General features: G+C 45.6%; 1 protein-coding gene and 1 pseudogene across 2 annotated transcripts; both read left to right on the top strand.

Moving 5' to 3' along the window:
- Positions 1 to 28,560: 28,560 nt before the first annotated feature.
- On the top strand, positions 28,561 to 28,867 carry LOC147993133 (uncharacterized; annotated as a pseudogene).
- Positions 28,868 to 31,201: 2,334 nt separating this feature from the next.
- Positions 31,202 to 33,126, top strand: LOC147993132 (uncharacterized). Of its 2 annotated transcripts, none has more exons than XM_087542362.1 (3): positions 31,202 to 31,380; positions 32,328 to 32,443; positions 32,530 to 33,126. In XM_087542362.1, the coding sequence occupies exons 1-3, from the start codon at positions 31,273 to 31,275 to the stop codon at positions 32,702 to 32,704; spliced, it is 399 nt and encodes a 132-aa protein (XP_087398488.1). In that variant the 5' UTR covers positions 31,202 to 31,272; the 3' UTR covers positions 32,705 to 33,126. The 2 variants fall into 2 exon arrangements, with proteins under 2 accessions (XP_087398488.1, XP_087398485.1); XM_087542359.1 differs by having other exon boundaries at positions 31,203 to 31,380; positions 32,292 to 32,443.
- Positions 33,127 to 72,089: the final 38,963 nt, after the last annotated feature.

Below are 72,089 nucleotides of genomic sequence, written 5' to 3'. Positions count from 1 at the left end.
CACACCCACTTAGTTTCTTTTGTTGAGATTTCATACATTTATAGCTCTAGTGCATCCGTTGCATGGCAATCCCTACTCCTCGCATTAACATCAATCGATGGGCATCTCCATAGCCCATTGATTAGCCTCGTTGATGTGAGACTTTATGCTTTTTGTCTTCTCCACATAACCCCCATCATCATATTCTATTCCACCCATAGTGCTATGTGCATGGCTCACACTCATGTATTGCATGAAGGTTTATAAGTTTGAGATTATTAAAGTATGAAACAATTGCTTGGCTTGTCATCGGGGTTGTGCATGATGAGAGCATTCTTGTGTGACGAAAACGGAGCATAACTAAACTATATGATTTTGTAGGGATGAACTTTCTTTGGCCATGTTATTTTGAGAAGACATAATTGCTTAGTTATTATGCTTGAAGTATTATTATTTTTATGTCAATATGAACTTTTTTCTTGAATCTTTCGGATCTGAATATTCATACCACAATTAAGAAGAGTTACATTGAAATTATGCCAAGTAGCACTCCACATCAAAAATTCTTTTCTTTTATCAGTTACCTACTCGAGGACGAGCAGGAATTAAGCTTGGGGATGCCTGATACGTCTCCAACGTATCTATAATTTTGATCGCTCCATGCAATATTATATACTGTTTTGGACCATATTGGGCTTTATTTTCCACTTTTATATTACTTTTGGGACTAACCTATTAACCGGAGGCCCAGCCCAGAATTGCTGTTTTTTTGCCTATTTCAGTGTTTCGAAGAAACGGAATATCAAACCGAGTCTAGACAGAATGGAACCTTCGGGAACGTGATTTTCTCACCGAATATGAACCAGGAGACTTGGACCCTCTGTCAAGAAAAAAGAGAGGCGGTCACGAGGGTGGAGGGCGCCCCCCTAGGGCGCGCCCCCCTGCCTCGTGGGCCCCCCTTTGCTCCACCGACGTACTCCTTCCTCCTATATATACCTACGTACCCCCAAACGATCAGAGACGGAGCCAAAAACCTAATTCCACCGCCGCAACCTTCTGTACCCACGAGATCCCATATTGGGGCCTGTTCTGGAGCTGCGTCGGAAGGGGAATCCACCATGGAGGGCTTCTACATCATCACCGTAGCCTCTCCGATGAAGTGTGAGTAGTTTACCTCAGACCTTCGGGTCCATAGTTAGTAGCTAGATGGCTTCTTCTCTCTTATTGGATCTCAATACAATGTTCTCCCCCTCTCTCGTGGAGATCTATTCGATGTAATCTTCTTTTTGCGGTGTGTTTGTTGAGACCGATGAATTGTGGGTTTATGATCAAGATTATCTATGAACAATATTTGAATCTTCTCTGAATTCTTTTATGTATGATTGGTTATCTTTCCAAGTCTCTTCGAATTATCAGTTTGGTTTGGCCTACTAGATTGGTTTTTCTTGCAATGGGAGAAGTGCTTAGCTTTGGGTTCAATCTTGCGGTGTCCTTTCCCAGTGACAGTAGGGGCAGCAAGACACCTATTGTATTGTTGCCATCGAGGATAAAAAGATGGGGTTTTTATCATATTGCATGAATTTATCCCTCTACATCATGTCATCTTCCTTAAGGCGTTACTCTGTTTTCTTGAACTTAATACTCAAGATGCATGCTGGATAGCGGTCGATGAGTGGAGTAATAGTAGTAGATGCAGGAAGGAGTCGGTCTACTTGTCTCGGACGTGATGCCTATATACATGATCATACCTAGATACTCTCATAACTATGCTCAATTCTGTCAATTGCTCAACAGTAATTTGTTCACCCACCGTAGAATACTTATGCTCTTGAGAGAAGCCACTAGTGAAATTATGGCCCCCGGGTCTATTCTCATCATATCAATCTTTCATCACTTTATTATTGCTTTTCTTTTTACTTTACCCTTTTATTTTACTTTGCATATTTAGACCAAAAATACCAAAAATATTATCTATCATCTCTATCAGATCTCACTCTCGTAAGTGATCGTGAAGGGATTGACAACCCCTAATCGCGTTGGTTGTGTTGAGCTATTTGATTTGTGTAGGTACGAAGGACTCGCACGTAGCCTCCTACTGGATTGATACCTTGGTTCTCAAAAACTGAGGGAAATATTTACTCTACTCTGCTGCATCACCCTTTCCTCTTCAAGGAAATCCAGCGCAGTGCTCAAGAGGTAGCAATAAGTCATGAAAAAAGCAGTAGCAATAAAACTGAATGATCATTATGCTAAGCTAAAGGATGGGTATTGTCCATCACATCATTCTCTAATGATGTGAACCCGTTCATCTAATGACAACACATGTCCATGGCTAGGAAACTTAACCATCTTTGATTAATGAGCTAGTCAAGTAGAGGCACACTAGGGACACTCTGTTTGTCTATGTATTCACACACGTACTAAGTTTCCGGTTAATATAATTCTAGCATGAATAATAAAAAATTATCATGATATAGGGAAATATAAATAACAACTTTATTATTGCCTCTAGGGCATATTTCCTTCAGTCTTCCACTTGCACTAGAGTCAATAATCTAGTTCACATCGTCATGTGATTTAACACCAATAGTTCACATCTTTATGTGATTAGTTCACATCTCCATGTGACTAACACCCAAAGGGTTTACTAGAGTCAATAATCTAGTTCACATCGCTATGTGACTAACACCCAAAGAGTGATCATGTTTTGCTTGTGAGAGAAATTTAGTCAACGGGCCTGCCACATTCAGAGCCGTATGTATTTTGCAAATTTTCTATGTCTACAATGCTTTGCATGGAGCTACTCTAGCTAATTGCTCCCACTTTCAATATGTATGTAGATAGAGACTTAGAGTCATCCAGATCGGTGTCAAAGCTTGCATCGACGTAACTCTTTACGACGAACTCTTTGTCACCTCCATAACCGAGAAACATTTCCTTATTCCACTAAGGATATTTTTGACCGCTGTCCAGTGATCCACTCCTGGATCACTATTGTACCCTCTTGCCCAACTTATGGTGAGGTACACAATAGGTCTGATACACAACATCACATACTTTATAGAACCTATGATTGAGGCATAGGGAATGCCTTTTCATTATCTTTCTATTTTCTGCCATGGTCGGGTTTTGAGTCTTTACTCAATTTCACACCTTGCAACACAGGAAAGAACTCCTTCTTTGACCGTTCCATTTTGAACTACTTCAAAATCTTGTCAAGGTATGTACTCATTGAAAATATATTAAGCATCTTGATCTATCTCTATAGATCTTGATGCTCAATATGTAAGTACCTTCACCGAGGTCTTTCTTTGAAAAACTCCTTTCAAACACTCCTTTATGCTTTCCAGAAAAGTCTACATTATTTCCGATCAACAATATGTCATTCACATATACTTACCAGAAATGCTATAGTGCTCCCACTCACTTTCTTGTAAATACAGGCTTCACCGCAAGTCTGTATAAGACCATATGCTTTGATCACTTTATCAAAGCATATATTCCTACTCCAAGATGATTGCACCAGTCCATAGATAGATTGCTGGAGCTTGCTCACTTTTTTAGCACCTTTAGGATCGATAAAACCTTCTGGTTGCATCATATACAACTCTTCTTTAAGAAATCCATTAAGGAATGCAGTTTTGACATCCATTTGCCAGATTTCATAAAATGAGGCAACTGCTAACATGATTTGGACAGACTTCTAAGCATTGATACAAGTGAGAAAATCTCATCATAGTCAACCCCTTGAACTTGTCGAAATTTTTTTGCGACAATTCAAGCTTTGTAGATAGTAACACTACTATCAGCGTCCGTCTTCCTCTTGAAGATCCATTTTTTCTCAATGACTCACTGATCATCGGGTAAGTCAATCCAAGTCCATACTTTGTTCTCATACATGGATCCCATCTCAGATTTCATGGCCTGAAGCCATTTTGGGGAATCTGGGCTCATCATCGCTTCCTCATAGTTCGTAGGTTCGTCATGGTCTAGTAACATGACTTCCAGAACAGGATTACCATGCCACTCTGGTGCGGACCGTGCTCTGGTTGACCTACGAGGTTTGGTAGTAACTTGATATGAAGTTTCATGATCATCATCATTAGCTTCCTCACTAATTGGTGTAGGAATCACTGGAACTGATTTCTGTGATGAACTACTTTCCAATTCAGGAGAAGGTACAATTACCTCATCAAGTTCTACTTTCCTCCCACTCACTTCTTTTGAGAGAAGCTCCTTCTCTAGAAAGGATCCATTCTTAGCAACAAAATATCTTGCCTTCGGATCTATGATAGAAGGTGTACCCAACAGTTTCTTTTGGGTATCCTATGAAGACACACTACTCCGATTTGGGTTCGAGCTTATTAGTTTGAAACTTTTTCACATAAGCATCGCAACCCCAAACTTTAAGAAACGACAGCTTTGGTTTCTTGCCAAACCATAGTTCACACGGTGTCATCTCAACGGATTTAGATGGTGCCCTATTTAACGTGAATGCAGCTATCTCTAATGCATAACCCCAAAACGATAGTGCTAAATCCGTAAGAGACATCATAGATCGCACAATATCCAATAAAGTACGATTACAACGTTCGGACACACCATTATGCTGTGGTGTTCCAGGTGGCGTGAGTTGCGAAAATATTCCACATTGTTTCAAATGAAGACCAAACTCGTAACTCAAATATTCGCCTCTGCGATCATTTCGTAGAAACTTTATTTTCTTGTTACGATGATTTTCCACTTCACTCTGAAATTATTTGAACTTTTCAAATGTTTCAGACTTATGTTTCATTAAGTAGATATACCCATATCTGCTCAAATCATCTGTGAAGGTTAGAAAATAATGATACCTGCCGCGAGCCTCAACACTTATCGGATCGCATACATCAGTATGTATTATTTCCAATAAGTCAGTTGCTCGCTCCATTGTTCCGGAGAACGGAGTCTTAGTCATCTTGCCCATGAGGCATGGTTTGCAAGCATCAAGTGATTCATAAACAAGTGATTCCAAAAGTCCATCAGCATAGAGTTTCTTCATGCGCTTTACACCAATATGACCTAAACAGCAGTGCCACATATAAGTTGCACTATCATTATTAACTTTGCATCTTTTGGCTTCAATATTATGAATATGTGTATCACTACGATTGGGATTCAATAAACAATTTATATCGAGTGTATGACCATAGAAGGTTTTATTCATGTAAATAGAACAACAATTATTCTTTTACTTAAATGAATAACCGTATTGCAATAAACATGATCCAATCATATTTATGCTCAACGCAAACACCAAATAACATTTATTTTAGGTTCAACACTAATCCCGAAGGAAAAGGGAGTGTGCGATGGTGATCTTATCAACCTTGGAATCACTTCCAACTCTCATCATCACCTCGCCCTTAACTAGTCTCTGTTTGTTTTGCAACTCCCGTTCCGAGTTACTACTCTTAGCACCTGAACCAGTATTAAACACTGATGGGTTGCTATAAACACTAGTAAAGTACACACCAATAACATGTATAACAAATATACCTTTGTTCACTTTGCCATCCTTCTTATCCGCCAAGTATCTAAGGCAGTTCCATTTCCAGTGACCATTTCCTTTGCAGTAGAATCACTCAGTTTCAGGCTTGGGTCTACCTTTGGGCTGTTCATGGGAGTGGCAACTTGCTTGCCATTCTTCTTGAAGTTCCCTTTCTTCCCCTTGCCCTTTTCCTTGAAACTAGTGGTTTTGTCAACAATTAACATTTCATGCTTTTCTTGATTTCCACCTTCGTCGATTTCAGCATCACAAAGAGCTCGAGAATCGTTTTCGTCATCCCTTGCATATTATAGTTCATCACGAAGTTCCAGTAACTTGGTGATAGTGACTAGAGAACTCTGTCAATCACCTTTTTATCTGGAAGATTAACTCCCACTTGATTCAAGCGATTGTAGTACTCAGACAATCTGAGCACATGCTCACTGGTTGAGCTATTCTCCTCCATCTTGTAGGCAAAGTACTTGTCAGAGGTCTCATACCTCTTGACTCAGGCATGAGTCTAAAATACCAATTTCAGCTCTTGGAACATCTTATATGCTCCATGGCTTTCAAAACATTTTTGAAGTCCCGGTTCTAAGCCGTAAAGCATGGTGCACTAAACTATTAAGTAGTTATCATACCAAGCTTGCCAAACGTTCATAACGTCTGCATCTGCTCCTACAATAGGTCCGTCACCTAGCGGTGCATCAAGGATATAATTCTTCTGTGCAGCAATGAGGACAATCCTCATATCACAGACCTAGTCCGCATCATTGCTACTATAATTTTCAACTTATTTTTCTCTAGGAACATATCAAAAAATAAACGGGGAGCTACATCGCGAGCTATTGATCTACAACATAATTTGCAAATACTAACAACACTAAGTTCATGATAAATTAAAGTTCAATTAATCATATTACTTAAGAACTTCCACTTAGATAGACATCCCTCTAGTCATCTAAATGATCACGTGATCCATATCAACTAAACCATGTCCGATCATCACGTGAGATGGAGTAATTTTCAATGGTGAACATCACTATGTCGACCATATCTACTATATGATTCACGCTCGACCTTTCGATCTCAGTGTTCCGAGGCCATATCTGCATATGCTAGGCTCGTCAAGTTTAACCCGAGTGTTCTGCGTGTGCGAAACTGGCTTGCACTCGTTGTATGTGAATGTAGAGCTTATCACACTCGATCATCACGTGGTGTCTCAGCACGAAGAACTGTCGCAACGGTGCATACTCAGGGAGAACACTTATACCTTGAAATTTAGTGAGGGATCATCTTATAATGCTACCGACGTACTAAGCAAAATAAGATGCATAAAAGATAAACATCACATGCAATCAAAATATGTGACATGATATGGCCATCATCATCTTATGCCTTTGATCTCCATCTCCAAAGTACCATCATAATCCCCATCTTCACCGGCATGACACCATTATCTCCATCATCTTGATCTCTATCAATGTGTCGTCACATGGTCGTCTCGCCAACTATTGCTTTTGCAACTATTGCTATCGTATAGCGATAAAGTAAAGCAATTATATGGCTCTTGCATCTTATGCAATAAAGAGACAACCATAAGGCTCCTGCTAGTTGCCGATAACTTCAACAAAACATGATCATCTCATACAACAAATTATATCTCATCATGTCTTGACCATATCACATCACAACATGCCCCGCAAAAACAAGTTAGACGTCCTCTACTTTGTTATTGCAAGTTTTATGTGGCTGCTTCGGGCTTAGCAAGAACCGTTCTTACCTACACATCAAAACCACAACGATTTTTCGTCAAGTTTGCTGTTTTAACCTTCAACAAGAACCGGGAATATGTTGGGGATCGTTGCAGAAATTCAAAATTTTCTACGCATCACCAAGATCAATCTATGGAGTAATCTAGCAATGAAGGGAAGGAGAATGCATCTACATACCCTTGTAGATCGCTAAGCGGAGGCGTTCAAGTGAACGGGGTTGATGGAGTCGTACTCGTCGTGATCCAAATCACCCATGATCCTAGTGCCGAACGGACGGCACCTCCACGTTCAACACACATGCAGCCCGGTGACGTCTCCCATGCCTTGATCAAGCAAGGGGAGAAGGAGAGGTTGGGGAAGACTCCGTCCAGCAGCAGCACGACGACGTGGTGGCGAAGGAGGAGCATGGCAATCCTGCAGGGCTGCGCCAAGCACCGTGGGAGAGGAGGAGGACTTGGGAGAGGGGGAGGGCTGCGCCAGAACTTAGGTGCGGCTGCCCTCCCACCTCCCACATATATATAGGGGCAAGGGAGAGGGGGGCAGGCCCGCTCAGATCCAATCTGAGGAGGGGGCGGCGGCCAGGGGGGTTGCCTTGCCCTCCAAGGCAAGGGGGGCGCCCCCCTTTAGGGTTCCCCCAAAACCCTAGGCGCATGGGTCATAGGGGGGGAGGCGCCCAGCCCACTAAGAGGCTGGTCCCTCTCCACACACAGCCCATAGGGCCCTCCAGGGCATGTGGACCCCCCCTGGTGGACCCCCGGAACCCCTTCGGTGGTCCCGGTACAATACCGACAACCCCCCGAATTATTCCGGTGACCGTATGATGACTTCCCATATATAAATCTTTACCTCCGGACCATTCCGGAACTCCTCGTGGCGTCCGGGATCTCATCCGGGACTCCGAACAACATTCGGTAACCACGTACATCTATTCCCTATAATCCTAGTGTCACCGAACCTTAAGTGTGTAGACCATACGGGTTCGGGAACCATGTAGACATGACCGAGACACCTCTCCGGCCAATAACCAACAGCGGGATCTGGATACCCATGTTGGCTCCCACATGTTCCACGATGATCTCATCGGATGAACCACGATGTCGAGGATTCAATCAATCCTGTATTCAATTCCCTTTGTCTAGCAGTATTGCATTTGCCCGAGATTCGATCGTCGGTACCTCGATACATTGTTCAATCTCGTTACCGGCAAGTCTCTTTACTCGTTTCGTAACACATCATCCCGTGATGATGTCCTACCGAGTGGGCCCAGAGATACCTCTCCGTCACACGGAGTGACAAATCCCAGTCTCGATTCGTGCCAACCCAACAGACACTTTCGGAGATACCCGTAGTGTACCTTTATAGCCACCTAGTTACGTTGTGACGTTTGGTACACCCAAAGCATTCCTACGGTTTCCGGGAGTTGCACAATCTCATGGTCTAAGGAAATGATACTTGACAGTATAAAAGCTTTAGCATATGAACTACACGATCTTTGTGCTAGGCTTAGGATTGGGTCTTGTCCATCACATCATTCTCCTAATGATGTGATCCCGTTATCAACGACATCCAATGTCCATGGTCAGGAAACCGTAACCATCTATTGATCAACGAGCTAGTCAACTAGAGGCTTACTAGGGACATGGTGTTGTCTATGTATCCACACATGTATCTGAGTTTCCTATCAATACAATTATAGCATGGATAATAAACGATTATCATGAACAAGAAATATAATAATAACTAATTTGTTATTGCCTCTAGGGCATATTTCCAACAGTCTCCCACTTGCACTAGAGTCAATAATCTAGTTCACATCGCCATGTGATTAACACTCACATGTCACTGTTGGGTTTCGTAGTAATTTAAAAAAAAAATTCCTACGCACACGCAAGATCATGTGATGCATAGCAATGAGAGGGGAGAGTGTTGTCTACGTACCAAACGCAGACCGACTGCGGAAGCGCTGACACGACGTAGAGGAAGTAGTCGTACGTCTTCACGATCCAACCGATCAAGCACCGAAACTACGGCACCTCCGAGTTCGAGCACACGTTCAGCTCGATGACGATCCCCGGACTCCGATCCAGCAAAGTGTCGGGGAAGAGTTCCGTCAGCACGACGGCGTGGTGACGGTCTTGATGAACTACAGCAGCAGGGCTTCGCCTAAACTCCGCTACAGTATTATCGAGGAATATGGTGGCAGGGGGCACCGCACACGGCTAAGGAATAGATCACGTGGATCAACTTGTGTCTTTCTAGGGTGCCTCTGCCTCAGTATATAAAGGAGCCAAGGGGGAGGGGGGCGCCGGCCAAGGAGGAGGGCGCAGGAGGAGTCCTACTCCTTCCGGGAGTAGGTCTCCCCCCCAATCCTATTCCAACTAGGATTCCCAAGGGGGGAAAGAGAGAGAGGGGGGCCGGCCACCTTCTCCTAGTCCTAATAGGACTAGGGGAGGGGGAAGGTGCGCAGACACCTTGGGCTGCCCCTTTCTCCTTTCCACTAAGGCCCATGAAGGCCCATATGGCTCCCGGGGGGTTCCGGCAACCTCCCAGTAACCCGGTAAAATCCCGATTTCACCCGGAACACTTCCGATGTCCAAACATAGGCTTCCAATATATCAATCTTTATGTCTCGACCATTTCGAGACTCCTCGTCATGTCCGTGATCACATCCGGGACTCCGAACAACCTTCGGTACATCAAAATGCATAAACTCATAATATAACTGTCATCGTAACCTTAAGCGTGCGGACCCTACGGGTTCGAGAACAATGTAGACATGACCGAGACACGTCTCCGGTCAATAACCAATAGCGGGACCTGGATGTCCATATTGGCTCCTACATATTCTACGAAGATCTTTATTGGTCAGACCGCATAACAACATACGTTGTTCTCTTTGTCATCGGTATGTTACTTGCCCGAGATTCGATCGTCGGTATCCAATACCTAGTTCAATCTCGTTACCGGCAAGTCTCTTTACTCGTTCCATAATACAACATCTCACAACTAACATATTAGTTGTAATGCTTGCAAGGCTTATTTGATGTGTATCACCGAGAGGGCCCAGAGATACCTCTCCGACAATCGGAGTGACAAATCCTAATCTCGAAATACGCCAACCCAACATCTACCTTTGGAGACACCTGTAATGCTCCTTTATAATCACCCAGTTATGTTGTGACGTTTGGTAGAACCCAAAGTGTTCCTCCGGCAAACGGGAGTTGCATAATCTCATAGTCATAAGAACATGTATAAGTCATGAAGGAAGCAATAGCAACATACTAAACGATCGGGTGCTAAGCTAATGAAATGGGTCATGTCAATCAGATCATTCAACTAATGATTTGACCTCGTTAATCAAATAACAACTCATTGTTCATGGTCAGGAAACATAACCATCTTTGATTACCGAGCTAGTCAAGTAGAGGCATACTAGTGACACTTTGTTTGTCTATGTATTCACACATGTATTATGTTTCCGGTTAATACAATTCTAGCATGAATAATAAACATTTATCATGATTACAAGGAAATAAATAATAACTTTATTATTGCCTCTAGGGCATATTTCCTTCAGTCACATCGCCATGTGACCAACATCCAAAGAGTTTACTAGAGTCAATAATCTATTTCACATCACTATGTGATTAACACTCAATGAGTTCTGGGTTTGATCATGTTGCTTGTGAGAGAGGTTTTAGTCAACGTGTCTGCAACATTCAGATCCGTATGTACTTCGCAAATCTCTATGCTATATTTGGAGCCATTTCAAATAACTGTTCTACTTGGAGCTATTCTAAATTGTTGCTCCATTATACGTATCCGGTATCTCTACTCAGAGCTATCCGGATAGGTGTTAAGCTTGCATCGACGTAACTCTTGACGTCGAACTCTTTATCACCTCCATAACCGAGAAACATATCCTTATTCCTCTAAGGATAATTTTGACCGCTATCTAGTGATCTACTCCTAGATCACCTTTGTACCCTCTTGCCAGACATGGAGTTGAAGTGTCTCTTGATGTGTTTGGTCCTTTTGTGAAATCTTGATTCCTTTGCCAAGGCAATTGCACCAGTATTGTCACAAAAGATTTTCATTGGACCCGATGCATTAGGTATGACACCTAGATCGGATATGAACTCCTTCATCCAGACTCCTTCGTTCGCTGCTTCCGAAGCAGCTATGTACTCCGCTTCACATGTAGATCCCGCTACGACGCTTTGTTTAGAACTGCACCAACTGACAGCTCCACCGTTTAATGTAAACACGTATCCGGTTTGCGATTTAGAATCGTCCGGATCAGTGTCAAAGCTTGCATCAACGTAACCTTTTATGGTGAGCTCTTTGTCACCTCCATATACGAGAAATATATCCTTAGTCCTTTTCAGGTATTTCAGGATGTTCTTGACCGCTGTCCAGTGATCCACTCCTGGATTACTTTGGTACCTCCCTGCTAAACTTATAGCAAGGCACACATCAGGTCTGGTACACAGCATTGCATACATGATAGATCCTATGGCTGATGCATAGGGAACATCTTTCATATTCTCTCTATCTTCTGCAGTGGTCGGGCATTGAGTCTTACTCAACTTAACACCTTGTAACACAGGCAAGAACCCTTTCTTTGCTTGATCCATTTTGAACTTTTTCAAAATTTTGTCAAGGTATGTGCTTTGTGAAAGTCCAATTAAGCGTCTTGATCTATCTCTATAGATCTTAATGCCTAATATGTAAGCAGCTTCACCGAGGTCTTTCATTGAAAAACTTTTTTTCAAGTATCCCTTTATGCTATCCAGAAATTCTATATCATTTCCAATCAGCAATGTGTCATCCACATATAATATCAGAAATGCTACAGAGCTCCCACTCACTTTCTTGTAAATACAGACTTCTCCGAAATTCTGTATAAAACCAAATGCTTTGATCACACTATCAAAACGTTTATTCCAACTCCGAGAGGCTTGCACCAGTCCATAAATGGATCGCTGGAGCTTGCACACTTTGTTAGCTCCCTTTGGATCGACAAAACCTTCCGGTTGTATCATATACAACTCTTCTTCCAGAAATCCATTCAGGAATGCAGTTTTGACATCCATCTGCCAAATTTCATAATCATAAAATGCGGCAATCGCTAACATGATTCGGACGGACTTAAGCATCGCTACGGGTGAGAAGGTCTCATCGTAGTCAATCCCTTGAACTTGCCGAAAACCTTTTGCGACAAGTCGAGCTTTGTAGACAGTAACATTACCATCAGCGTCAGTCTTCTTCTTAAAGATCCATTTATTCTCAATTGCTTGCTGATCATCGGGCAAGTCAACCAAAGTCCATACTTTGTTCTCATACATGGATCCCATCTCAGATTTCATGGCTTCAAGCCACTTTGCGGAATCTGGGCTCACCATCGCTTCTTCATAGTTCGTAGGTTCATCATGATCTAGTAGCATGACTTCCAGAACAGGATTACCGTACCACTCTGGTGCGGATCTTACTCTTGTTGATCTACGAGGTTCAGTAGTATCTTGATCTGAAGTTTCATGATCATTATCATTGGCTTCCTCACTAACTGGTGTAGGTGTCACTGAAATAGTTTTCTGTGATGAACTACTTTCCAGTAAGGGAGCAGGTACAGTTACCTCGTCAAGTTCTACTTTCCTCCCACTCACTTCTTTCGAGAGAAACTCCTTCTCTAGAAAGGATCCATTCTTAGCAACGAATGTCTTGCCTTCGGATCTGTGATAGAAGGTGTACCCAACAGTTTCCTTTCGGTATCCTATGAAGACAAATTTCTCCGATTTGGGTTCGAGCTTATCAGGTTGAAGCTTTTTCACATAAGCATCGCAGCCCCAAACTTTAAGAAACGACAAATTTGGTTTCTTGCCAAACCACAGTTCATAAGGCGTCGTCTGAACGGATTTTGATGGTGCCCTATTTAATGTGAATGCAGCCGTCTCTAGAGCATAACCCCAAAACGATAGCGGTAAATCAGTAAGAGACATCATAGATCGCACCATATCTAGTAAAGTATGATTACGACGTTCGGACACACCATTACGCTGTGGTGTTCCGGGTGGCGTGAGTTGCGAAACTATTCCACAGTTTTTCAAATGTACACCAAACTCGTAACTCAAATATTCTCCTCCACGATCAGATCGTAGAAACTTTATTTTCTTGTTACGATGATTTTCAACTTCACTCTGAAATTCTTTGAACTTTTCAAATGTTTCAGACTTATGTTTCATTAAGTAGATATATCCATATCTGCTTAAATCATCTGTGAAGGTGAGAAAATAACGATATCCGCCACGAGCCTCAATATTCATCGGACCACATACATCGGTATGTATGATTTCCAACAAATCTGTTGCTCTCTCCATAGCACCGGAGAACGGTGTTTTAGTCATCTTGCCCATGAGGCACGGTTCGCAAGTACCAAGTGATTCATAATCAAGTGATTCCAAAAGTCCATCAGTATGGAGTTTCTTCATGCGCTTTACACCGATATGACCTAAATGACAGTGCCACAAATAGGTTGCACTTTCATTATCAACTCTGCATCTTTTGGCTTCAACATTATGAATATGTGTATTACTACTATCGAGATTCAATAAAAATAGACCACTCTTCAAGGGTGCATGATCATAAAAGATATTACTCATATAAATAGAACAACCACTATTCTCTGATTTAAATGAATAGCCGTCTCGCATTAAACAAGATCCAGATATAATGTTCATGCTCAACGCTGGCACCAAATAACAATTATTTAGGTCTAATATTAATCCCGAAGGTAGATGTAGAGGTAGCGTGCCGACCGCGATCACATCGACTTTGGAACCGTTTCCCACGCGCATCGTCACCTCGTCCTTTGCCAGTGCCCGCTTATTCTGTAGTCCCTGTTTCGAGTTGCAAATATTAGCAACAGAACCAGTATCAAATACCCAGGTGCTACTGCGAGCTCTAGTAAGGTACACATCAATAACATGTATATCACATATACCTTTGTTCACCTTGCCATCCTTCTTATCTGCCAAATACTTGGGGCAGTTCCGCTTCCAGTGACCAGTCTGCTTGCAGTAGAAGCACTCAGTTTCAGGCTTAGGTCCAGACTTGGGTTTCTTCTCCTGAGCAGCAACTTGCTTGCCGTTCTTCTTGAAGTTCCCCTTCTTCTTCCCTTTGCCCTTTTTCTTGAAACTAGTGGTTTTGTTAACCATCAAAACTTGATGCTCCTTTTTGATTTCTACCTCCGCAGCTTTCAGCATTGCGAAGAGCTCGGGAATAGTCTTGTTCATCCCTTGCATATTATAGTTCATCACGAAGCTCTTGTAGCTTGGTGGCAGTGATTGGAGAATTCTGTCAATGACGCAATCATCCGGAAGATTAACTCCCAATTGAATCAAGTGATTATTATACCAAGACATTTTGAGTATATGCTCACTGACAGAACTGTTCTCCTCCATCTTGCAGCTATAGAACTTATTGGAGACTTCATATCTCTCAATCTGGGCATTTGCTTGAAATATTAACTTCAACTCCTGGAACATCTCATATGCTCCACGACGTTCAAAACGTCGTTGAAGTCCCGATTCTAAGCCGTAAAGCATGGCACACTGAACTATCGAGTAGTCATCAGCTTTGCTCTGCCAAACGTTCATAACATCTGGTGTTGCTCCAGCAGCAGGCCTGGCACCCAGCGGTGCTTCCAGGACGTAATTCTTCTGAGCAGCAATGAGGATAATCCTCAAGTTACGGACCCAGTCCGTGTAATTGCTACCATCATCTTTCAACTTTGCTTTCTCAAGGAACGCATTAAAATTCAATGGAACAACAGCACGAGCCATCTATCTACAATCAACATAAACAAGCAAGATACTATCAGGGACTAAGTTCATGATAAATTTAAGTTCAATTAATCATATTACTAAAGAACTCCCACTTAGATAGACATCCCTCTAATCTTCTAAGTGATTACGTGATCCAAATCAACTAAACCATAACCGATCATCACGTGAGATGGAGTAGTTTTCAATGGTGAACATCATTTATGTTGACCATATCTACTATATGATTCACGCTCGACCTTTCAGTCTCCGTGTTCCGAGGCCATATCTGCATATGCTAGGCTCGTCAAGTTTAACCAGAGTATTCTGCTTGTGCAAAACTGGCTTGCACCCGTTGTAGATGGACGTAGAGCTTATCACACCCGATCATCACGTGGTGTCTGGGCACGACGAACTTTGGCAACGGTGCATACTCAGGGAGAACACTTCTTGATAATTTAGTGAGAGATCATCTTATAATGCTACCGTCAATCAAAGCAAGATAAGATGCATAAAAAGATAAACATCACATGCAATCAATATAACTGATATGATATGGCCATCATCATCTTGTGCTTGTGATCTCCATCTCCGAAGCACCGTCATGATCACCATCGTCACCGGCGCGACACCTTGATCTCCATCGTAGCATCGTTGTCGTCTCGCCAATCTTATGCTTCCACGACTATCACTACCGTTTAGTAATAAAGTAAAGCATTACATCGCGATTGCATTGCATACAATAAAGCGACAACCATATGGCTCCTTCCAGTTGCCGATAACTCGGTTACAAAACATGATCATCTCATACAATAAAATTCAGCATCATGCCTTGACCATATCACATCACAACATGCCCTGCAAAAACAAGTTAGACGTCCTCTACTTTGTTGTTGCAAGTTTTACGTGGCTGCTACGGGCTTAAGTAAGAACCAATCTCACCTACGCATCAAAACCACAACGATAGTTTGTCAAATAGACTCCGTTTTAACCTTCGCAAGGACCGGGCGTAGCCACACTCGGTTCAACTAAAGTTGGAGAGACAGTCGCCCCCAAGCCATCTATGTGCAAAGCACGTCGAGGGAACCGGTCTCGCGTAAGCGTACGTGTAAGGTTGGTCCGGGTCGTCTCGTCCAACAATACCGCCGAACCAAAGTATGACATGCTGGTAGGCAGTATGACTTGTATCGTCCACAACTCACTTGTGTTCTACTCGTGCATATAACATCAACATAAATAAACTAGGCTCGGATGCCACTGTTGGGTTTTGTAGTAATTTCAAAAAAAAATTCCTACGCACACGCAAGATCATGTGATGCATAGCAACGAGAGGGGAGAGTGTTGTCTACGTACCTAACGCAGACCGACTGCGGAAGCGCTGACACGACATAGAGGAAGTAGTCGTACGTCTTCACGATCCAACCGATCAAGCACCGAAACTACGGCACCTCCGAGTTCGAGCACACGTTCAGCTCGATGACGATCCCCGGACTCCAATCCAGCAAAGTGTCGGGGAAGAGTTCCCTCAGCACGACGGCGTGGTGACGATCTTGATGAACTACAGCAGCAGGGATTCGCCTAAACTCCACTACAGTATTATCGAGGAATATGGTGGCAGGGGGCACCGCACACGGCTAAGGAATAGATCACGTGGATCAACTTGTGTCTTTCTGGGGTGCCTCTGCCTCAGTATATAAAGGAGCCAAGGGGGAAGGGGGCGCCGGCCAAGGAGGAGGGCGCAGGAGGAGTCCTACTCCTTCCGGGAGTAGGACTCCACCCAATCCTATTCCAACTAGGATTCCCAAGGGGGGAAAGAGAGAGAGGGGGGCCGGCCACCTTCTCCTAGTCCTAATAGGACTAGGGGAGGGGGAAAGTGCGCAGCCACCTTGGGCTGCCCCTTTCTCCTTTCCACTAAGGCCCATGAAGGCCCATATGGCTCCCGGGGGGTTCCGGCAACCTCCCAGTAACCCGGTAAAATCCCGATTTCACCCGGAACACTTCCGATGTCCAAACATAGGCTTCCAATATATCAATCTTTACGTCTCGACCATTTCGAGACTCCTCGTCATGTCCGTGATCACATCCGGGACTCCGAACAACCTTCGGTACATCAAAATGCATAAACTCATAATATAACTGTCATCGTAACCTTAAGCGTGCGGACCCTATGGGTTCGAGAACAATGTAGACATGACCGAGACACGTCTCTGGTCAATAACCAATAGCGGGACCTGGATGTCCATATTGGCTCCTACATATTCTACGAAGATCTTTATCGGTTAGACCGCATAACAACATACGTTGTTCTCTTTGTCATCGGTATGTTACTTGCCCGAGATTCGATCATCGGTATCCAATACCTAGTTCAATCTCGTTACTGGCAAGTCTCTTTACTCGTTCCGTAATACAACATCTCACAACTAACATATTAGTTGTAATGCTTGCAAGGCTTATGTGATGTGTATCACCGAGAGGGCCCAGAGATACCTCTCCGACAATCGGAGTGACAAATCCTAATCTCGAAATACGCCAACCCAACATCTACCTTTGGAGACACCTGTAATGCTCCTTTATAATCACCCAGTTACGTTGTGACTTTTGGTAGCACCCAAAGTGTTCCTCCGGCAAACGTGAGTTGCATAATCTCATAGTCATAGGAACATGTATAAGTCATGAAGAATGCAATAGCAACATACTAAATGATCGGGTGCTAAGCTAATGAAATGGGTCATGTCAATCAGATCATTCAACTAATGATGTGACCTCGTTAATCAAATAACAACTCATTGTTCATGGTCAGGAAACATAACCATCTTTGATTACCGAGCTAGTCAAGTAGAGGCATACTAGTGACACTTTGTTTGTCTATGTATTCACACATGTATTATGTTTCCGGTTAATACAATTCTAGCATGAATAATAAACATTTATCATGATTACAAGGAAATAAATAATAACTTTATTATTGCCTCTAGGGCATATTTCCTTCAGTCACATCGCCATGTGACCAACATCCAAAGAGTTTACTAGAGTCAATAATCTATTTCACATCACTATGTGATTAACACTCAATGAGTTCTGGGTTTGATCATGTTGCTTGTGAGAGAGGTTTTAGTCAACGTGTCTGCAACATTCAGATCCGTATGTACTTCGCAAATCTCTACGCTATATTTGGAGCCATTTCAAATAACTGTTCTACTTGGAGCTATTCTAAATTGTTGCTCCATTATACGTATCCAGTATCTCTACTCAGAGCTATCCGGATAGGTGTTAAGCTTGCATCGACGTAACTCTTGACATCGAACTCTTTATCACCTCCATAACCGAGAAACATATCCTTATTCCTCTAAGGATAATTTTGACCGCTATCTAGTGATCTACTCCTAGATCACCTTTGTACCCTCTTGCCAGACATGTGGCAAGGCACAGATCAGGTGCGGTACTCAGCATGGCATACCGTATAGAGCCTATGACAAAAGCATAGGGGACGACCTTCGTCCTTCCTCTTTCTTCTGCCGTGGTCGAGCTTTAAGTCTTAACTTCATACCTTACAACTCAGGCAAGAACTCCTTCTTTGGCTGATCCATCTTGAACACCTTCAAGATCATGTCAAGGTATGTGCTCATTTGAAAGTACCATTAAGCGTTTTTGATCTATCCTTATAGATCTTGATGCTCAATGTTCAAGTAGCTTAATCCAGGTTTTCCATTGAAAAACACCTTTCAAATAACCCTATATGCTTTCCAGAAATTCTACATCATTTCGGATCAACAATATGTCATCCACATATACTTATCAGAAATGTCATAGTGCTCCCACTCACTTTATTGTAAATACACGTTTCTAAGAAACTTTGTATAAACCCATAAACTTTGATTACTCCATCAAAGTGTATATTCCGACTCCGAGATGCTTGCTCTAGTCCATGGAAGGATCGCTGGAGCTAGCATACCTTTTAGCATGCTTAGGGTAGACAAAACCTTTCTGATTGTATCACATACAACCTTTCCTTACGAAAACTGGTAAGGAAACTTGTTTTGACATCCATCTACCAGATTTCATAAATGCAGCTTATGCTAACATGATTACAACGGACATAAGCATCGCTACGGGTGAGAAAATCTCATCGTAGTCAACTACTTGAACTTGTGAAAAATAATTCTCCACAAGTCGAGCTTCATAAACGGTGACATTACCGTCCACGTCCGTCTTCTTCTTAAAATTCACATGTACCTAACAGCCTTACGACCATCAAGTAGTTCTTCCAAAGTCTACACTTTGTTTTCATACATGGATCCTCTCTCGGATTCTATGGCCTCGAGCCAATTTTTGGAATCCGGGCCCACCATCGCTTCTCCATAGCTCATAGGTTCATCGTTGTCCAACAACGTGACCTTTAAGACAGGGTTACCACTTAGAAGTTGTACACACCCTTGTCAACCTATGAGGTTCGATAGTAACTCGATCTGAAGCTCCATGATCATCATCATTAGCTTTCTCTTCAACTGAGGCAGGTGCCACAGAAACATTTTTCCTGTGCTGCGCTACTCTCTGGTTGAAGTAAAGGTTCAACAACCTCATCAAGTTCAATCTTCCTCCCACTCAATTCTTTCGAGAGAAACTCTTTCTCGAGAAAAGACCTGATTCTAGAAACAATCCCTATTGCTTTCGGATTTGAGACAGGAGGTATACCCAACTGTTTTGGGTGTCCTATGAAGATGCATTTATTCGCTTTGGGTTCAAGCTTATCAGCGTGAAACTTTTTCACATAAGCATCGCAGCCCCAAACCTTTTAAGAAACGACAGCTTAGGTTTCTCTGAACCATAGTTCATACGGTGTCGACTCAAATGGAATTGCGTGGTGCCCTATTTAAAGTGAATGTGGTTGTCTCTAATGCCTAAACCCATAAACTATGGTGGTAATTCGATAAGAGACATCATAGTATGCACCATGTCCAATAGGGTGCAATTATGATGTTCGGACACACCATCACACTATGGTGTTCCAGGATATATCAGTTGTGAAACCATTTCCACAATGTCTTAATTCTGTGCCAAACTTGTAATTCAGATATTCATCTCTATGATCATATCATAGATATTTTATCCTCTTGTCACGACGATCTTTCAACTTCACCCTGAAATTACTTGAACCTTTCAATAATTCAGACTCGTGATTCATCAAGTAAATATACAGCATCTACTCAAATCATCTGTGAAGTAAGAACATAACGATATCCACTACATGCCTCAGCACTCATTGGACTGTACACATCAAGATGTATTACTTCCAACAAGTTGCTTTCTTGTTCCATCTTACTGAAAAACAAGGCCTTTCAGTCATCTTGCCCATGCGGTATGATTTGCATGTCTCAAGTGATTCAAAATCAAGTGAGTCCAAAAGATCCATCAACATGGAGCTTCTTCATGCGTTTTATACCAATATGACTCAAATTGCAGTGCCACAAGTATGTGGTGCTATCATTACTATCTTATATCTTTTGGCATGAACATGTGTATCACTACGATCGGGATTCAATAAACCATTCATTTTAGGTGTAAGACCATTGAAGGTATTATTCAAATAAACAGAGTAACCATTATTCTCCTTAAATGAATAACCGTATTGCGATAAACATAATCAAATCATGTCTACGCTCAATGCAAACACCAAACAAAAATTATTTAGGTTTACCACCAATCCCGATGGTAGACGGAACATGCGATGTTTGATCACATCAACTTTGGAAACTCTTCCAACACATATCATCGTCTCACCTTTGGCTAGTCTCCGTTTATTCTGTAGCCTTTTATTTCGAGTTACTAACACTTAGCAACCGAACCGGTATCTAATACCCTGCTGCTACTAGGAGTACTAGTAAAGTACACATTTAATATAATGTATGTCCAATACATACTTCTGTCAACCTTGCCAGCCTTCTCATCTACCAAGTATCTAGGGTGGTTCTGCTTCAGTGACCGTTCCCCTTATTACAGAAGCACTTAGTCTCGGGCTTGGGTTCAACTTTGGGTTTCATCACTAGAGCAGCAACTGATTTGCCGTTTCATGAAGTATCCCTTTCTTGCCCTTTCCTTTCTTGAAACTAGTGGTTTTACTAACCATCAACAATTGATGCTCCCTTTTGATTTCTACTTTCGCGGTGTCGTGAATAGCTCAAGGATCACATCTATCCCTGATATGTTATAGTTCATCATGAAGCTCTAGTAGCTTGGTGGCAGTGACTTTGGAGAACCATCACTATCTCATCTGGAAGATCAACTCCCACTCGATTCAAGTGATTGTTGTACTCATACAATCTGAGCACATGCTCAACGATTGAGCTTTTCTCCTTAGTTTGTAGGCTTAAGAAACTTGTCAAAGGTCTCATACCTCTTGACGTGGGCACTAGCCTGAAATCCCAATTTCAGTCCTTGGAACATCTCATATGTTCTGTGATGTTTCAAAAACGTCTTTGGTGCCTCAATTCTAAACCATTTAGCATTACGCACTGAACTATCATGTAGTCATCAAAACGTGTATGTCAGATGTTCGCAACATCTACAACTGACGCTTGAGGTTCAGCTCACTGAGCGGTGCATTAAGGACATAATCCTTCTGCGCAGCAATGAGGACAATCCTCAGTATACAGACCCAGTCCGCATAATTGCTACTATCAACTTTCAACTAAATTTTTCTCTAGGAACATATCTAAAACAGTAGAACTAAAGCGTAAGCTACGATGTAATTTGCAAAGTCCTTTTGACTATGTTCATGATAATTGAGTTCATCTGATTATTTCATGAACTCCCACTCAGATAGACATCCCTCTAGTCATCTAAGTGATACATGATCCGAATCGACTAGGCCGTGTCCGATCATCACGTGAGACGGACTAGTCATCATCGGTGAACATCTCATGTTGATCGCATCTTCTATACGACTCATGTTCAACCTTTCGGTCCTCCGTGTTCCGAGGCCATGTCTGTACATGCTAGGCTCGTCAAGTCAACCTAAGTGTTTCGCATGTGTTCCAAGGCCATGTCTGTACATGCTAGGCTCGTCAACACCCGTTGTATTCGAACGTTAGAATCTATCACACCGGATCATCACGTGGTGCTTCGAAACAACGAACCTTCGCAACGGTGCATAGTTAGGGAGAACACTTTTCTTGAAATTTTAGTGAGGGATCATCTTATTTAAGCTACCGAAGATGTAAAATATGATAAACATCACATGCAATCAAATAGTGACATGATATGGCCAATATCATTTTGCTCCTTTTGATCTCCATCTTCGGGGCTCCATGATCATCGTCGTCACCGGCATGACACCATGATCTCCATCATCGTGTCTTCATGAAGTTGTCTCGCCAACTATTACTTCTACTACTACAGCTAACGGTTAGCAATAAAGTAAAGTGATTACATGACGTTTATGTTGACACGCAGGTCATAAATAAATTAATACAACTCCTATGGCTCCAGCCGGTTGTCATACTCATCGACATGCAAGTCGTGATTCCTATTACAAGAACATGATCAATCTCATACATCACATATATCATTCATCACATCCTTTTGGCCATATCACATCACACGGCATATGCTGCAAAAACAAGTTAGACGTCCTCCAATTGTTGTTGCAAATTTTTACGTGGCTGCTATAGGTTTCTTAGCAAGAACGTTTCTTACCTACGCGAAAACCACAACGTGATATGCCAATTTCTATTTACCCTTCATAAGGACCCTTTTCATCGAATCTGATCCGACTAAAGTGGGAGAGACAGACACCCGCTAGCCACCTTATGCAACTAGTGCATGTCAGTCGGTGGAACCTGCCTCACGTAAGAGTACGTGTAAGGTCGGTCCGGGCCGCTTCATCCCACGATGCCGCCGAATCAAGATAAGACTAGTAACGGCAAGTAAATTGACAAAATCGACGCCCACAACTACTTTGTGTTCTACTCGTGCATAGAAACTACGCATAGACCTAGCTCATGATGCCACTGTTGGGGATCGTAGCAGAAATTCAAAATTTTCTACGCATCGCCAAGATCAATCTATGGAGTAATCTAGCAACAAAGGGAAGGAGAGTGCATCTACATACCCTTGTAGATCGCTAAGCGGAAGCGTTCAAGTGAACAGGGTTGATGGAGTCGTACTCGTCGTGATCCAAATCACCGATGATCCTAGTGCCGAACGGACGACACCTCCGCGTTCAACACACATGCAGCCCGGTGACGTCTCCCACGCCTTGATCCAGCAAGGGGAGAAGGAGAGGTTGGGGAAGACTCCGTCCAGCAGCAGCACAACGGCGTGGTGGTGAAGGAGGAGCGTGGCAATCCTGCAGGGCTTCGCCAAGCACCGCGGGAGAGGAGGAGGACTTGGGAGAGGGGGAGGGCTGCGCCAGAACTTAGGTGCGGCTGCCCTCCCACCTCCCACATATATATAGGGGCAAGGGAGAGGGGGCGACGGCCGGGGGGGTTGCCTTGCCCCCCAAGGCAAGGGGGGCGCCCCCCTTTAGGGTTCCCCCAAAACCCTAGGCGCATGGGCCATAGGGGGGAGGCGCCCAGCCCACTAAGGGGCTGGTCCCTCTCCACACACAGCCCATAGGGCCCTCCGGGGCAGGTGGACCCCCGAAACCCCTTCTGTGGTCCCGGTACAATACCGACAACCCCCCGAATTATTCCGGTGACCATATGATGACTTTCCATATATAAATCTTTACCTCCGGACCATTCCGGAACTCCTCGTGATGTTCAGGATCTCATTCGGGACTCCGAACAACATTCGGTAACCACGTACATCTATTCCCTATAACCCTAGCGTCACCGAACCTTAAGTGTGTAGACCCTACGGGTTCGGGAAGCATGTAGACATGACCGAGACACCTCTCCGGCCAATAACCAACAGCGGGATCTGGATACCCATGTTGGCTCCCACATGTTCCACGATGATCTCATCGGATGAACCACGATGTCGAGGATTCAATCAAGCCCTATTCAATTCCCTTTGTCTAGCGGTATTGCACTTGCCCGAGATTCGATCGTCGGTATCTCGATACCTTGTTCAATCTCGTTACCGGCAAGTCTCTTTACTCGTTCCGTAACACATCATCCCATGATCAACTCCTTGGTCACATTGCGCATATGATGATGTCCTACCGAGTGGGCCCAGAGATACCTCTCCGTCACACGGAGTGACAAATCCCAGTCTCGATTCGTGCCAACCCAACAGACACTTTCGGAGATACCCGTAGTGTACCTTTATAGCCACCCAGTTACGTTATGACGTTTGGTACACCCAAAGCATTCCTACGGTATCCGGGAATTGCACAATCTCATGGTCTAAGGAAATGATACTTGACATTAGAAAAGCTTTAGCATACGAACTACACGATCTTTGTGCTAGGCTTAGGATTGGGTCTTGTCCATCACATCGTTCTCCTAATGATGTGATCCTGTTATCAACGACATCCAATGTCCATGGTCAGGAAACCGTAACCATCTATTGATCAACGAGCTAGTCAACTAGAGGCTTACTAGGGACATGGTGTTGTCTATGTATCCACACATGTATCTGAGTTTCCTATCAATACAATTATAGCATGGATAGTAAACGATTATCATGAACAAGGAAATATAATAATAACTAATTTGTTATTGCCTCTAGGGCATATTTCCAACAGAATAGTCACACTCGATTCAACTAAAGTTGGAGAAACAGACACCCACTAGCCACATGTGTGCGAAGCACGTCGGTAGAACCAGTCTCGCGTAAGCCTACACGTAATGTCGGTCTGAGCCGCTTCATCCAACAATACCGCCGAATCAAAGTATGACATGCTGGTAAGCATTATGACTATTATCACCCACAACTCTTTGTGTTCTACTCGTGCATATAACATCTACGCATAGACCTGGCTCGGATGCCACTGTTGGGGAACACAGTAATTTAAAAAAAATCCTACGCACACGGAAGATCCATCTAGGTGATGCATAGCAATGAGAGGGGAGAGTGTTGTCCATGTACCCTCATAGACCGTAAGCGGAAGCGTTATGACAACGATGTTGATGTAGTCGTACGTCTTCACGATCCGACCGATCCTAGCACCGAAGATATGGCACCTCCGCGATCTGCACACGTTCAGCTCGGTGACGTCCCATGAACTCTAGATCCAGCTGAGGTCGAGGGAGAGTTGCGTTAGCACGACAACGTGGTGATGGTGATGATGAAGCTACCGGCGCAGGGCTTCGCCTAAGCATTGCAACGATATGACCGAGGTGGAAATCTGTGGAGGGGAGCACCGCACATGGCTAAACAATCAACTGGTGTGTCTATGGGGTGCCCCCCTCCCCCGTATATAAAGGAGTGGAGGAGGGGAGGGCCGGCCCTCCCTATGACGCGCCCCAAGGGGGATTCCTACTCCTAGTAGCAGTAGGTTTCCCCCCTTCCCTAGTTGGAGTAGGAGAAGGAAGGGGAAGAGGGAGAGAAGGAAAGAGGGGGGGCGTCGCCCCCTCCCTAGTCCAATTCGGACCAGCCCATGGGGGGGCGAGCAGCCACCCCTTGAGGCCCTTCTCTCCTTTCCCGTATGGCCCATTAAGGCCCATCACTTCCCCGACGAATTCCTGTAACTCTCCGGTACTCCGAAAAATACCTGAATCACTCGAAACCTTTCCGATGTCCGAATATAGCCTTCCAATATATCGATCTTTACGTCTGGACCATTTCAAGACTCCTCGTCATGTTCGTGATCTCATCCGGGACTCCGAACAACCTTCGCTACATCAAATCACATAACTCATAATACAAAATCGTCATCGAACGTTAAGCGTGCGGACCCTACGGGTTCGAGAACTATGTAGACATGACTGAGACACATCTCCGGTCAATAACCAATAGCGGAACCTGGATGCTCATATTGGCTCCTACATATTCTACGAAGATCTTTATCGGTCAAACCGCATAACAACATACGTTGTTCCCTTTGTCATTGGTATGTTACTTGCCAGAGATTCGATCGTTGGTATCATCATACCTAGTTCAATCTCGTTACCGGCAAGTCTCTTTACTCATTTCGTAATGCATCATCCCGCAACTAACTCATTAGTCACATTGCTTGTAAGGCTCATAGTGATGTATATTACCGAGAGGGCCCAGAGATACCTCTCTGATAGACGGAGTGACAAATCCTAATCTCGATCTATGCCAACTCAACAAACACCATCGGAGACACCTGTAGAGCATCTTTATAATCACCCAGTTACGTTGTGACGTTTGATAGCACACAAGGTGTTCCTCGGTATTCGGGAGTTGCATAATCTCATAGTTAGAGGAACATGTATAAGTCATGAAGAAAGCAGTAGCAATAAAACTGAACGATCATTATGCCAAGCTAGGATGGGTCTTGTCCATCACATCATTCTCTAATGATGTAATCCCGTTCATCAAATGACAACACATGTCCATGGCTAGGAAACTTAACCATGTTTGATTAACGAGCTAGTCAAGTAGAGGCATACTAGGGACACTCTGTTTGTCTATGTATTCATACATGTACTAAGTTTCTGGTTAATACAATTCTAGCCTGAATAATAAACATTTATCATGATATAAGGAAATATAAATAACAACTTTATTATTGCCTCTAGGGCATATTTCCTTCACGAGGATGATGGGCACACGATCCTTGATGTGGAGCTCGTTGAGGCGATCCGAGGTGAATATGGCACCAGCGAAGGAGCCGTCGTCGGAGGGATCAGCCTCGGAGTGGGACATGGTGGGAGGGGAGCGCGGCGCGGTTAGGGTTTGGGAGGTGGTGGAGGGAGAAGACAACAGCGGCGTAAGGCGGCGGCTGTGTTGGAGGGGGAGGAAATTGGGGCGGCTGCGAGGAGGTGGCAGCGGCGATTAGGGTTTGGGAAGATGCGGGGGCGGCTGTTGGGAGGGTAGCGGCGGCGGCCGTGTAAGGTTGGTGAGTTGCGGTGGCGGCCTAGGGTTGACAGGGCGTGGCGACGGCTGCGTTGGAGGGGGAGGGAAGTGTGGCGGCTGCGAGGAGATGGCAGCGGCGATTAGGGTTTGGGAAGATGCGGCAGCGGCTGCAGGAGGGTAGGACGGCGGCGGTGTAGGGTTGGTGAGTTGCGGTGGCGGCGGCGGCAGGAGAGAGGGCGCGGCGGCGGCCTAGGGTTGAGAGGCCGCGGCGGGGGCTACAGGGAGGTGCAGCGACGGCGGCGCAGGGCGGAAGCGATGTAGATCGTAAGCTAAACTGATATTATGTAGAAAGATGTAGGATGCAACTTATTGTATTTCATGGAGTCGGTTACAATATATACACAAGATATCTTGCGTGACAAGGAAACTAATTCTACCACATCTTTAGAAGTTAACTATATAAGGCTAAAGAAGATAGGAACAACAATACAAATATGTCACGTTCAATAGGCAATAACGAAATCTTCCTTTCTTCTCGCTGCAACGACGACCACGTTGACGAGTTGCCCTGCGCCATCATCTGAATCGCTTGCTACGGAGTAAGCTGCTGTTCTCCTGCTGCTCTCAATCTCGGCAGTGGCAAGAAATTTTGCCACTGGTACACCATCCGTTGGGTATGCGGAGATGCATGGGTGTTCGCATGGGCAAAGCAACCATGCATGCTCATGGGTGCTTCCTCGAGGTTGATGATCACCCAAAGTAGTAGTACCATCAAAGCTCAGTTGTGATCTTGCATCAGATATTACGTCACATATATGTCTCCTGTTTGAAGTTTTGAAGTCCAAACAAAGTATCCTATAAACCAGTTTTAACAAAACAACTACCTAAAACTAGTTTTCCTAAAAACACTATAAACTGATTTTGCTATAACTCGTTCCGTCTTATACGTCAGGGCGGGCCGCCCGGTCATTGATCGGTCATAATCTTTCGACCCAGAAGGCCCTCTCAAATGACCAGACTGATTGACACCCCTCATATCCAGCCCAAATATGGGACGGATATGGGGGGTGTCCGGGCGCACCCGACACGTAGGACGGACGAAGGGGTCCCATGCGGACTCGCCCGGAAACCCGACGGTCCGATGGATGCCTCCTCGGTCCCTGCGGTGTGAACGCCATGTGGCGCCGGTCCAGCTCGCTGCCCGAGACCAAATCCACATATTTAAATCTGACGGCGTCCCGCAACCCTAGCCCATCCACCTTCTCCCTCTCCGCGCCGCTAGTGCACGCCCATCCACCTCCCTCTCCCGCTCAGGCGCTATGCCCATGCTCCGACGCTCCGCCATGGTCTGAAGAAAGATCACCTACTACGCAATGCTCACGCCAGAGCCCCGTTACGAGATCCTGCAGGAGATCCGAGTGAGGCAAGCCGCGCGCGCCGCCGCATCGCTGTCGGGCTACCTCCGGACTCGCCGGAGCTGGAGAGGGAGGAGGAGTAGCCGGGAGAAGAGGAGGGAGAGGAGCTGGCTCCGATGGAGGTGGAGGAGGCGGAGCAGCCAGAGCAGGAGCTGCCAGGCTTCAACATGGAGCAGGCGGAGGCGGAGTTTGCCGTCGCCCAATCAAAGGAGATGGCAGAGCAGCAGGCCATCCTGGAGTCCATCCAGGATGAGGCCTATGTGGATGCCAACCGGGCGTTCCTCCGGCAGGAGCAGGTGGCGTCCGTCGTGCTCTTCGCCGAACTTGAGGTGGAGATAGAGGAGGAGAAGGCCGGAGCGGCTGCTGCCGCCCATGCTGCCGGAGCCGGGCACAGAGATCATCAACATCTCCGACGAGGAGTAACTAGGTGATCGACATAGTACGTATGTTTATTTCATATGCTTGTCTTTGTATGTATTTAAGAATCTAGTATGAGATGTTCGGATGCAACTTGTGAAATTTGGGGCGTGCCCTGTCACTGCCCACGGACGCGTCCGGGCACGTCCGCGGGCGTTTGAGGGGCCATATTTGACATATTGGGCTGTAGATGCTCTTACTTGCATCTGCTCTTTTTCCTAACCACCTTTTTGTATTCCATGCCGTGCATACCCACGCACGCGAGCCTCGATCTACTGCCATCGCCGCCGCTACCCAATGCTGAATCCCTTCTCCGCTGCCACATACTGCCGGCGCATCTTCCTCCCCAGCCGCACCTTCTTCTCCTCGTGGCCGCCTGAGGCGCCCTCTGACAAATTTCGGATGGCTCCAAGGAAGGCGGCAGCGCTGCTATAGTGGTCGTGATCCATAGATCCGGGGCAGCGGCCCCATGGGGAGGCGGTGGCATCCTCATTGGGATGGTGATGAGGTAGGGGCGGCCCGTTGTACGCTAGCTGCGTCCCTGCGGTGGCGGCGGGTCAGATCAGATCTGACCTCAACTGCAACGACGACATGCTGGGCTTGGTCTGTGGTCATATCTGATCCGGCCGACGCGGCCTGTTCCATGCACGGCGGCGGTGATCGATGGCGGTCCCATGCACATGATGCTGGATGGAGGGTCCTCGAGCAGATCAGGGTGAAAAGCCTACTCTGTTGGCACATTGCCAAGGTCGCCGATGGCGTCGTTTTTTTCGTCGGCCCCTTCTTGAAGGCATCGTCGTGGAGAAGCTCTAGACCCCTATCTGCTACCTTCGATGGAAACCCTAGATTAGTCGATTGGATGATGGTGGCGCTCATGTGACGTGCCCCACTTGAGGGTGTCATTTTTGTAGGTGTGCATAGGCTTGAGGGACCAGTGGAAGGCATCTGCGATGGAGCGGCCTTCCCTGTGACAAGTCGATATCGTGGAGTCTCGGCGGCGAGGCGCAGCAAACTCTCAGCAACGGATGTGTGATGTTGAACACGCGCGTAGGGAGGAGGCGCTGTCTGGCGTCATGGGGGCGTCAATAGCAGACCTAGCAAGGTCGATGCGTCAACCTATGAGTGCGTCGTACCGGTTTTTGCCCCAGACCCGGTATGGCTTCGTCGGGGCCTCTGGCTTTATGTTAGGCTAGGTAGAAGTCTGGGCATTCAGCTCACACTTTCTGCACCCCTCATTAATGGATAGGAGCAGCGACAGATATTACCAAAATAGCGGATTCGGACATATTGATGCATTACTTTGTAAGGTCTTTGTGAATAATTAATAAAGTTACTACATGTATCTCCCAGATGCAAAGGCCGGGGGTCATCCTCCTTTACTAAAAAAAGTAAAAAGAAATCCATACCATGCATGCTTTATCTAACGTCAGCTTCTGTTAGGTTTTATCCGATCGGGTTGCACGTGTTAAAAATATGGGGATGCTTAGGAGGCAGTCGATTGAAATTTCATTTTAGGTCGGAGAATCAACATGAAGCGTTAGATAAAAAACCAACGCACCGGATAATCTCTTCTACCTCGAATTGTTTGTTCCTGGAAACAATAGTTCCCTGGTATTCTTCTTACTCCCGCCGCCCTGCTGCCGACGCCCGCGGCCAGCGGCGCTCCCGAGCCAGCCTTGCCGCCCCGCCCTCCCCCAACCTCTTCCCACCGCCGGGCATGCTGCCACCGGCCCCCTCAAAAATAAAAAGTTATGTGTGGTCAAATGAGCATACGGATTATCATTTTATAACCACATGCCAACATACGCTTGGGAATCTTAGACACAAAGGCCTGAAATCAGAGAAATTTTGGAAGATCACACATGTTGATAAGTTAAATTAGTGTGCACTAACCTTGGAGCATTACATTAAATAGTAGAGGCATGCAAACTATTTTTCACTATTCTAGAACATTATTTAAAATTCATGTAACTACAAAAATGACTACAAACAGGTCAGAAAATCCTATAGCTATAATAGCCCTGCTATCCCATCCTGGGAAAGACCGAAGGAATCGCAAAAACCAGTAAATGGATGGGCGCACGATGCACTGAGTGAATCAAACATATTAGGCCAAATGAAAAAAAAACATGATTATTTATAGGTGTTGGCTAAATTACCGTTTTAGGGGTTGTTGGCTAAACTACTGAAAGACGAAACATTTCTACAAAAACTGGTAGCTAAAAGTTTTTTTTACATAACTGGTAGTAGTAGCTAAAAGCTAAAACAAAATTGAAAAAAAAAGAATTGTCCGAAAAACTAGTGGTTGAGGCCTATAGAAGGCCCACAAAAGGAGCCATCGTCTTGTTTGTTGTTTCCTCTCCTCTGTCTCGAGTCCCGATTTGCGCCGGCGACGGAAGCAGTTCATCTCCATGGCGGCGACCGCGCTCCGGATCGGCGGCCGCGCCGTCCGGCCATCGCTGGCCGCGGCGGCGGCGCAGCAGAACCATCCCACCACCTCTCGGCTCTTTCACAGCACGGTATTTTCGACCCTTGTTTGCTCCCATCGTAGGAACCCTAACCCTAACCCTAGTAAGGCGGATTCTCCCCTGCTGGCGTGTGAATGCTGGTGACGCTGTTCTATTCTGGAAGGATGCTTCGGAACAAGATGGCTTGCTGATGGACCAATATGAGCACCTCTTCTCTTTTGCTCTTCAGGAGTATCTCCCAGTCCAGCAATTCAGGGACCATCTGCACTACTTTCACCAGCCTCTATCCTTGACCTCCAAATCAAATTGAACAGTGTGTTTGCTTGCACATTCAGTACCTGGCTGAGATGATGAGGCTGAGCAATGCTGCTAATGCCTGGCCGCATAAATTGTTCAAACAAATTGTGTACCTGGCTGCCTAGAAATCTGGAATATCTGGAAGCAAAGTAACTGGAAATACTTTGATGCTGTGACTCCTACATTGGAAGGGTGGGCTGCTGTTCTTAAGGAGGATTTATAAATCAACTTAAGTTCAGGGTCTCCCCTAATCTATCTGACTTCCTAACCTCTTTTGTAAATTCCATTGTACTCTGCATGTTTAATTAGCAACCTAGCGCTTCCTTCTCGTTTACCAAATGCTACAATCTGAATCTGAAAGAAGGGCATAATAATCCTGGGTTCAGAAAATTCGCTTGATATGCTGCTGGTCTTAATTTACATGCATCCTTGACTGAATTTAGCTGGGTGCTAGTGCATGCTGTCAGACTCAAGTGCTGAATGACATTATCGTTGCATTGTTTGCCAATTGATTGATTGCACGCCTCTTGGAATCTTTTTGAGTGCTACTGCTGTCATAAAGCATATATACCTGCTCTACTTCTGAGATAAACTTCGATATTGATCTGTTCCTGATTTGGGTTAATGCGGTTTCTCCCTGTCTTGCTCTGTCAATAACAATGCAGAAGGCGGCTGCAACTCATTCGGCTGAGATCCTGCAGGTCAAAGAGGAGCTCTACCGCATGATGTCCGAAAACAGGGACAAGATAGGAAATCAGAAGGGCCTGATCAAGCACCTCTCATCCCATGTGGAGCCTAAACCCGAGGACCCCGTCTGGTATGATCTTGAGCCCGGTATTGTTCTATATGCCTGTTACAGTCTTGGTTTACAAGGGCTCTAATCTCTCTTGTACTTCTCTGCAGGCGCTTCTATCGTAGGGCAAAGTGGTACCATTTAGTCATGATGTATAGCCCAGCATTCCTTTATGGCTACATGTCTATGTTGGACTTGCCTGATGGGAAGAAGGAGATGACACCAGCTGAGAAGGATGATTTTAACAAGAGGATGGCCGCGTTGATGCCCAATGTGGAACTTTGAGGGCAGCTAGTTGGATATAGTGACTAACCCCAGCACTTTATGTAGTTGCCATCTTGCCATTGCTCTGTTTGGACACTGCGGCTTTGTTAGACTAAATTATCTGTCATGTTCAGTGCGATTATATGTTATGGTAAGGCTGAACTAGCTGTGATGCTTGGTGAAAAGTGCTATCTTAAAAGTTAAGACTGAGTTATCAGTGAGAATGTTGGCTCAAGTGGTATAGTACTATATTGATGTTATTTGGGTCTCCCTTGGCAAGTTAGTTGATTGGTTCTTTGTTTGTTGAAGGATGCGCGAGCTCTTTGCTCACACTGTATTTCGTTTGTCTTATGCATAGCTGAAAACGTGCTTGTGTGGAAAGGGTGATGACTATTTGGCTACTCTGCTGTGTTCTGTAACAGTAAGACATGATTGCTCTCTAACTGCCCCAGTGTGTCAAGATAATTCAGTTTTTGTGACTTAGCAGTACAGTTTCATGTACCATTAATCTTTAGAGGGAATGAAGATCAAGAGTGTTACAAGATGCCTGCATGTAACTTTAAATCCAGTCACAGCCATGTATGAACCAATTTTGATTGAATGATGATACTCTTTTCTGACCTCTTGTATGATCATCCTAGTCTAGCAAGCCAACATTGATTTCTTACAGCCATCAAAAGGAATCATTAGTTACACCCACCAGGTTATTCAAATGCTCATCTAAGCCTGCTATGCTTGTAACTGTCTTTAGTGTCATCTCCAATGGTGTTGCATATGTACCCAGCATCATCTTCGAAAAATCCATATCTTTTCCTCAGCCCATAGAGAGCAAAGCCGATGAGTATCTTCAGGAGTACAATGACAAGCAAAACTGGGAGTTCGTTTAGTCTTGATGTCTTCGCAATAACACTCTTAATCTTCTAGTACTACTACATTTTTCAGGCCTTGGATATTTTAGCTGTCAGCTGGGACATAGTGAAAGTATGATAGTGAATCTCAAATATCCTTAACGTTTTAAATTTGCATAGCCCTCTGTAAATTTGGCTTGCAGTGATAGAGAATGGAGAGAACCGGAGTGTGGATATTGCGACAGACAACTTCATACAGAAAACACCACGGGGGAACTTTTCAGAGGCGTCGGTCATCAGCATTGGTCTTAATTTCTTTTAACAATAGTATTAGTGTATGAAGAAAAGTACTATACTGAAGATAGAATTTACTGAATCCTAGTAGTCACTTTCTCTATACTGTGTAATACCTCGATAAATAATTTGTTATACTGTTTGGTGCCTTGATAAATAAACGAAGTGGCTCACTGCAGTTTAGCAGTATGTTAAGAGGGCAAGAATGAACTAGAAAAAGAAGCAAAATTCTCGCAAACCACTGGTCAAAATCAGTTGGAACTTCCCCAGATCTTTACTGGGCACATATTCTTTTTTTTTTGAGAAAACAATATTCAGTAAGTAAGATAACTAGCCCCCAAACTCGTAGTGGCCACTGTTGAAATATTACGGTGGGCCTAGGGCCCATCTAACAATTTCAGAAGAATCTCATGTTGCTAGTTGGAGAGGAGTTGGACCTCCTTATAAGGGATTCTCTTCCACATGCTATTGGAACTTGAGAAGAGAAGTGGTTCTCGTGCGCTCCTCCTCTGCCTAGCCTCGCCGATCTAAGAAGTTGAATCGTGGGCTGTTAACGACTTGGACGTAGGTTCAGCTCACGCGAAATAGATCGCACCCTTGATTTCTTGTAGCAAAACCGTTCCAGTTGCATGATTCCTAGAGCTTGACATAACGGAGTCCATAATTTTAGGTCTTTACTTGCGTTTACAAGGTTGCATGTTTGTCTAGATTTGGGTGATGTTCGAAATGCCAATCATTGCCTTTCTCTTGAGCAAACTATATAATGCTGGGAGTATGTTCACCGCAATAAAAAGACAAAGAACTGACCATCCATCTTTACACAAGAGTATGGCTTTGTACCTAAACTATCATATCACAACCATATCGTAGTGCTAGCTAGCCAAACTGTAAGTCATCATAATTTAACTGAAAACAAACTGGAGCCATCTTTGGTTCTCAATTTTCAATCTGGACTTCCCTGGTTTTCCTCATTAACAGTTTGGGCTTTTATCCCAATGCCGCTCTTGGCTCTAACCACAGCAACAGTAACCAAAACTAAGATTGTCGCGTGGGCAGCTGCATCCAGCAAAGCGTTAGCCCTTGTAGCAAACCGCATGCAGGTCCTACAGGTCATAAGAGAAAATGTCAATTCTTGTCAAACAAACAGGAAATTAAGGAAGAATAGACAAAGTTATTTTGTATCTGCATGCATCTTGTTTGAATCTCTGATATTTTTACGTTCCTGAGAGTGCCATGTGGTTTTGGAACGACTTTTTGCCGAGAAAGATATGGGAGTGCTAGTGGAAGCATGTGATGCTCACCAAGAGTCTCACAATTCTTGTCTGCCTTACCCAACACATACAACTCCCTTTTCTTCTGCACCGCCTTAGATACCAAGTTTCGTAGCTCATCTCTCTTCTGCTGGATCTCACGCGTAAGGTCTGTAGGAGCATGCTGGATTGACACACGTAGATGATGATCAATGTACTTTGTATCATGTAGCATTAAGTAATTGCTGATTGTGATCGGTAAATAATTTAAGAAGGATATTGTCTTGTATGTCAATTAAGTAAGGCTTGATATATACAAAATGCAACATCCATGCATGTGTAACACCTAATAACAAAACCATACTTCATGTATATAGAATAGATAGATGGAGCGAATATACAATGTAGGTTCGGTTTGGTTGCTAATTAAATAAGGGCCAGATTACTTTAAATCGGTACAAGGTTAAACAAGTACTCCCTCCGTCCTAAAATTTTTGTCTTAGATTTGTCTAAGTATAGATGTATCTAGTCATGTTTTAGTGTTAGAAACATCCGTATTTCTAGATAAATCTAAGACAATTTTTTCGAGATGAAAGCAATATGATGCTACGTAATTTTGCTCTATCAAAAACATTCAAACTTGTCTCCATCCAAATAGAAAGGAGAAGAAAAGTCATTTTAACACATTTTTTTAGAAAAGGAGGATGACACCCGGCCTCTGCATCTGGGAGATGCATACGGCCACTTTATTAATTATCCTCGAGGACCTTACAAAGTATTACAACAATATGCCTGAATCCGCCATTTTGGCAACATATGCCACTACTCCTATCCATATGATGAAGGGGTGCTACCTGGGCCAAATACCCGAACTACTCACCTAAGCCTATCATCAAAAGCCAGAAGCCCCAGCCGAGCCACATACCGGGTCTGGGGCATAAACTGGTCTGACGCACTCACATGTGTCGTCGCCGCCATCTTCCACAGGTCCGTCTTCAGAGCAGATATTGAGGCTTCTACCTTGTCAGGCCACTCCGCCATCGACGCCACCTTGACGCCAGACAACTACCTCCACCTGCGCGAGTGCATCACCGCGCATCGGGCGCCGAGTCTCCACTGCACCACGCCGCCGAGATCCGCCGTCATCAATGTGAAGGATGAAGCACCACTCCACCAAAAAAGGCGCCCGCTGGTCCCTCGATCCCGTGTACGCCTCCAAGAATGACGCCCCCAAGGAGGAAACGACACCAACGCGCCGCCGTCATCCGATCAACTGATCTAGGGTTTCCCCCGGAGGTAGCGGATAGAGGTCTAGAGCTTCTCCACGACGATGCCTTCAAGAAGGTAATGCCATAGAAGGGTGCCACCAACGCCGGTCTTGGCATCAAGCCGAGCACAAGGTTTTCACCCGGATCCGCTTGAAGAACCTCCATCACGTATTGTGTGCACGGGTCGCCGCCGATCTGAGCCGCCTCACATCGAGCGGGCCACACCGGTCAGATTAGATCAGTCCGGAGGGCACAACCCGCATGGTGCCGACCCAACCACCAAGCCCTCCATGCCGCCACCGCCGATCCGAGGTCAGATGGTCTGTTGTTGCAGACCCGGCCGCCGCTGCCGAACGCCGCCACGCAGCCCGAGGCAGGGCCGGCTGCCACACCCACCATGGCCGCCCTTGGCTTAGGCAGCCGCCGCGCCGCCGCCGGAAGACAGGCCCGCCGCGCCGCCAGGCCAGGTCGGCCGTGCCACCCACGCCGCGGGGCTCCGCACCGCCCCCATGGCGCAGGTAAGAGGGAAGACCCCCGCCACCGCCGTCAGCCCCGGGCTATAGCCGGCGGCGTCCTTCGGCGGCGGCGGAAGGAGGGGAGGAAGGATGGGGACCCCCGGTGGCTAGGGTTTCAGATCCCGCCTGAGTGGGGGCGACGCGAGGGACTCGTTTTGCCTTCATATCTTAACACATGAAAGTTGCTGTTTCCATTACGCAGAATTGGATTATCGCTCCATGACGTGATCTTTGATGGCGTGAGAAAAATCATTGAGGTAAAAGATGTCAGTTTTGGTTGAGATACCTCACGGGTGTGCACGAGCCTGCTTGGCGAGAAGAGCCTGTCCGTCTGCGTTCGCTGGAGCAGGGAGCCACGGCCGAGCCCTCCTCGCCGCTGATCGAAGCGCCGCCGACATGGATCTTCGCCGGCCTGCAAGCAATTAGTTAGGGATTTGGTCACCACCGCCGGCCGCTCCTCACCACCTATATTATCGATCGGGTTTTAATCTAGTCTGAAAATTTCATAGATTTTGGTGAGCGTTCCTCCTCCTTATAGGATTCTTATTGGTCTCCGTCGCTTCGCTGAGATTGAGAGCGACGCGGACAACGTTTACTTTCCCTTTCCCCTTCGAGGAATCCTATCCGATTCGATACAAAAGCGGGGATTCTCCTTGAGAAGCACGGCCCTTTCGGCCCTTCATACAGGATTTCTTGAAGGGACCGACCCAAATAATAGTCTACCCCTGACTATTTTTTTGGAAATCTTCTAGAGGTTAATTTTCTGGGCCGGTATTATCTCAGTTTTTACTTTGTTTTTCTCGCTGGTTTTCTGTTGGTATTGTTTCGTTTCACGTTTTCATTATCATTTTTCCTTTTGTTTTATTGTCTTTTATTTTATTTGCTTTTTTTATTGTTTTCAATGTAAGACATCAATTTTTTTTGTATGGCAGAGCAATTTCAAAGCATCAAACTTTTTTCCAGATCCGTGAACATGTTGAAATAGCATGAACTTTTTTTCGAATTTATGAACCTTTTCAAATTCATGATGACCATGATGGCGTCGGAGCTGACCAGTGAGAACCTAGCCGAGCAGATGGTCATGATGCTACCGGAAGAAGGTAAGCCTCGGTGCCAGCATGGACACGATGGTGCCATACTGACCTGTGGCCATGTGATGGTGCAAGTGAGAAAGAAAGATTACAAGACCACTAGCATTCCCTGACCATATCCGTCGGTCCATCCCCCTCACCTCTCCCCCTCGCGTCGCCCCCGCGGGCGGCCGAGCGGGGCAACCCTAGCCGCCGGCCTCCCTCTTCCCCCTCCCGTCTCCCTCCCCCCGCCGTCGCCGGCTAGCACCGCTGGGCAAAGCCCTGGTGGCGCCGGCGGCGGCGGGAAGCTTTCCCCCCTTTTTTGCTCAGCCTAGGGTTGGCGCGGGACGATCTGGCCAGGCGGGGGCACCGCGCTCGTGAGGGGCCGGAGGCGCCACAGAAGATGCGGGTGGTGACGGCGTGCGCGGGCGGCGGGGCCGGCCAAGCACCTGTGCGGGTTGTGCGTCGGCTTCGTGCAGCGGCTCTCTGGGGGATGCGCGCGCCCGTCGAGTGCCCGTTCTGGCAGCCTGGCGGGCGGCGGGCCATGGCGGCCCGATCCAGGGCGCCACGGGGAGCGGCTGCTCGCTCTTCGGGCGGACGGCATGGTGGGCGGCGGACTCGGGCCGGCGGCCTGAATCTGCGCCAGATCTGGCAGGGCGGCGCGGATCCGGCGAGGTGGTGCTGCATGGGATCCCTCGGGCGGCAGTGGGGCGGCCTGCTGCTCCTTGGCAGCGGTGGTCCGTGCTTCAGGAGGTTGGTGCTGACGGTTTGTCTCTCCGGCGTGTCGTGACGGTGCGGATCCAGTATGCGGTGGTGGATGTCGTTCGTCGGCGTGCAGGTGTCGGGAGCCGACTTGGTCCGCACGGGTGCAAGCTTATGCGTTAGTGCTCTTCTCTCTTGTTGCGTTGTGGTGGCGTCAGTCCGAGGTTGCTCGTCAGGCGTCGTCGTGCCGTCGGACAGATCGTCACCATTGACCACGGACATGGCGTCGTTCGAGTGTGATCGCGGTGGCCGTCGGTGGTCATCGGGTTGTCTCCCCCCTGGTCCACCGGGACCGGCTGGGGATACAAGCGTGGGCGCCTCCTATTGTGGAGGTGCCGACCCAAACCCGCTGGCTGATACTGGGCTAGGGGTGAAAGGTGGTCCCTTTCACTCTTACTACTGTGGTCGGGTGCTCTCGTGACGAAGATGGTCGGTGGTTCCTCGGGGCATGGATGGCGGGCTTCACGGTTGGCTTTCTGGCAGGCTCCATGGTGGCGGTGGTGGCTCCATCTTTAGGTTGTGGGGGCGACTAGGGATGTAGTGGCGGGAGGCCCAGGACTGCTCTGGCAGTGGCCAGATCTGGGGTGGGCAAGCTTGACCCTCGTTGTGGTAGTGGCCTGTTCTCATCGTGGTGGTGCAGGCGAGTGACCGAGCGAAAGCTCGGCGCTTCTGGCACCGGCGACGGCGACGCCTGTGGGTGTCGCTTGCTTCTTGACACTAGTAGAAAAAGGGTCAAATGTTCACCCCTTTAGCCCCGGTTTATATTTGAGCCGGCACTAATGTGACCATTAGTGCCGGTTCGAATGGCTATGCATTAGTGCCGGTTCGTAATGAACCTTTAGTACCGGTTCGTGCCACGAACCGGTACTAAAGGGGTGGTGGCAGGCTGGCGTCAGGCCAGGGCCCCACGAGCCCCTTTAGTGACGGTTTGTGACACAAACTGGTACTAAAGGTCTAACCTATATTACCGGTTTGTGTCACCAACCGGCACTAAAGATTCTTAAACTATAGTCCCGGTTGAAGACACAAACCGGCACTATAGGGCAATTTTCAAACTCTACCCCCCCCCCCCCCCCCCCCCCGTGTATCGCCATTTTAGTTTTGGAAAAATCAAAAGAAAATGATAAGAATTTCAAAAAATCGAATCCTTAGAGAGATAGTTATATTACTACATCTACTAGTTACGAAAATTTGAAAACTTAAATTTGGACATGTTTTGCAAAAAGTGTAGGGAAAATGTAAAACGGCTATAACTTTTGCATACGATGTTGGAAAAAACGTATAATATATCAAAAAAATCAGCACGAAAATCCGCATCCGATGGAGACCGCCTACGGCCTGTTTGCAATTTTTTAGAATCCTCAAATTTCAAAAGGAAAAAAAAGATATGGTCAAATTTTAGTTTTTTTTTAAATTTTTTTGGTTAAATCTGGTCAAACTACTTATTCAAGAAGTATTAATGTTACTACATAATTATTTAAGAATATTAGTGTTACTAAATAATTATTTCAATTTTTTAAATTTTGGTCAAACCTGGTCAAACTATAGTCAAACTGTGGTCAAACTTATTCAAGAAATATACTAAATAATTACTGTTTTTTAGAATAATAGTTTCAAACTCAAACGGTGAAACGTGTGACCTAATGCTCAAACTAAACTGCTGAGGGTTAATAGGATTGACAGCTTACATTTGTCAGGAAAACAACAAGTGCAGACTTGGAATTTAGGGGGAATAGAACTCCGAAGTTAAGCAAGCTCAGGCTGGGAGAGTGAGAGGATGGGTGACCGGCCGGGAAGTTAGGCGATTTGGAATGAGTGATCCACACTTGAGCAGTTAAGAGAGGTGATTAGAGACTAAATCATCAAATAATTCAGAAAAATAAAAAATAAAAAAAATCAAAATTTTTTTACAAAAAATTCAAAAAAAAAACCTTTAGTACCGGTTGGTAACACCAACCGGTACTAAAGGTCCCCCATACCAGGGCGCGAGCTCACGCCACGTGGTGGCACTTTAGCGCCGGTTCATGCCGAACCGGTACTAGGGGGGGGGGGGCTTTAGTGCCCACCCTTTAGTGCCGGTTATGAAACCGGCACTAAAGGCCCTTACGAACCGGTTTTAAAGCTCCGTTTTTTACTAGTGTGAAGACGGCGTCGTGGATCCAGTACCTCTGCCAGGGCTCACGGTGAAAATAGTTGTCTGCTCTGAGACTCGGCAGCGGCGACGCTTCGCGCCGTAACCCTCCTAGGGGCGTTGTCTTTGAGCTTAGGGGTCCATGTCCGTGCCTCGGCGAGGTGTTAGGCTTGTTCTATGCTTATGTTTTATCTGTTGATCTGTTGTGTAAGGGGCCTCCCCATCATATTGTATCGTTCGGCCATGTACTCTGGTTTGCTGCTTTATTTATAAAGCGGGGCGAAATCCTATTTCGAGAGAGTGGGAAAGAAAGTACGGGTCCACATCATTACAAACCCACCCGGAGTGGTCTAAAGGACGAAAAGTATCTGATTTTAATAGTTGAAGGATTAAATTTGTCTGGTTTAGAAGTTGAAGAATTATTTCTAAACTATCCGTAAAGTTGAGGGACAAAAAAATATGCTTTTCCCAACTACGTTATAAGTATCATGCACGTACCGAGAAACTCCACAACTAACAGAGAAAGAGAATTGAACATAGAAATAACTTTTGAGACTATTTACGGTACATCCTACTCCTTCTACCCACTAGTATTACATGGGTAATCTCAGTCGTTGATTACATGGGTAATCTTGTCAATGTTTGGTTCGTAATTTATAGAACCCCTCTTGGAGGCACATCGTTGCCGCCGCCTGCCAACGGCGGCATCCGTCTATACTGTATGACAGCCCGCCATGTATTCCCTATGTGCTCACTCGTCATGCGGTGCGGCCACCATTGTTCGTCCATCCTGTGTTCTAGCGAGATTCGATTGCATTGTATGCATGTGTTGATTGTGTGCCGCCGCCGACTTGTGTACGTATACCATGCGTGATCGCCGGATCTATCGGCTGCTTATCATATATACCATACTAATGCATCTGGACATGATTGATCTAATTAGGGAGGCTAGCTTCGATAGCTTTGTACTCCCTCCTTTCCGGTTTATAGGGCTTATCTTAAAATTTTAGTTTTTTTTATTTTATAGGGCTCAATTTGGTTGTTTTTCATCACATGTTCAGATTCGAAGGTGCATTACTAAGAGAAAATTGACCAATGCATGTAATTTATGCATGCATGCATTGCAATTAATGCATTGGTAACATACTTTTTTGAGGAAAACAAAAGCATTAATTGGGTTCGTTTACAAACTACAAAAAGTATTCACCACTCACCATCTACCTTGGTTGGTGAGAATTTTGAATTGAGCCTTATAAACCAAAAAGAAGGGAGTACGTGATGTCTCCCAGGCAAGGTACAGTCATCTCCTTTTTCCCGCCAAAAAGGTGGATTTTGTTGGCTTAGAATGGAGAATTAAGAGATACATAAAACAAAGACCACATACCTGGCGCCGGCCATTCATGCTTCCTGCGATGGTCACGTGATGGCCGCGGCACTCTTTCATCGCCTTGTTGAAGTCGTCGAAGCACCCGCCGTTGGTCACGTGATGTATGACGAGCCTCTCGAGCTAGGGTCAAAATTGATCGGTCGATCGCTACGTGATGCTAGCTTGTGGTAGATGATCGATTTCGGTGCTTAGCCGGCGGAAACTGTCGCCTATGTAAACTTGCAATAGAAAAACACGGACCGAGATTGATTTTTGGTGGTGCGTGTGACCTTTTCGTTGGTCTTGCCTGGCTGCTATATAAAGGGGCACCAACCCACACATCACCGAATCGGAGACCAACACGACGCTATCCCAGGCCGTTTACAACCAGAACATCGTTCTGGTTTACACACAGATGTAAACTCCTACGACTTGTACTAGGACTTGTTTGATCTCTACTAAACCTAAGGGCATCTCCCTACTCTGACTTGTACTACGACTTGTTTTGATCTACTAAACCTAAGGGCATCTCCCAATCGTGCCGACGATCAAATCATTCACGAACGTCCGGATCATGCGGTCCTCACATGTTTTGCCATTCTACACGGATCTGTATCGGTCCATCAACCGTGACAGATGTGATTTTTCTCGCAAAACAGAGGTAAAATAGAGGGCTTCGCTCATGTTTAGACTGCTGCCGCGTCCGTCCTAACCACCGTGGCCCACCCGAAACACCCACCCTTCTTTCTCGTGCTTTCCATCCAACGCCATACCACTTGCCACGCCACTTTAAGCTGGTCCATATCATGCATGAAGGCGGCGCTGACAGACATGACCTCTCAGGCATCACCGTATCAATGTGGACGCCGCGTCCCGAGAAACGAACTCGAGCCGCTGCACCACATTGAAGCAGGCTGACGAGCCCTTCACATGGCCTGCCCGCAAATATTTAAGTCGTGCGTCGGCGATGCACATCCACACCCGAACCCCTCCTCCTCTACCTCTCCGAGCTCCTCCAATTCCAATGACGATGCCGAAGTCTTGGTTCTCCGTGCCGGTAGGTGGAGGCGGTGGCTGCGACAGCCGGTAGTTCGTTGTCAGGTGGATCTTACCGCCCGCCGCCCTCGCTCTCTGGGAACATCGGTATCTACGGCGGCCGGCTCCTCCGACAAAGAGGAGATCATCGTCTCGTCCGGTGACGAGGAGCACCAGAAGCCGTAGTGCGACTGCGCCTCCTCACGGAGGCGGCTCTGATGGACGAAGAGTTCGTCCGTCAGATGCAGATAATAACAGAGCGCCTGCTCAATCATATGGGCCTAGCGCCACCGTCGCCGGCGTGGGTCATGGAGAAGCCACCTCCCTACCATGCTGCCGCATCAAGCGGGAGCCCACGTCCCCACTCCGGAGGGTCAACGAGGAGTCTGTTTCCCCCAGCGCAACTGCGGTGGCATCCAGATTGGACGTCGTGTAAAGGGCGAGCCGACCTCGCCCGCGCGCAACCACGGCGTCCAGATTAGACTCCACATCAAGGACGAGCCAGTCTCGCCCCCACGCAGTCGGTACGCCCGCATCGCCCCCTCATAAAGGAGGAGCTCCTGCCCGCGATCACGAAGGTGCGGGGCCACATTCTCCACTACCTCGGAGGTGGCGACCCCTCGGGCTTGAGGGTCATCGTCTCCGAGGAGGAGTGCGCAGCACGGTATGACTGGAGCAACGCCGCCCATCGCTTCGCTTTTGCCAAGACCGACGTGTCGCCGGAATGGGTCTGCAATGACCCAGACCCCCGCCATCGAGTGGACCCTCGAATGCTCTGTCGCCACCACAGGCGCGGCACCGCCTTGACGGCGAGCTTGCCAAGATCAGCGAGGAGTGGTCACTTGGTGACTGCTCTGCCAATGCTGCCAGGGGCAAAGCCACTGCTAGGGCTCCGCCGGTGCCATCGGCATTGGCCGCCGTGGCCCTCTGCCGCGCATAGCAAGAGGCGGGGCGGCTCGTCCGCAAGCAGTAGGCAGCCACCGGACAAGGCTGTTGCGGCCCTGCAGCACCCTTCTGCTATTGAAGGGACCACCCTGACAACGATGATATGAACGACGATGGCCACGCGGCAGGACAAACCGGCCATGCCTACAAGGTGGTCGTCCGGTATAGGGTTTTAGTTAAAGGATCATTATATGGATATTATGTCCGAAATTTTATGAAATCGGCCAAGTTCCATGAATTTCACCCACTTTAGTTGAAATGCGGTTTGAAATGTATGCGGGTAGCGTAGGATGGCCGACTCCCACATCAATGTCCATGGACTCCTGATGCAAACATAGATGATGCTAGTGATGTCGGGAAATTAATAAGACGACATACTTATGCTCCTAGTTATTGTCAGTTGAGTAAAGATAATGGAGTGGACAAAGTTTTGGTTAGTATTTGTACGCAAGAAGCTGCATGTATGTTTGATCAAGGCGTGCAGGAATTTGGTTGTTTTTTCTGGTTGTCACGTACAAAACATGGCCCGGTTATAGATGCACAAGAGATATTTTTTATTGAGACTAATCAAAGAATCCTAACCTGCTACTATTTCTCGCAGTCAAGACCGCCGGAGCAACAAGAGTACGTCAACAGATTTAAATGGCGGCAGTTGCTTTCCTTGAGAGATATAGGTTGGGGGCCACCTAATAAAGTGTGTTTTGTTATTTTAGGTATTTATTTGTAATGATTACCTGCTAAAATAAAGCACGTGATCAGTTTTACTTTCCTTAGTTATTTTGATGGAGAGTTAGAGATAGAAAGAAAGTTTGTTCGGTCAACTTCTTAGGCAAGTTTGAGTTCGCAGGTATACTAGTATATATAGTTAGAGTATGGTCAATGTAAAAGGTCAGGTTATTTTATATGAAATAGGCACGATGTGTTTTTCAGGGTAGACACCCGTATCAAGTTTTGGAGGATCTTTAGGAAACCTCTGTGTTGCGATTTCTCTTCGTGGAAATGTTTTGCGCGTGAGTACCTTCGTCGAGATTGGTTTTCTCGTGCTGGGCCGCAAGGTTCAAACCTTCTACTTCGTGTACATCGTGTGCGCGGGCGAGAGGTTGCTACTGCTGGTGGTGGAGTGTCATGAAAGATCGGGCCCCAACAACGGATCGGATCTCACTACGAGGTTCGGTCCACATCAGTTGGTATTCAGAGCAAAGGTTATTCACGATACAATATTTTTCTTCGAGTTATTATTGAACTTGTTTATCATGAGGAAAGATTGTAGCTCGCAAATGATGATGTCGGTGGAGAAGGATCCATTGCGTGCCTTGCCGTGGTACCAATGCTTTACGCGTGTGCGTGTAGGGCCGGCGAGCTGTGCAGCTTTGATGAATTGCTATTCGGGGGTGAATTTAGTGAGTCGGACTATGGTTGATGCTTTGAACCTGCCATTGATTGGACATTCAGAACCGTATGAGCTTTGGTGGAAGGATAAGTTTGTCAAGATTATGCATTGCGTCGAGGTGCGGTTTACTTTATGCGGATATGGTGATCTGGTTATGTGTGATGTCCTTCCTATGCACATGCATACATGTTCGATACTGTTAGGAAAACCATGGTCAGATAAAAGACAGTTAACATATCATTCAGTTGGAGAATTTTCTTTTGTTCATGAAGGACAATACGTACCAGTTGACACGTACACTTTTGATCAGTATAAGGTGGACCGTCAGAAGCGGGATATTGCTCATGCTGCATCATAAGTAAAGAAGAAAAAAGTTGAAGCTCCTGAAAAAAATTTGGTCATTCCTCAGTCTGCTATTGTTGAAGAGATTGACTTGAAACCGAGGACGGTTTCGTTTCAAGGAGGAGAGGATGATGCAAACATAGATGATGCTAGTGATGTCGGGAAATTAATAAGACGACATACTTATGCTCCTAGTTATTGTCAGTTGAGTAAAGATAATGGAGTGGACAAAGTTTTGGTTAGTATTTGTATGCAAGAAGCTGCATGTATGTTTGATCAAGGCGTGCAGGAATTTGGTTGTTTTTTCTGGTTGTCACGTACAAAACATGGCCCGGCTATAGATGCACAAGAGATATTTTTTATTGAGACTAATCAAAGAATCCTAACCTGCTACTATTTCTCGCAGTCAAGACCGCCGGAGCAACAAGAGTACGTCAACAGATTTAAATGGTGGCAGTTGCTTTCCTTGAGAGATATAGGTTGGGGGCCACCTAATAAATTGTGTTTTGTTATTTTAGGTATTTATTTTGTAATGATTACCTGCTAAAATAAAGCACGTGATCAGTTTTACTTTCCTTAGTTATTTTGATGGAGAGTTAGAGATAGAAAGAAAGTTTGTTCGGTCAACTTCTTAGGCAAGTTTGAGTCCGCAGGTATACTAGTATATATAGTCAGAGTATGGTCAATGTAAAAGGTCAGGTTATTTTATATGAAATAGACACGATGTGTTTTTCAGGATAGACACCCGTATCAAGTTTTGGAGGGATCTTTAGAAAACCTCTGTGTTGCGATTTCTCTTCATGAAAATTGTTTTGCGCGTGAGTACCTTCGTCGAGATTGGTTTTCTCGTGCTGGGCCGCAAGGTTCAAACCTTCTACTTCGTGTACATCGCGTGCGCGGGCGAGAGGTTGCTACTGCTGGTGGTGGAGTGTCGTGAAAGATCGGGCCCCAACAACAGATCGGATCTCACTACGAGGTTCGGTCCACATCAGTTGGTATTCAGAGCAAAGGTTATTCACGATACAATATTTTTCTTCGAGTTATTATTGAACTTGTTTATCATGAGGAAAGATTGTAGCTCGCAAATGATGATGTCGGTGGAGAAGGATCCATTGCGTGCCTTGCCGTGGTACCAATGCTTTACGCGTGTGCGTGTAGGGTCGGCGAGCTGTGCAGCTTTGATGAATTGCTATTCTGGGATGAATTTAGTGAGTCGGACTATAGTTGATGCTTTGAGCCTGCCGTTGATTGAACATTCAGAACCGTATGAGCTTTGGTGGAAGGATAAGTTTGTCAAGATTATGCATCGCATCGAGGTGCGGTTTACTTTATGCGGATATGGTGATCTGGTTATGTGTGATGTCCTTCCTATGCACATGCATACATGTTCGATACTGTTAGGAAAACCATGGACAGATAAAAGACAGTTAACATATCATTCAGTTGGAGAATTTTCTTTTGTTCATGAAGGACAATACGTACCAGTTGACACGTACACTTTTGATCAGTATAAGGTGGACCGTCAGAAGCGGGATATTGCTCATGCTGCATCATAAGTAAAGAAGAAAAAAGTTGAAGCTCCTGAAAAAAATTTGGTCGTTCCTCAGTCTGCTATTGTTGAAGAGATTGACTTGAAACCGAGGACGGTTTCGTTTCAAGGAGGAGAGGATGATGCAAACATAGATGATGCTAGTGATGTCGGGAAATTAATAAGACGACATACTTATGCTCCTAGTTATTGTCAGTTGAGTAAAGATAATGGAGTGGACAAAGTTTTGGTTAGTATTTGTATGCAAGAAGCTGCATGTATGTTTGATCAAGGCGTGCAGGAATTTGGTTGTTTTTTCTGGTTGTCACGTACAAAACATGGCCCGGCTATAGATGCACAAGAGATATTTTTTATTGAGACTAATCAAAGAATCCTAACCTGCTACTATTTCTCGCAGTCAAGACCGCCGGAGCAACAAGAGTACGTCAACAGATTTAAATGGTGGCAGTTGCTTTCCTTGAGAGATATATGTTGGGGGCCACCTAATAAATTGTGTTTTGTTATTTTAGGTATTTATTTTGTAATGATTACCTGCTAAAATAAAGCACGTGATCAGTTTTACTTTCCTTAGTTATTTTGATGGAGAGTTAGAGATAGAAAGAAAGTTTGTTCGGTCAACTTCTTAGGCAAGTTTGAGTCCGCAGGTATACTAGTATATATAGTCAGAGTATGGTCAATGTAAAAGGTCAGGTTATTTTATATGAAATAGACACGATGTGTTTTTCAGGATACACACCCGTATCAAGTTTTGGAGGGATCTTTAGAAAACCTCTGTGTTGCGATTTCTCTTCATGAAAATTGTTTTGCGCGTGAGTACCTTCGTCGAGATTGGTTTTCTCGTGCTGAGCCGCAAGGTTCAAACCTTCTACTTCGTGTACATCGCGTGCGCGGGCGAGAGGTTGCTACTGCTGGTGGTGGAGTGTCGTGAAAAATCGGGCCCCAACAACAGATCGGATCTCACTACGAGGTTCGGTCCACATCAACTTCCTTCTTCCCCTTGTCCGCGGACGGATGCAGCAGCAAATTTACGGGTCAGCGTTGGTGATGTCCTTACTTGTATACTACAGGTTAACTTCTACATACAACTAAATGATTCCGTGCGCGATGAGATTTGGTTATACGAACTTTGTATTAATAAAAAAATTAAAACTAAAAATACATGTGATTATTTTGAAATTATATCTTTTTTGGTTGGAATATAGGTAACGTATATCGATACATACTCCCTGGCATATTAATAAGTACCTATTTTAGGGAATATATCTATATATACCATATATATATATATACTAATAAAAGGGCTAATGTTTCTCCCTGGTGTCATTATTAATCGTTAAAAATGTTTCGTTTTTAGGCTAAAAAAGAAAGGACGTTGATGTCTGCCGAACATGCGGGCTGTAGGAGGGTTGTGCCGCATGATTCGTTTGGCAACGAACCTGGCCAGCCCGCACGCCCCCCGTTCGGGCGCGGCGTCCAACCCCACATATTCGAGCTCTCCATAGACGACTCGTATGTTTGGTCTAATAGTAAATATGCCCATACGTTCTGCCGCAACTATGTTAGTTACCCTGCAGGATGATGCTTTAGTAACCTAGGGTATGGCAAGTGTAGTTGTAAAAGCATGACAACTCTTTTTGTTTGGTTAACTATAGTTGTCATGTCTAATTTATGGTACTTGCGGTGTGTAATCAACCCATAGTTGCCGTGTGCGATTAACTACTTGTCACATGTGGTCAAACAGTAGTTGTCATGTGTGTTTACCTAGTTGCCACATGTGGTCCAACCATAGTTGACATGTATGGCTAATCATAGTTGCCATGTGTGTTTACCTGATTGCCACGTATGCGCAACTGCAGTTGCCATGTGTGGTCCAACCATAGTTGCCATGTATTGTTAATCATATTTGCCATGTGTGTTTACCTGGTAGCCACGTACGCGCAACTGCAGTTGCCACATGTGATCCAACCATAATTGCCATGTATGGTTAATCATAATTGCCATGTGTGTTTACTTGGTTGCCACCTACGGACAACTACAGTTGCATCTAGTAACGTACGAGTGTCGTGTGGGCGAAGAGAAGTTTACCCACATGTGGGCGGACTAGGTGGTGACTGTGTGGGCGAAAACTGGTTCGTTCACACGGTGCAGCCAGCAAATCACACACTGTGTCGTGTGGGTGAGCGCTCTAACGCTCACCCAACATGTTATACCTACGTGACATTGAAATTCCAACAGATTCCTTTAGAATTCGTGCAAAACAGAATCAACGTATGTGGTCGAAGTGCAAACATGCTACACATGTGGGCGTTATCATTTGAGAAAAGAAAATGTTTCGTTTCTTTTTGAAAAAAAAAACAAAAAGGTTTTGTTGTTTCATTGCGTTGGTCTCCACTATAGCTTGGGATCCAAGAGAGAGGAGAGACTTTGATGCTTCAGTTTAGAAACATGCAGATGTCGTCGCCATGCCTAGGACTCGGCAACATAGATGGCACACATCTTGGTAGTCGTCGCACACGACGTGCTCCACCTAGAGCTCCGTCCTCCCCGAAGGTGAGCGCGGGGTCGCTCCTGGGTTACTAGACGCCCCTATGGTGAACTCATCCCCTTTGTGTGTGGCGCTGCCTTGGCATCTAGCAGTGGTAGAAAGTCATATGCAATTGGTGGTATGCGTGCTCATGATCGACGAGTAGCGCCAGGTGCACTCGATGCTATGCGGCATTCCACAACAAGTGGTGGAGACGACGAAGTGTGCGAGCAGCATAATGTCGTCCCTAAGCGGCACCGCAATAGATACTCAACCCAGCAACTGCACGATGCTTACAAATCGAGATAATAATTTTTTTTTGATAAAGAACATTTCATTCAATTGAAATATCGAGGTGATACACTCCATTGAAAATATGCCCAGCCTCTTCATAGCGCCGTGCACACAGCCAACAAGTCCAATAGGCATATAAATAAATAGGTTATGCCTTTTGGGTCAGTGTATATGCATGATTTGCCTATGTAGACTTATGTTCTCCTCCTACGCAACCTTCTTAACAAACCTCTCCACCCCCCTGATTTCAAGTGGGTGGGCCCCCACTCCCCTAATTCGTCCAACAAAAAACTGTCACGCACATCATTACGTTAATCACGTAAAATTATTTACGTAGGTGTAGCATTACTCTTATTTTATTTATACTATCACACCTCTTGTAAGTTTTATTGTTGTTGCATGTCAGCGGCATCTTCATCATCTCCCTATTGGTGATAGAGCAAGTTTTTTTTAGGTGATGTTGCCGGTGTTGGTAAAGGTCAAACAGTTGTTGTATTAATCTGGAAAAAAGGCAACAAGGAAGGTATAATGCAGTGTACTTTTGGCAGGAATTTCCATTCAGTATTACAGTGTGTACGCACAAGATTATACATAAGAGGGAAGTAGTATAGGTCATGCATAGTTGCATGCAAAAAAATATGTGTTTAATTGTCCTAGTCTAGGAGTATATTTGTATAAGATCTATCGGCGTCATAACAAAAGGTTTGATGGACCGCCTCTATTGTGCTTTTATTGGCCGAAAGATTTTGTCCAAGTAGTGAGGTAGAACACGAACGAAATGAGAACAATGAACTAAGTAAGAGGGTGCTTGAATACGTTTTAATCCCATGACTAAAAGTAGTGAGACTAAAACTTGCTAGCCTCATCCATACTTGGATCCAAATACTAAAGGGACTAAAATCAAGTTAATGAGCATTTATTATCCTCCAAACCCTCCAATCCAGAACTCGCATGTGTTAAAGGAGAAGAGTTAGATAAGGAGAGAGGGGATTAACCCATATTTTAGTAGGGATACCCCTGAATAAAAAAATTTAGGGGGTGTTTGTTTCCAGGAACTCTTTTGTGTAGGGACTAGAAAAAGTCTCTCTTAGAGACTTTTTTATCAAACGGGAGGGACTTTTTAGGGACTAAACTAGGCATTTGGGACTAAACGAAGAAGACTCTCAAGGAGAGTCTTTTTTGGGACTTTTTGGGACTTTTCCAACAATGCCCCTCCATGCATTCATTGGCCCGCCGCCCCATGATGTTGTTTGATTGTTATTTTTTTATATACTAGGGGCAGCATGGTTATTTAATAACCTCTAGGAAGGGACTAGGGACTTTTTAGTCTCTGGAAACAAACATGAAGGGACTTTTTAGGGATTAGAGACTTTTTAGTTGGGACTAGAAAAAGTCCTAAGACTTATGAACCAAACAGGGTCTTAGTCTCAAGACTAGTTTTAGCCCCTCCTTCTTCAGGGGTGCTTGAAACTTTAGCCTCTTAAAGGAACTATTTTTAGTCAGACTAAAATAAGTCCCTTGGATCCAAGCACCCTCTAAAAGTATCGTGCGCATACAGAGAAGCCGATCCACAACTAACAGAGAAAGATAACTAAAGACATAAATAACGTTTGGCTATATATATCCAGTATGCTATCTTCATCGGTAATACGTATAATCGATCTAATCTGTCTATACCAAAAAACTTGACAATAGAAAAACACGCGGATCGAAATTGATTTTTGGTGGTGCGTGTGACCTTTTCGTTGGTCTTGCCTGGCTGCTATATAAATTGATATTTCACATGTCGTTGTTACCATTGCACTTAAGACTATCAGTTCGGTTTAATGCCCGGTTTGGTGTACGTAACCCTCTGGTGTGGGAATCTGTGCTACTTTAATGACCGGTTTGGGAATACCTATTTGTACTTACAGGACGGTAATATCATTGAGGGCGGGCACGTACTGCCGCGGACGGGCGGGCTCTGCGTTTTCCAATTTTGATGAAATATGGCCATCTTGTCCTTTTTTATGAAAGGGGTGGGTTAATCTCAGCATCATTGTGTTCAAGGGATTGTAGCTCTTTTCTTTTTTGTAGTGGGTTTAAGGGGGGCTGTACCTATGCAGGAGTATCAAAACTAATCCAGTGTGTGAGATCCAATTTCATACTTCATCTTCGTCTAGAAATACAATACGTACTAGATTATATGTAAGAGGGACTAGTATAGGTTATGCATACTTGCACGTAAAATAAACCTGCAATGTTTAATTGTCCTAGCCTAGGAGTATTCGTTAAAGATCTATCGCCATCACTTGGGATGCCTATATGCATACCGAAGCGTTTGATGAACCATCTTTGTTGTGCTTTTCCGACCCAAAGAATTTATACAAGTATAAGTATGGCGCACATAAAGAGAAACTCCACAACTAATAGAGAAAGATAGTTGAACACAGAAATAACCTTTTGCCTATTATTATCTCCAGTATACTAACTTCATCGCTAACATAATCAATCTAATCCGAAAAACTCCAGAACGAAAAGGAAAGGAAAAAATTCAACACCGAAATAGCTTGTGCCTAATATATCCAATAGTATGTTTCTATAATCGACTAGCCCATCTATCTATATAGCTATATATACGAATATGCTTGCTTAGCTTCTCCTCATGCCAGTCCACCACCTGAACATGTCACGTTCATCGCTCCAAATATCGTCCGGCGACGCGTTGGTGTCCTGGTCAAGGCCCTCGTCCATGCGGCGGAGGTACTGGTGCTTGAACACGGCGGGGTTGCCGGCGAAGCACTCGCGCAGCGCCGCCGTGGCCTTGACGCACGCCTCCACGTCCACCACGCGCTTGTCGAGCAACTTGTCAAGTTGTGACGATTCGGCAGTGTAGCGGGCGCGGCACTTTGACATCGCCTTCTTGAAGTCGTCCAAGCACCCGCCGTGGCCACGTGGTGTATGACGAGCCTCTCGTCGCACCTGGCGCCGGCCATTGATGCTTCCTTTGATGCACTGCACGCTTGCATGTAGGTAGAGCTCGCCATGGCGTTAGCTAGCTGGGGTCAACAACGAAATCAATTGATCTGATCGGTCCGGCGCCGTGCGTATCACGCTCGGTCTCCGTTGCAACGGGCCCGCGCTAGCCTAGCACCCCCCCCCCCCCCCCCAACCATGGAATCCCATCGGAATCTTCACTACCCGCCTGACGGAACTGGAGTCTAAATCGGAGGCCGGCGACGTGGCAACTCGGGGTTTCCTGGCCGTGGCCGACTTAGGAGCACGGCCGCTGCCTATATAGTACAAAGTTAGTATGGAATTGAGTTATTTATTTTGTGACGGAGGGAGTAAATGTTGGTTTGGAGGGTCTCTCGGCAAGGGTTCTGTGTGGCCAAGCGTGAAGACAACTTGTTGGAATTCAATCAAAGTGGCTCATGTGAACGTCGCTCGTGAGATTGTGTTTAGAGGCCGTCGGAAATCAGGTTTGCTATGAGTGGAGTTGCGCTCTCTGGCTGCAACACAAAGGTTATGTCTCAAAGGCTGAGAGACCGCCTTAGCACGTGTTCCATCCTTGGGCCTCCCCCTCCTACTATGGTCTAGCCAAATCCTCATCCACAGTTCCACACCCGCTTGTGCATGAGAAATCCTGCGTCCAGGATGTAGGCGATCTGCTGCCAATCAGCGCCCGCAGTGCTCTGGCTAAAACCCTAACCTAACCTATCCAGTCATCAAGTATCTGATGCCCCGTGCCCCTTAAACCTGTTTTTGCGCCGGCGTCCCAGCCTAGCAGCCGATCAACTAATCCCGTTGTCACTAGTTTTGTCCGGCACGCTCTTATCCGCCCGGAGCAAAATTTTGTTCAGAGCGCATCTATTGGTTGGCCCGGCTTCCAAGCCTCTTCCGCAGGGAGTAAATCTTATAAAGATGTTCTTCTTTATCGCAGAAGATGTCCTTCTCCAGCTCTGTCAACCTTGCCATCTCCGTTATCGTAAAATCTGTAAAGCCAAAAGATTTGCGTAAGTGCTGCTTCAGGTGCCTCTCGTACCATATTGGAGGAGAGACTACGGAGATCCCGCCGTTTGTTGAAATTGTCGTTTGATTAGCCACTTCCATTTTGAATGCACGTCTAGCCGATCTATTGCTCATGACGCGGCCCCTCATGTTCTTCAAGAGGATGTCACCTATATAGAGGAATCCTTCATAACACCTATCGTCACACCATCTCCTCTTGCTCTCTGCCAAATACCTACCGCCCCGGTGCCATCTGTTACCTCCAGCTCCCTTTGGACTGCTTCACGATGGATCATGTGATCTGTGGTCACCGCACCTCCCTTGCCATTCATTATCCCATGGTTCAGGCTAGTCATAGTGGGGAGTAACTAGTCTAAATTACTACATTCATAATACAAAGTAATATAATAATCGTATCATAGATGGCTTTATTTATTAACTTGTAAACTTATCTTGTCTTGGGAAGCGTTATGTTACAGTAACATATTATGTTACCATCTCTCATTAATTACTTGCCACATAAGTAAAATTTTCTTCGAGTGTGTTATGTTACTCCCACTATGACTAGCCCCATGACCAAAACAACCTCGGCTCCTTCCGGGCCGTAGTTAACAATTGGTGGGTGAAAAGAGCGGCGGGAGAGGGCGGGAGAGAAGTTGTGCAGCGTGGGAGGGCGGTCGAGGTGGATTTTATAGCCAATGGGTGTTGGAAGGCCGGTTGCCGCCGTTACCCCGGCATTAATGCAACCTCGGGAATGCCCATTGCATCGGGAGCCGACGCGTTGTCACCATTATCCGCACCGCCTCACTAGGCACCATGGAAATCCATGCCAAGAGGCGACTCATCGTCGTGTGGGAATCCATGTTGGTTTAATGGCGGTGTATCGCCGCGTGGTCGGCCACACGCCATGTCGGGGGCGACGCGACAGGTCGAGCATGTCATGACGTGCTGACCGGCCTGTCCAACCGCCCTTCACTTCGCCACGCGGTGCGGGGTGCCATGTTGCACATACGGCCGGTTCGGGCATACGTATTTGTATGTACACGACAGGCATATCGCTGAGGACGGGCACGTATTGCCATCAAGGGGTGATGAGTTCTGCCCTTTTTTTGAAATATGACCATCGTGCCCTTTTATAAAAGGGTATGGGTTAATCTCACACATTATTGTGTTTAAGGGGATTGTAGCTAAGCAGAAGTGTCAAAAAAGATATAGATGAGATATTCCTATATTTGAACTGGTACGTAAAGGTCAGAGGCGACTAACCAGGTGACTAGGGTTTTCGCTGGTCCACCGCCGGCCGCCTCCTGGGCGGTGGCACGGGGACTGGCACTTGCTGTCCCAGGTCGTCGTCGCAAGGCACCGGCTCTGGTCTCTCTCTCTCCACTACGAGGTTGTGGCCGCTCAGGTCGTCGTGGTGGATTAGTTTGTCTGCTCAGCCAGGTCTGATCGGAGGAGTATGCCGTGCATGGATTTTTGAGATTGTCGGGGTTGTGTGGTGATTTAGCGCTACTTAGGTTGGATGCGGTGAACTCTCTTGTTGTTGCCGCAATCTGACTTGGTGGAGCTGGTTGTTGGGGAACGTAGCAGAAATTCAAAATTTTCTACGCAACACCAAGATCAATCTATGGAGTAATCTAGCAACGAGGGAAGGAGAGTGCATCTACATACCCTTGTAGATCGCTAAGCGGAAGCGTTCAAGTGAACGGGGTTGATAGAGTCGTACTCGTCGTGATCCAAATCACCGATGATCCTAGTGTCGAACGGACGACACCTCCGCGTTCAACACACATGCAGCCCGGTGACGTCTCCCATGCCTTGATCCGGCAAGGGGAGAAGGAGAGGTTGGGGAAGACTCCTTCCAGCAGCAGCACGATGGCATGGTGGTGGTGGAGGAGCGTGGTACTCCAGCAGGGCTTCGCCAAGCACCGCAAGAGACGAGGAGGAGAGAGGTAGGGCTGCGCCAGGGAGAGGTCAAAACTCATGTGTTGGCAGCCCCAAAGACCTCAACTATATATAGGGGAGAGGGAGGGGGCTGCGCCCCCTCTAGGGTTCCCACCCCAAAGGGTGCGGCAGCCCCAAAATCCATCTAGGGCGGCGGCCAAGGGGGGAGAGGGGGAAACTTGCCCCCCAAGTAAGGTGGAGGCGCCCCCTCCCCAAACCCTAGGCGCCTTGGGCCCTGGTGTGGGGGCGCACCAGCCCACCTAGGGCTGGTCCCCTTCCACAATTGGCCCATGCTGCCCTCTGGGGCCGGTGGCCCCACTTGGTGGACCCCGGGACCCTCCCAGTGGTCCCGGTACATTACCAATAGAAACCGAAACCTTTCCGGTGACCAAAACAGGACTTCCCATATATAAATCTTTACCTACGGACCATTCCAGAACTCCTCATGACGTCCCGGATCTCATCCGGGACTCCGAACAACATTCGGTAACCACGTACATCTATTCCCTATAACCCTAGCGTCATCGAACCTTAAGTGTGTAGACCCTACGGGTTTGGGAGACATGTAGACATGACCGAGACACCTCTCCGGCCAATAACCAACAGCGGGATCTGGATACCCATGTTGGCTCCCACATGTTCCACGATGATTTCATCAGATGAACCACGATGTCGGGGATTTAATCAATCCCGTATTCAATTCCCTTTGTATAGCGGTATTGTACTTGCCCGAGATTCGATCGTCGGTATCTGATACCTTGTTCAATCTCATTACCGGCAAGTCTCTTTACTCGTTCCGTAACACATCATCCCGTGATCAACTCCTTGGTCACATTGCGCATATGATGATGTCCTACCGAGTGGGCCCAGAGATACCTCTCCGTCACACAGAGTGACAAATCCCAGTCTCGATTCATGCCAACCCAACAGACACTTTCGGAGATACCTGTAGTGTACCTTTATAGCCACCCAGTTACGTTGTGACGTTTGGTACACCCAAAGTATTCCTACGGTATCCGGGAGTTGCACAATCTCATGTTCTAAGGAAATGATACTTGACATTTGAAAAGCTTTAGCATACGAACTACACGATCTTTGTGCTAGGCTTAGGATTGGGTCTTGTCCATCACATCATTCTCCTAATGATGTGATCCCGTTGTCAATAACATCCAATGTCCATGGTCAGGAAACCGTAACCATCTATTGATCAACGAGCTAGTCAACGAGAGGCTTACTAGGGACATGGTGTTGTCTATGTATCCACACATGTATTGAGTTTCCTATCAATACAATTATAGCATGGATAATAAACGATTATCATGAACAAGGAAATATAATAATAACCAATTTATTATTGCCTCTAGGGCATATTTCCAACAGTCTCCCACTTGCACTAGAGTCAATAATTCAGTTCACATCGCTATGTGATTAACACTTAAGGTCACATCCCCATGTGACTAACACCCAAAGAGTTTTGGGTTTGATCATGTTATGCTTGTGAGAGATGTTATAGTCAACGGGTCTGAACCTTTCAGATCCATGTGTGCTTTATGAATCTCTGTCATCTCATAGATGCAGCTACCACACTCTAATTGGAGATATTCCAAATAACCGTTCTACTATACGAATCCGGTTTATTACTCAGAATCATCTAGATTAGTGTCAAAGATTGCATCAGCGTAACCCTTTACGACGAACTCTTTTACCACCTCCATAATTGAGAAAATTCCTTAGTCCACAAGCTACTAAGGGTAACCTTGACTGTTGTCCTGTGATCCATTCCTAGATCACACTTGTGCCCCTTGACTGACTCATGGCTTGGCACACTTTAGGTGCGGTACACAACATAGCATACTTTAGAGCCTACGTCTGAAGCATAGGGGACGACCTTCGTCCTTTCTCTCTATTTTTCCGTGGTCAGGTCTTGAGTCTTACTCAACACTCATACCTTATAACACAGCCAAGAACTCCTTCTTTGCCGATCTATTTTGAACTCCTTCAAAATCTTGTCATGGTATGTGTTCGTTTGAAAGTACTATTAAGCGATTTTGATCTATCCTTATAGATCTTGATGCTCAATGTTCAAGTAGCTTAATCCAGTTTTTTTCCATTGAAAAACACTTTTCAAATAACCTTGCATGCTTTCCAGAAATTCTACATCATTTCTGATCAACAATATGTTAACAACATATACTTATCAAAAATTCTATAGTGCTCCCACTCACTTTTTTGGAAATACAACTTTCTCATAAACTTTGTATAAACCTAAAATCTTTGATCATCTCATCAAAGCGTACATTCCAATTCTGAGATGCTTACTCCAGTCCTTAGAAGGATTGCTGGAGCTTTGCATACTTGTTAGCATCTTTCAGGATTGACAAGACCTTCTAGTTGTATCACATACAACCTTTCCTCAAGAAAATCGTCGAGGAAACAATGTTTTGACATCCTATCTACAAGATTTCATAAATAATGCAGTAACTGCTAACATAATTCCAACAGACTTTTAGCATCGCTACGAGTGAGAAAGTCTCATCGTAGTCAACTCCTTGAACTTGTCGGAAAACATCTTAACGACAAGTCGAGCTTTCTCAATGGTGACACTTACCATCATTGTCTGTCTTCCTTTTAAAATCCATATGTACCTAACAGCCTTACGACCATCAAGTAGTTCTTCCAAAGTCTACACTTTGTTTCATACAGGGATCCTCTCTCGGATTTTATGGCCTCGAGCCATTTTTCGGAATCCGGTCCCACCATTGCTTCTCCATAGCTCGTAGGTTCATTGTTGTCTACCAACATGACTTCAAGACAGGAATACGTACCACTCTGAAGTAGTACGCATCCTTGTCGTCCTACGAGGTTTGATAGTGACTTGATCCGAAGTTTCATGATCACTATCATAAACTTCCACTTCAATTGGTGTAGGTGCCACGGGAACATCTTCTTGTGCCCTGCTACACACTAGTTGAAGTGACGGTTCAATAACCTCATCAAGTCTCCACCATCCTCCCACTCAATTCTTTCGAGAGAAACTTTTCCTCGAGAAAGGACCGATTTCAGAAACAATCCCTATTGCTTTCGGATCTGAGACAGGAGGTATACCCAACTGTTTTTGGGTGTCCTATGAGGATGCATTTATCCGCTTTGGGTTCGAGCTTATCAGCCTGAAACTTTTTCTCATAAGCGTCGTAGCCCCAAACTTTTAAGGAACAACAGCTTAGGTTTCTCTAAGCCATAGTTCATACGGTGTCGTTTCAACGGATTTGTGTGGTCCCCTATTTAAAGTGAATGCGGTTGTCTCTAATGCCTAACCCATAAACGATAGTGGTAATTCGATAAGTAACATCATGACATGCACCATATCTAATAGGGTGCAGTTATGATGTTCGGACACACCATCACACTATGGTGTTCCCGGCGGTATTAGTCGTGAAACAATTTCCACAATGTCTTAATTGTGTGCCAAACTCGTAACTCAGATACAAATCTCTATGATCATATCATAGACATTTTATCCTCTTGTCACGATGATCTTCAACTTCACTCTGAAATTACTTGAACCTTTTAATAATTCAGACTTGTGTTTCATCAAGTAAATATACTCAGCATCTACTCAAATCATCTGTGAAGTAAGAACATAACGATATCCACTGCGTGCCTCAGCACTCATTGGACTGCACACATCAAAATGTATTACTTCCAACAAGTTGCTTTCTTGTTCCATCTTACTGAAAACGAGGTCTTTCAGTCGTCTTGTCCATGTGGTATGATTTGCATGTCTCAAGTGATTCAAAATCAAGTGAGTCCAAATGATCCATCTGTATGGAGCTTCTTCATGCGTTTTATACCAATATGGCTCAAATTGCAGTGCCACAAGTATGTGGTACTATCATTATTATCTTATATCTTTTGGCATGAACATGTGTATCACTACGATCGAGATTCAATAAACCATTCATTTTAGGTGCAAGACCATTGAAGGTATTATTCAAATAAACAGAGTAACCATTATTCTCCTTAAATGAATAACCTTATTGCGATAGACATAATCCAATCATGTCTCTGCTCAACTCAAACACCAAATAACAATTATTTAGGTTTAACACCGATACCGATGGTAGAGGGAGCGTGCGATGTTTGATCACATCAACCTTGGAAATACTTCCAACACATATCGTCACCTCGCCTTTAGCTAGTCTCCGTTTATTCCGTAGCCTTTTATTTCGAGTTACTAACACTTAGTAACTGAACCGGTATCTATTACCATGGTGCTACTAGGAGTACTAGTAGAGTACACATTAATATAATGTATATCCAATACACTTCTGTCGACCTTGCCTGCCTTCTTATCTACCAAGTATCTAGGGTAATTCCGCTCTAGTGACCGTTCCCCTTATTACAGAAGCACTTAGTCTCGGGTTTGGGTTCAACCTTGGGTTTCTTCACTAGAACAGCAACTGATTTGCCGTTTCATGAAGTATCCCTTCTTGCCCTTGCCCTTCTTGAAACTAGTGGTTTTACTAACCATCAACAATTGATGCTCCTTCTTGATTTCTACTTTCACGGTGTCAAACATCGCGAATTGCTCAAGGATCATCATGTCTATCCCTGATATGTTATAGTTCATCACGAAGCTCTAGTAGCTTGGTGGCAGTGACTTTGGAGAACCATCACCATCTCATATGGAAGATAAACTCCCACTCGATTCAAGCGATTGTTGTACTCATACAATCTGAGCACATGCTCAACGATTGAGCTTTTCTCCTTGGTTTGCAGGCTTAAGAAACTTGTCAAAGGTCTCATACCTCTTGACGTGGGCACTAACCTGAAATCCCAATTTCAGTCCTTGGAACATCTCATATGTTCTGCGATGTTTCAAAAACGTCTTTGGTGCCTCAATTCTAAACCATTTAGAATTACGCACTGAACTATCATGTAGTCATCAAAACGTGTATGTCAGATGTTCGCAACATTTATAACTGACGCTTGAGGTTCAGCTCTGAGCGGTGCATTAAGGACATAAACCTTCTGTGTAGCAATGAGGACAATCCTCAGTTTTACGGATCCAGTCCGCATAATTGCTACTATCAACTTTCAACTAAATTTTCTCTAGGAACATATCTAAAACAGTAGAACTAAAGCGTAAGCTTCGATATAATTTGCAAAGTCCTTTTGACCATGTTCATGATAATTGAGTTCTTCTGATTATTTAATGAACTCCCACTCAGATAGACATCCCTCTAGTCATCTAAGTGATACATGATCCGAATCAACTAAGCCGTGTCCGATCATCACGTGAGACGGACTAGTCATCATCGGTGAACATCTTCATGTTGATCGTATCTTCTATACGACTCATGTTCGACCTTTCGGTCCTCCGTGTTCCGAGGCCATGTCTGTACATGCTAGGCTCGTCAAGTCAACCTAATTGTTTCGCATGTGTTCCAAGGCCATGTCTGTACATGCTAGGCTCGTCAACACCCGTTGTATTCGAACGTTAGAATCTATCGCACCCGATCATCACGTGGTGCTTCGAAACGACGAACCTTCGCAACGGTGCACAGTTAGGGAGAACACTTTTCTTGAAATTTTAGTGAGGGATCATCTTATTTAAGCTACCGTCGTTCTAAGCAAATAAGATGTAAAAACATGATAAACATCACATGCAATCAAATAGTGACATGATATGGCCATCATCACTTCGCTCCTTTTGATCTCCATCTTCGGGGCTCCATGATCATCATTGTCACCGGCATGACACCATGATCTCCATCATCATGATCTCCATCATCGTGTCTTCATGAAGTTGTCTCGCCAACTATTACTCCTACTACTACAGCTAACGGTTAGCAATAAGTAAAGTAATTACATGACGTTTATGTTGACACGCAGGTCATAAATAAATTAAGACAACTCCTATGGCTCCTGCCGGTTGTCATACTCATCGATGTGCAAGTCATGATTCCTATTACAAGAACATGATCAATCTCATATATCATTCATCACATTCTGGCCACATCACATCACATGGCATACCCTGCAAAAACAAGTTAGACGTCCTCTAATTGTTGTTTGCATGTTTTACGTGGCTGCTATGGGTTTCTATCAAGAACGTTTCTTACCTACGCAAAACCACAACGTGATATGTCAATTGCTATTTACCCTTCATAAAGACCCTTTCCATCGAATCCGATCCGACTAAAGTGGGAGAGACTGGCACCCGCTAGCCACCTTATGCAACTAGTGCATGTCAGTCGGTGGAACCTGTCTCACGTAAGTGTACGTGTAAGGTCGGTCCGGGCCGCTTCATCCCACAATACCGTCGAAACAAGATTGGACTAGTAACGGTAAGAATATTGAACAAAATCAACGCCCACACCTACTTTGTGTTCTACTCGTGCATAGAATCTACGCATAGACCTAGCTCATGATGCCACTGTTGGGGAACGTAGCAGAAATTCAAAATTTTCCACGCAACACCAAGATCAATCTATGGAGTAATCTAGCAACGAGGGAAGGAGAGTGCATCTACATACCCTTGTAGATCGCTAAGCGGAAGCGTTCAAGTGAACGGGGTTGATGGAGTCGTACTCGTCGTGATCCAAATCACCGATGATCCTAGTGCCGAACGGACGGCACCTCCGCGTTCAACACACATGCAGCCCGGTGACGTCTCCCATGCCTTGATCCAGCAAGGGGAGAAGGAGAGGTTGGGGATGACTCCTTCCAGCAGCAGCACGACGGCATGGTGGTGGTGGAGGAGCGTGGTACTCCAGCAGGGCTTCGCCAAGCACCGCAAGAGACGAGGAGGAGAGAGGTAGGGCTGCGCTAGGGAGAGGTCAAAACTCATGTGTTGGCAGCCCCAAAGACCTCAACTATATATAGGGGAGAGGGAGGGGGCTGCGCCCCCTCTAGGGTTCCCACCCCAAGGGGTGCGACAGCCCCAAAACCCATCTAGGGCGGCGGCCAAGGGGGGGAGAGGGGGAAACTTGCCCCCCAAGTAAGGTGGAGGCGCCCCCTCCCCAATCCCTAGGCGCCTTGGGCCCTGGTGGGGGGCGCACCAGCCCACCTGGGGCTGGTCCCCACCCACACTTGGCCCATGCTGCCCTCTGGGGCCGGTGGCCCCACTTGGCGGACCCCGGGACCCTCCCGGTGGTCCCAGTACATTACCGATAGCAACCGAAACCTTTCCGGTGACCAAAACAGGACTTCCCATATATAAATCTTTACCTCTGGACCATTCCGAAACTCCTCGTGACGTTCGGGATCTCATCCGGGACTCCGAACAACATTCGGTAACCATGTACATCTATTCCCTATAACCTTAGCGTCATCAAACCTTAAGTGTGTAGACCCTACAGGTTCGGGAGACATGTAGACATGACCGAGACACCTCTCCGGCCAATAACCAACAGCGGGATCTGGATACCCATGTTGGCTCCCACATGTTCCACGATGATTTCATCGGATGAACCACGATGTCGACGATTTAATCAATCCCGTATTCAATTCCGTTTGTATAGCGGTATTGTACTTGCCCGAGATTCGATCGTCGGTATCTGATACCTTGTTCAATCTCGTTACCGGCAAGTCTCTTTACTCGTTCCGTAACACATCATCCTGTGATCAACTCCTTGGTCACATTGCGCATATGATGATGTCCTACCGAGTGGGCCCAGAGATACCTCTCCGTCACACGGAGTGACAAATCCCAGTCTCGATTCGTGCCAACCCAACAGACACTTTCGGAGATACCTGTAGTGTACCTTTATAGACACCCAGTTACGTTGTGACGTTTGGTACACCCAAAGTATTCCTACGGTATCCGGGAGTTGCACAATCTCATGGTCTAAGGAAATGATACTTGACATTAGAAAAGCTTTAGCATACGAACTACACGATCTTTGTGCTAGGCTTAGGATTGGGTCTTGTCCATCACATCATTCTCCTAATGATGTGATCCCGTTATCAATGACATCCAATGTCCATGGTCAGGAAACCGTAACCATCTATTGATCAACGAGCTAGTCAACTAGAGGCTTACTAGGGACATGGTGTTGTCTATGTATCCACACATGTATTGAGTTTCCTATCAATACAATTATATCATGGATAATAAACGATTATCATGAACAAGGAAATGTAATAATAACCAATTTATTATTGCCTCTAGGGCATATTTCCAACATTGGTACCCTCTCATGGTTTTGGTTCTGTTTGATGAAAAAGTAATGAATTGATCGCTAGGTTTTCTGTCGGAGTCAACAGAAGAATCAGCGGAGTCCTCATCTTCCGAGGGTCGCCAATCACAATGAAAGTTAAAGTTGGAACTGTCGGGGTCTTCTCGGAGCCCCGACAGTGAGGTCGCTTCTGGACATCCAGAGGCGGAATGACCCAGATGCGTTTTTTCTATCTGAAACGCATTTGGACGAGGGTAAGGCAGAAGAACTAATGAAAAAGTTGAAGATGGACCATAGGATTGTGGTTCCCTATCTTGATGGCAGGAGTGGAGGGTTACTATTAGTCTGGAAGAAGGAGGTGAGGATCTACTCCCGGACCAATACCTTTAATTGCATCGATGTGTCAGTTGAAGAGATGGATGGTAAAATGTGGAGACTGACGGGTGTGTATGGTGGGCCTAGTTGGGATAATAAACATAGGACATACCGGTTGATCCGAGACCTTCATGCTCAATCTAACCTCCCGTGGGTTGCTATTGGTGATTTCAATGAGATATTGCTATCGTCAAAGAAAGAAGGAGGATCCCCGCGGCAGCAGGCCCGGCTTCAAGCCTTCCAAGATGCCCCATCGGACTGCTCGTTGGAGGACATTGGCTATCATGGTGATAAGTTTACCTTTTTCAGAGGAGGATTGCGTGAAAGGCTAGACCGTGCTGTTTCGAATTCGGGATGGATGGACATGCACCCGTTATGTGGCCTGATAAATCTGGACATGGGCAAGTCGGACCACCGTCCGATATGTTTAGATACAGAGTACCTTGTGGGAGTCGCAGCACAGCGGCGTCGTTCGAGGAGAAAATTCGAAGCAAGGTGGTTAGAGGAGGAAGTTGTGGAAGAAGTGGTGAGAACGGCGTGGCAGAAGGCCATCGTGAGGGGGCTCTGTCCCTCAGCCAGTGACAAGTTGGCAGCAGTGCATAAGAATCTCCATCAATGGGATCGAAAAGTCTTGAAGGGTCCTCGAGCCCGACTGAAAGCAGCCCAGCAGGAACTAGAGACACTAATGCGAGCGCCTTTTGATGCTGGTGTAAGAGCAAAACAGCAAGAGTTGACGTTGAAGATTGAAAACCTTCTGGAGCAGGAGGAAATCTACTGGGCTCAGAGAGGACATGCAAACTGGCTGCGCCGCGGCGACCGTAATACCAAGTTTTATCACCAGTACGCTTCGGCTCGTAGGCGACGTAATTTAATTAAGAGATTGAAAGATAATAATAATGCATGGGTTGAGGGGAATGATAATCTCAAGCCCGTGATTTTTGATTATTTCTAGAGTCTTTTCAATTCAGACGCAGGTTTGATCGATGAAACTTTGCTGGATACAGTCAAACCTGTGGTCAGGGGCCAATGAATGATCTTCTAACTGCTTCGTATACGCGAGACGAAGTAAAGAAAGCCCTATTTCAAATAGGTGATATGAAGGCCCCTGGCCATGATGGTCTTCATGCTATATTCTTTAAACGTTTTTGGCATATCATTGGAGAGGACCTTACAAACGAAGTGCTTGAAGCAATAAACAACAGAAAGATCCCAGATGGGTGGAATGCCACTAATGTGGTGTTAATACCGAAGGTGGACAGTCTAGAGGTTATTACACAGTTTAGGCCCATCAGTCTATGTAATGTGGTCTACAAGATAATTTCAAAGATGCTGGCTAATAGACTGAAAAAAATCCTACCCGAGGTGATATCCCCTACTCAGAGTGCTTTTGTACCAGGTAGGTTAATTACTGATAATGTGTTGATCGCTTATGAATGCTTTCATTCCATAAAGAAGCGAACACATGGCTCAAATGGTTTTTGTGCGGTTAAGCTGGACATGCTGAAAGCATATGACAGAGTAGAAAGGGAATTCATGCGGTAGATGATGATGAGGATGGGGTTTCATGCACAATGGATTGAGCTTATCATGGAGTGCGTCTCTTCTGTCAAATATCAGATCAGATTTAATGATACAGAGGCAGATGAATTTACACCAACTAGGGGCCTAAGACAGGGTGATCCCCTATCTCCTTATCTCCTTTTGATCTGTTCTGAAGGATCATCAAGCATGTTGTCTCATGAAGAAGAAGTTGGTGGTATTGAAGGAATAAAGGTGTCAAGGAATGCCTCCTTGACATCTCACCTTTTGTTTGCGGGTGATTCGTTGATCCTCATGAGAGCTACGGTACAGAATGCAAGTGCATTGAAGAGGGTCCTAGATACATATTGTGAGAGTTCAGGGCAGCGTGTAAGTACTCCAAAATCCAGTATCTTCTTCAGTCCTAATACTAGAGTAAATGAAAGGGAGAATGTATGTGGAATGTTGAATATACTAATAGAAGCTTTGTCTAACAAGTATTTGGGGCTACCAACTATTGTCGGTGTTGATCGTAGTGACTGTTTTCAACATCTTGTTGATCGAGTTTGTCAGAGATTGAAGGGATGGAAGGAAAATTTTCTATGAGTCCAAGGTAAAGAAATCCTTTTAAAGGCAGTAGCTCAGGCAATTCCATCTTATGCTATGTCTGTTTTTAAGTTACCAAAAGGGATATGCAGGTCAATCACTGATGAAATATCGAGCTTCTGGTGGGGTGATGGAGAGGAGAAAAGGAAAATGCATTGGTTTGCATGGTGGAAGACGTGTGTTCCGAAGAAGAAGGGAGGTATGGGATTTAGAGACCTTCATAGCTTTAACCTTGCTATGTTAGCAAAGCAGTGTTGGCGACTGATCCATAATCCTGACTCTTTGTGTGCACGTGTTCTGAGTGCAAAATACTATCCTGATGGTAATGTTCTGAGAGCTGGCCCAAAGAAAGGCTCCTCGTTTACATGGCAAAGTTTGGTTGCTGGGATACAAACTTTCAAGAGGGGATGTATTTGGCGAGTGGGCACTGGTTCACAGATTAACATTTGGGATGATCCATGGCTCCCATCAAGTCTAACAAGGAAGATTATCACCCCTAGAGGTGGAATCATGTTGTCAAAAGTGCAAGAGATAATTGACCCTCATACGGGTCAGTGGGATGAGGCACTAATTCAGAGCGTGTTCTCACTAGTTGATGTACGCAGAATACTACAAATTCCACTACATGTTGAAGCACTAGAAGATTTTGTGGCATGGCACTATACAAAGTCTGGAACCTTCTCAGTACGCTCTGCATATCACTTAGAATTTGACCACCAGTTCGGTCGCCACTATGCAAATTCGAACAGTCTGGGGAGTGCTCAACTAGCAGGGTTTGGAAGGAACTATGGCATCTTCGTTTACCGGGAAAGATCAAGCATTTTGGTTGGAAAGTACTTAAGGGAGTACTTCCATGCTACGGTGTACTCGCGGGCAGACACATACCCTTGATCCCGCAATGCCCGATATGCAAAGTTGTTTTGGAAGACATTCAACATTGTCTGTTCACATGTGATAGAGCAACGCAAGTGTGGTCATAACTAGGGTTAACTGAGGAGATCAACAGAGCAGTTGTGCAGGACCGATCCGGGTCTATCACTTTGGACATTCTGATCCGCCTGCATAGGACTACACATGATATTCCCACTGCCGAGCTCATCCTGGTGGCCATGTGGTTTATATGGTGGCAAAGGAGGCAAGTTGCGAAGGGGGAGACTGTCCCAACTCCAGAGCAATCAGCAATCTCAATTCGGGTACTTGCTACCAATTTTGTCCGTGTAAATACACCAAACCAGGCCATCCGCAAGAATGATCCAGTGTGGAAGAAGCCATGTAGGGGAGTTATAAAGGTGAATGTTGATGCATCATTTCATGAGGAGAACCTCAGTGGAGCTTGTGGAGTTGTCGCCCGTGACGATCAGGGCAAATTTCTGGGAGTAGCAACATTAGCATTACCTCATGTCTCAAGCGCGGGATCAGCTGAGCTAATGGCCATCCGTTCTGGACTATACTTGGCAGCGAATCTGGGATGCACAAATTCATCATCGAGTCGGATTGTATGAACGCTTTGGAAGCTATATCTGGCCCGGATGCTTATATGGGAGTGGATGTTCCTGTGGTGGCAGAGTGCTCCCTCTTGGCAATGGAGTTTGCACGTATTAGCTATGAGTTTTGTAGCAGAGAGGCAAATATGCTAGCGGATGGACCCACAAAGCATTGTTTTAGCAATAGTACTTCTGAGGTTTGGGAGACTTTCGTCCCTGATTTTATTCTTCACAACTATGTAAATGACCTTGCTTTTATCTGAGGAATAAAGTCACTACGATCAAAAAAAAAGAAGTGTCAGAAAAGATCGATTGTATGATATCCAATTTTATACTTCATCTTCGTCTAGAACTACAATGCGTACTACAGAATATATGTAAGAGGGAGTAGTATAGGTCATGCATACTTGCACGCAAAAATAAAACTGCAACGTTTAATTGTCCTATAGTCTAGGAGTATATTTATATAAGATCTATCGCCATCAACTTGCGATGCGTATATGCATACCGAAGGGTTTGATCAACCGCCTCTATTGTGCTTTTGTGTCCAAAAGGTTTTGTACAAGTAGAAAAGAGAACAATGAACGGAGTCTAAGTATTGTGCACATACAGAGAAACTCCACAATTAACAGAGAAAGATAATTGAACACAGAAATGACTTTCAGCTATTATATATCCAGTACAGTAACTTCATTGCTAATATAATTGATCTAATCCGAAAAACTCCACAACTAAAAAGAAAAGAAAAAAAACAAAATGGACACCGAAATAGCTTGTGCCTATTATATCTAACCCATCTATCTATATAGCTATACGAGTATGCTTGCTTAGCTTCTCCTCATGCCAGTCCACCACCTGAACATATCATCTTCATCGCTTGAAATATCCTCTGGCGACGGGTTGGTGTCCTGGTCGAGGCCCTCGTCCATGTGGCGGAGGTACTGGTGCTTGAACGCCGTAGGGTTGCCGGCAAAGCACTTGCGCAGCGCCGCCGTGGCCTTGACGCACGCGTCCACGTCCACGATGCGCTTGCCGCGCAACTTGTCGAGTTGTGACGATTGGGCAGTGAAGCGGCCGCGGCACTTTGTGATCGCCTTCTTGAAGTGGTCCAAGCACCCACCGTTCGCCACGTGATGGATGACGAGCCTGTCGTCGCACCTGGCGCCGGCCATTGATGCTTCCTTTGACGCACTGCACGCTTGCATGTACGTGCACTAGTAGAAAACAAGGCTATGGTCTAGGCCGGCTCAGCCCATTAGTCCCGGTTCAGTCTAGAACCGGGACCAATGTGGGCATTGGTCCCGGTTTGTGAGCCCAGGGGGCCGGCCGGGCCACGTGGGCCATTGGTCCCGGTTCGTCTGGACCTTTTGGTCCCAGTTGGTGGGACGAACCGGGACCAATGGGCCTCGCTCCTGGCCCACCACCATTGGTCCCGGTTGGTGGCTTGAACTGGGACCAAAGGCTCCCCTTTAGTCCCGGTTCAAGCCATCAACCGGGACCAATGAGGTGCCTATATATACCCCGTCGCGCAAGAGCAGAGCACAGTGCTCTGTTTTTTCTGGCCGAGGGGAGAGGGTTTTGTGGTGCTCTAGCTCACCTCCTATGCACATGAGGTGTTCGATGGAATGCCCGAGCCACACTACTTAAGCTTTCTCCTCTCGAAGCTCGACCTCCAAGCTCCATTTTCCTCGAGATTTTTCTAGATTTAGCGGTCCGTCACGCCCCGTCCCCGTCTTCACCGCCATCGATCACCCGCGCCGATCTCATAACCGGCACCACCGTGGTGAGCCTCTTGTTCTTATCTTCTTTCTGAAAGGAAAAATATTCTTACTTGTATGTTTAGATAGATACTTGTATCATTTTCTTACATTTATTATTGCATCTTATATAGTGCGATGGTTTTGGTATCCGCCCCCGTCGGCCCTTGCCCTGTCTATGATTCGGATTTGGTATGTATATTATCTTTATAACTATTGGTTCATTTATTGTTTATGAAAATTATGCCGACCAACGTGACATAGATTTTATTTATCTAGGATGTATGTGAATCGGAAATGCCAACCGACCCTATTGTCGAGAGGTTAAATTTAATTGAAGAAGAAAACAATTTGTTGAAGGAAAAAATAAAAAAATTGAGGAGGAGAAGATGATATTGGAGTTGCATGTTGCGGATGTCGTCGATGATCACAAGATCAAGATGGATGCAATGCACTTGAAGATTAGAAAGATTAGAAAATATGCCATTCATACCGAGGCTTGGTATCATTATGCCGTTGGATCAATTGTTACCTTGGTTGCGATTATGATCGCATTTGTTTTCGCATTGAAATGTTTTACATAGTTTCAATGTATGGTTTAATTAATTAGATGCTCTGGAGAGCTATATGTTATTAGATGAGAACTATGTATGCACTTTGGTTTTAATGTGATGAATAACTTCTATTAATTTGGACACTTAATTATATATAATGCACACAGATGAACCGGCAATGGATGTACGGTAACAGACACACCCGCGAGTACATTAAGGACGTGCATGAGTTTCTCGATGCGGCTGAGGCAAACAAGCAGAATGGTTTTATGTGTTGTCCATGCACTGAATGTGGGAATACGAGGTCTTACTCTAACCGGAAAATCCTTCACTCCCACCTACTTTACAAGGGTTTCATGCCACACTATAATGTTTGGACGAGGCACGGAGAAATAGGGGTTATGATGGAAGACGGCGAAGAAGAAGAGTACGATGACAACTATGTGCCCCCTGAATACGGTGATGCTGCAACGGGGGGAGCTGGTGAAGATCAAGAGGAACCAGACGATGTGCCCAATGATGCTGCCACGGGTGAAGATGCTGAAGATCAAGAGGAACCAGACGATGTGCCCGATGATGATGATCTCCGCCGGGTCATTGTCGATGCAAGGACGCAATGCATTAGTCAAAAGGAGAAGCTGAAGTTCGATCGCATGTTAGAGGATCACAAAAAAGGGTTATACCCCAATTGTGAAGATGGCAACACAAAGCTCGGTACCGTACTGGAATTGCTGCAGTGGAAGGCAAAGAATGCTGTGGCTGACAAAGGATTTGAGAAGCTACTGAAAATATTGAAGAAGAAGCTTCCAAAGGATAACGAATTGCCCGACAGTACATACACATCAATGAAGGTCGTATGCCCTCTAGGATTGGAGGTGGAGAAGATACATGCATGCCCTAATGACTGCATCCTCTACTGCGGTGCATACAAGGATCTGAACGCATGCCCGGTATGCGGTGCGTTGCGGTATAAGATCAGACGAGATGACCCTGGTGATGTTGACGACGATCCCCTCAGGAAGAGGGTTCCTGCGAAGGTGATGTGGTATGCTCCTATAATACCACGGTTGAAACGTCTATTCAGAAATGAAGAGAATGCCAAGTTGATGCGATGGCACAGTGAGAACCGAAAGAAATATGGGAAGTTGAGAGCACCCGCTCACGGGTCGCAGTGGAGAAAAATCGAGAGAAAGTACTGGGATGAGTTTGCAAAGGACCCAAGGAATGTATGGTTTGCTTTAAGCGCGGATGGCATTAATCCTTTCGGGGAGCAGAGCACCAATCACAGCACCTGGCCCGTGACTCTATGTATGTATAACCTTCCTCCTTGGATGTGCATGAAGCGGAAGTTCATTATGATGCCAGTTCTCATCCAAGGCCCTAAGCAACCCGGGAACGAAATTGATGTGTAC

Source organism: Triticum urartu, chromosome 1A (assembly GCF_056163025.1).
Source record: "Triticum urartu cultivar PI428250 chromosome 1A, HENAU_Tu73, whole genome shotgun sequence".
NCBI lineage: Eukaryota > Viridiplantae > Streptophyta > Magnoliopsida > Poales > Poaceae > Triticum > Triticum urartu.
This window is presented reverse-complemented; position numbering and strand designations above follow the sequence as displayed.

Coding starts and splice junctions, on each gene's coding strand:
- LOC147993132 (XM_087542359.1), top strand. CDS start 31,273: ATGGCGGCGACCGCGCTCCGGATCGGCGGCCGCGCCGTCCGGCCATCG. Junction 31,381..32,291: donor CTCGGCTCTTTCACAGCACG/GTATTTTCGACC, acceptor ATAACAATGCAG/AAGGCGGCTGCAACTCATTC. Junction 32,444..32,529: donor AAACCCGAGGACCCCGTCTG/GTATGATCTTGA, acceptor ACTTCTCTGCAG/GCGCTTCTATCGTAGGGCAA.